This window comes from Phyllobates terribilis, unplaced genomic scaffold, assembly GCF_046119375.1.
Source record: "Phyllobates terribilis strain yellow unplaced genomic scaffold, ASM4611937v1 Scaffold_4__5_contigs__length_816908805, whole genome shotgun sequence".
Classification (NCBI taxonomy): Eukaryota; Metazoa; Chordata; class Amphibia; order Anura; family Dendrobatidae; genus Phyllobates; species Phyllobates terribilis.
This window is the reverse complement of record NW_027362764.1, coordinates 519204035-519276123: the sequence shown is the minus strand read 5'-3', so window position 1 is coordinate 519276123 and position 72089 is coordinate 519204035. Positions and strand designations below refer to the sequence as shown.

The window sequence follows — 72089 nt, the reverse complement described above, 5'->3', positions numbered from 1 at the left end:
AAGGACATGCAGAAATGAAGCAGAAATTATCCTCTTCATTTCTGCATCGTGGGCACATAGTCTTAAGGCGCATGTTAAAAAAAAAAAAATGCAATTAAAAAACAAAAGTAACTTAATTTACCTAATTGCTGCAGAAAATCTGCAACATTGAAAACTCACTGAATACTCATAGCGGGAACTTATTCTGCTTGGAATAAACACTCAGAGAAACAAATTTTTATATCCTATTGTCCAGTCCACAACCCCTCGAAACAGATTTTATAGACATCATCATACCAATCATTTTATGTACCCTGTATAGTAATGCAGAATTTGTTGGTTCTTTTTTTGTGATCACACCACCATAAAAATATTGAATAAATAATGGTCAAAAGTTGTATGTGCCCCAAAAACTAAACTTTGCGTAGTAAAAATGAACCTTCACAGTTTATTTGTCCAAAAAAAATAATAATTATGAGTCTCAGAATATAATGACACCAGACATTTTTACGCTTTTTTTTTAAAGTAGTAAACAATAACAAAATAAAACTTGAAATTTGACAGCACGATAATTGTGTTGCACCAATAAACCAGTAAACCACAGTTGATAGTAATCTGTTTCATGCATTTGCTAAAGCCTTGAAATGCTGTCTTACTATTCCAATCTCGAGAGTAAATATGCCTTGGGATCACATTGCATTGCTGTCCTGGAAGGCTTTCCTTAGAAACAATGCAGACAGTTGGCTCCACATTCCACAGTGAGCAGCTGCCAGGGGAAGGCAGTGGCATCTGACAGGTAGGACTTGTTCTCCGCGCACTCCCCATTGGTGCAGAAGTTTCCATGACAGTTGCTGCTCTATTGTTGCAGTTGTTTGTGGACGCTCCCAACAAATAAGGAAGAGCTGTCTGGTGGCAACCAGTGTCACTGCTGGGCATCGTAGCTGCAACTCTGACAGCATGGCTGACAACGACCCCAAAACACCACAGGACCTCTCTGATTTTGTAAGTGTGTTTGTGTAGTTTCTTGTGTGCTCTGATACAATGTAAGGCTATGTTCCCACATGTTGTGTTTTTTTAACGTCAGAAATCTGCAGCAAAACTGATCTCTGGCAGTAAATCAGCTGCGTAAAAAACGCAGGTTTTGCTGCGTTTTTTCAGTCAGCTTTTTTTTCACTGTCCTTCAGTCTCTATTTATGCATGTACATAAAGTTCTGTGAAAAAAAAAGAACCCCATTCTATTTTGCCATCAAAAGGCTGAAAAAATGTATCTGCGTTTTTTGGTGAGTTTTTTCAGCATTTTTTTCACCACCCATTACTTCCTATGGGTGAAAAAACGCTGAAAGAAGTGAAGTGCTTTAATTTCCAAAAACCCAACCAAGGCACAAAATACACAGCAAAAAAAAAAAAACAAGATGTGTAAAAAGAGAATTTTGGTTTCTCATAGACTTTGCTGGTATTGCAGAACGCAGCTGTAATTTGCATAAAAATCTTCAGCAAAATACGCTGAAAAACCCAACATGTGTGAACATAGCCTAAGGCTACTTTCCCACAAGGAATATTTGGTGAGTTTTTTATGTTGCAGATTTTCTGCATGTATTAGGTTACTTATATTTTCATTGCGTTTTTTGGTGCGTTTCATTACACGTGTTTTTATAGTGTTTTAGACGGTGCGTTTTTGTCGCTTTTTTGTCATGTTTTAACCCCTTAATGACCACCGTTACGCTTTTTTTTTTACGGCGGTCATCAAAGGTACTTATTCCACAGCGCCTTCCTTCTCAGCCCTGACGCGTGGCCTAACAGTAATTTCTGACGACATTTGGGGCATCATCACGTTCAGGAGAAATAGCATAACAAATTATGGGGTCCATTTTCTTCTATTATCCATTGCAAAAATTACAAATTTGGGGCTAAAACTACATTTTCGTGAAAAAAATGAAAATTTTCAGTATGCCAATCTAACGTTATCAAATTCTGTGTAGTACCTGTGGGTTCAAAATGCTCACTATACCCCTGGATAAAATCCTTGAAGGGTGTAGTTTCCAAAATGTGGTTTTCCACTGTTTAGGCACATCAGGGGCTCTCAAAACGCGACATGACACCCGCAAACCATTCCATCAAAGTCTGCGTTCCGAACGTCACTCCTTCCTTTCCAAGCCCTGCCGTGCGCCCAAACAATAGTTTGCCCCTACATATGGGGTATATTCAGGAACAATTGCACAACAACATTTTTGGGTCCATTTTCTCCTGTTACCCTTGTGAAAAAAAAGAAATTGGAGCTAAAAGTACATTTTTGTGGAAAAAAATTTGATTTCTTAATTTCACGGCTCTACGTTATAAACTTCTGTGAAGCACCTGGGGGTTCAAGGTGTACACCACACATCTAGATAAGTTCCCTGAGGGGTCTAGTTTCCAAAATGATGTCACTTGTGGGGGGTTTTTCCATGTTTAGGCACATCAGGGGCTCCCCAAACGCAACATGGCATCCGCTAATTATTCAAGCAAATTTTACATTCAAAAAGTCAGATGGCGCTCCTTGCCTTGTGGTTTTCTACCACATATGGGGTATCGGCGTGCTCAGGAGAAATTGCACAACAAATTTTGTGGTCCATTTTCTCTCTTTACCCTTGTCAAAATAAAAAAATTGGGTCTGAAGTAAACATTTTGTGAAAAAAAGTTAAATGTTAATTTTTTCCTTCCACATTGCTTCAGTTCCTGTGAAGCACGTGAAGGGTTAATAAACTTCTTGAATGTGGTTTTGAGTACCTTGAGGAGTGCAGTTTTTAGAATGGTGTCACTTTTGGGTATTTTCTGTCATATAGGCCCCTCAAAGTCACTGCAAATGTGATATGGTCCCTAAAGAAATGTTTTTGTAAATTTAGTTGGAAAAATGAGAAATCGCTGGTCAACTTTTAACCCTTATAACTTCCGAACAAAAAAAAAATTTGGGTTACAAAATTGTGCTGATGTAAAGTAGACATGTGGGAAATGTTATTTATTAACTATTTTGTGTGACATATCTCTCTGATTTAAGGGGATAAAAATTCAAAGTTTGAAAATTGCAAAATGTTCAAAATTTTTGTCAAATTTCCATTTTTTTCGCAAGTAAACGCAAGTGATATCGAAGAAATTTTACCACAATCATGAAGTACAATATGTCACGAAAAAACATTCTCAGAATCAGTGGGATCCGTTAAAGCGTTCCAGAGGTATTATCTCATAAAGTGACACTGGTCAGAATTTTTAAAATTTGGCTTGGTCATTAAGGACATAATTGGCTCTGTCCTTAAGGGATAAATAAAGCTGCTTTGTTTTTAATACTTCCCGGTATTTAGCTTTGACAAAACTTTATTAATATAGTCATGTGCGGATTACATGCGTTTTTAGTGCCTTTCCGCAGCAAAAACACGCTGAAAATACATGTACATTTTTTACCTGCAGATTTTTTGCATTTAGGCTGTGTAAACATGATTCGTTTTTTGAGGCTGTGTCAAGAAAGGTGGAGTCTTAGTGTACGTTCCCATGATGAGCTTTTGGTGAGTTTTTGACGATGCGTGTTTTCGAAAAAAAAAATGCAAGTAACCTATTTTACTTAATGGGTTCAGAAATGGTGCAGAAAACCTGCAACATAAAAAAAACTCACCAAAAGCTCATCGTGGGAACGTAGCTTAACAGTTCCCGGAAAGTGGATGGCATTTATAGAGATCTCATGCCCGCTGTGCTTTTTTTTTACTCAATGTAAACTGACCTGTGGTGTTGTGTTGTTTTTTTTTTTTTTAAATCCACATGTCAGTTTCTCTTGTGGGTACACTGAGTTTGATGTGCAGATCTTTCTCATAGACTTGCATTAGATGCGGAAAATCCTAAAACGTATGTGTTTTTAGTGCGTTTCCGCTGTGGATACTCACTAAAACCACAAGTAATCCACACATGAAGTTTTCTCAAAGCCAAATACCAGGAAGTATCAAAAATAGCTGCTTTATTTAAAGCATGACAGTGTGTCACACCAAGAAGCGACAAAATCTGCAGCATCAACAACACGATGAAAACGCAACTTACCTAATTTACTTAATAGGTGCAGAAAGTCTGCAACATCATAAACGTGCTGTCGTCACTGCATTTTGGGTCTTCTATCCTTTGGATTACGATATCGGAGAGAATGAGACACAGGACAGGATGTTTGTGTCTTAAACATGCTCTAAACTTTATTACAAAACACAGGGCTAATATACACCCTGAAGGCAGGAAACGGATTTACCATATATGGTTCGATTATACAGTTTAGCTGAACAAGCGAAAAAGCTAGTTTCTGTATGCTTTAAAATATTTAATTAGACGTATCTGGTTAGCAAGGCCACATTATCTTCTTGCAAGAACACATTATTGCTACAAGAAGAAACATCTGGCCAGGGAGTACACGTTATCTTCTTAGCAAGGACACGCTATTGATACAAGAAAGGAACATTTCAGCTTGCTGTTATTTTCACCTAAAATAACTGTCAGACTTATATAGCATAGATGGGGCCTTTAAACTTGAGGGACTCCATCTTCTGCTATAACATTCCGTCCTTTTGTTCCTTCATTTATCAATACGAATCTCTATGTTTTCTTTTAGTACAACACTGAATACACATTAGAAAAAGCTTAAAAACCAAATAAACCGCAAGGCACATTAGTAAAACCTGAAAAATCTCTTGCACTATACCAGCCAACCACCCACCGATACCTTTAAACCAATTTGCGGGATTTAGAAAGGAAAATCTCTGTGTGGAATTATTGGCCAAAGTATCTGAACAGTTCACCCAAAAGTTTATCTCTTCCCATGAGACTGGGACAGCGAGAAAGGGTATGCTAGTGGACGTCACAGGGGCATGTGTACATATCCAACAATTAGCAGTGGTCTGGTTTTGCTCCTTTAGTTCATCGATTAGAGCAAGATGGTGTTTAATGAGTCTCCATCTGTGGTGCTCAACCTAGTCCATGCACCTGTGGTTGTAAGTATGCAGGTAAATATAAACAATGTCATCATTCTTTGTCCGCTGGTTCTCCTAGTATCTTTTTGCAATGGGACGCGTGGATCCAGGTCTCTTTTCCCTCTAGCTTAACGGCTGTACTTGTGGTCAGCAGAACTTGAAAGGGTCCGTCAAACCGTGGATCTAAGCTTTTCCTCACGTGTCTTTTTATAACCACCCAGTCTCCAGGTTGCAGCATATGGCTGCTAGAGTCTTGATCTGGATCTGAAAGAGAACTGAAGACATTATCATGTATTTGCTTAATCTTTTTGTGTAAAGCCCTCACGTAGGAACTTAGCACATGGGTGTTCATTTCTAATGCTTGCGGATAGAAACACCCTAGGCTGGGTACGTTGCCAAACAATATCTCATATGGGGATAGTCCAGTCTTTTTATTAGGCGTGTATCTTACTGAAAACAGAGCAAGCGGTAAACAGTCCGGCCATGGTTTTCCTGTCTTAGCCATGGCTTTCTGAATTTTTAATTTCAATGTCCCATTCAGTCTTTCCACTTTACCACTACTTTGTGGGTGATATGGGGTATGGAATGCTTTTTGAATTCCTAGAGCTGACATGACTTCATTCATTATTTCACCTGTGAAGTGTGTACCTCTGTCACTCTCAATTACCTCTGGTACCCCATACCTGCAGACCACCTCCGCAAGCAGTTTCTTTGAGGTTGCCGCAGCCGTGGCTTTGGCAATCGGGAAAGCCTCTGGCCATCCTGAGAACAAATCAATACAGACCAACACATATTCCCATGATCCTGACTTTGGCAGCTGAATATAATCAATTTGCAGTCTCTGGAATGGATAGAAGGGCCGGGGGGTGTGTTTGGGTGGTGTTTTAACTACTCTACCCTGATTATGTGTAGCACATATCATGCACCCTTGTATCAGGCTTTCAATACAGGTGGAGAATCCTGGTGCCACCCAATGTTTCTGCATCACACTCATCACACCCGTTTTAGATTGGTGTGTCGGCCCATGTAGTATCTGGGCAGCTGCTGGGTACAGTGCCCTTGGAAGGCATCATCGTGTCCCTTTCCCCCATTTGCTTCATTCAGGCATGCACCTTCCTTTAACCACTTATCAACCTCCTCCTTTTGAGCCTGAGCCTGCATTTGGGATAAGATGTCCTCCGACACAAAGGGGTTTTTAGGGGCACTTAACTGACGTACTGTTGACCCTTGTTGCGGCTTACAGGCTGCTGTTTTTGCCGCTGCATCTGCCATCGCGTTACCTCTGCTTACCTGGTCGGTGCGTCTGGTATGTGCTCTTACCTTTATGACAGCTACTTTTTTGGGTAGTGCATCAATTAACTGCTGGACCGCATCAGCATTCTTAATGGGGTGTCCTGCTGCCGTCAGGAAACCTCTTGACTTCCATATGGGACCAAAATCATGCGATATACCGAATGCGTACCTAGAATCCGTGTAAATGTTAACAACACTACCTTCTGCTAGTTTACAGGCCTCGGTTAGGGCCCTAAGTTCGGCCTCTTGAGCCGATTGGTGTGGGAGCATTGGTTCTACCTTGATTACTGCATTGAGGGAGACAACTGCATATCCAGTATGGAAAGTACCTGAATCGTCCTGGTGACGGGATCCATCTACAAAAAATTCAAAATCTGCATTTTCTAATTCATGTTCAAATACAGTAGGTAAACCTGCCGTTTCTTGTGCCATCATTTGTACACAGTCATGAGGAACTTCCTCTCTTGGATCTTCCTTAAAAAGCACAGTACCTGACCCCTCCTTTAGATCCGAGAGAGGTAACAAAGTTGCTGGATTCAGGGTAGTACACCTCTGTAAAGAAACATTGGGAGGCATTAACAGTGCACATTGTAACCTGAGATGACGTGCTGCTGAGAGGTGAGCGGGTTGCACTTGGTTCAATATAGTGTAGACATCATGAGGTGTTAGCACGGTGAGCGTGTGGTCAAGAACAATGTCTGCGGATTTATGGAGTAATAGTCCAACAGCATGCAGAGCACGTACGCAGGATGGTGCACCTCTGGCTACCGCATCTAATCTGCCACTAAAATAGGCAACAGGTCTCTGATTATCACCGTGTGTTTGAGTTAAAACTCCTGCTGCATGTCCAGCTTGTTCATGAAGGTACAGAGTAAATGGGAGCTCATAATTAGGTGTACCTAAAGCTGGAGCGGCCAAAATACGTTTTTTGAGTGAATAAAAACAGTCTATTGCCTCTGGTGTTAGTACAAAAGGTGTTGGGGTAAGACAGTCATAGAGGGGCTGCATCAAAATAGAGATGGCATGAATCCACTGTCTGCAATAGGAGACCAGTCCAAGAAAAGTTCTGAGGGCTGCAACATTAATGGGGACGGTGAATGCCTGTACTGCTTGTTTACGTGCATTTGTTAAATGACGAGCTCCTGGTGTAATGCAATGTCCCAAAAAGGTGACTGAAGATTTACAAAACTGAAGCTTATCTTTCGATGCCTTGCAGCCAGCGTGATAGAGAAACAACATAAGCGATATAGTTGCACTATGACATTGTTTCCTGGAGGGGACACAAATGAGCAGGTCATCGACATATTGCAAAACAACAATATGTGGTTCAGACCATCCCTCCAGTATTTCCTGCAGACTTGCAGTGTACATTGTGGGTGAATTCTGGGCACCCTGTGGCAACACTGTCCATGTATATTGACTACCCTGGAATGTGAAAGCAAACAGGTACTGGCAGTCAGGATTTAATGGTACACTGAAAAATGCATTTGCCAAATCGACCTCTGAAAAGCAAAGAGAGTTAGAAGGTATCTGTGACAGAAGAGTATGCGGGTTGGGCACAACTGGTGTTAGAAGTTCTGTGGCTTTGTTAACCAACCGAAGGTCATGGACCATTCTATATGCGGCTGGTTGTCCTGGCACGCTCTTTTTCTTTACTGGGAACAGGGGAGTGTAGCAAAGGGACTGGGTTTTGACTAGGACTCCCCTGTGTAGTAATTTTTGGACTTGCTGGGCTATGGCATTCTCCTGAGCCGAGCTAAGGTGATACTGCCTCTGTTGTTTCTGGGGGTAGTCTCTACTATGTGTACTCTGGCAGCTCTCTTTGCCTGCGCTATGTCATGCTGTGCCCCCTGGGCTATTCTAGCCAAATCCTCTGCCTTCACTGATCTCCAGTCTGGTCTACTTGCTTTTACCTTCTCTGCAATCTCCTTCTTTAGTCCATTCATGAAAGCACTTGCTAATACCCTCTCACTAGTCTTATTCCCGGGGTTGAACCCCATTTCTGACCAGGTTTTCTTTAATGCATAGAAATGATCCTTAGGATCTTCCTCCTTCCCCTGCACTCTATCTTCTAGTGTAACTTGCTTTTCTGCCTGTCTGTCTTTACATGCCTTTTTCAACGCTTTTACATACAGAACCCCGGCTGCTGCATCATTAGCCTCCGCTACATCAGGGCCCGTTCTACTGTCATATTGTTTATAAGTTTTGTCCGTCAGTCTGTCATACCGAGCTTCATCTGCCAATTTCCCCTTAATTACCCCTTGCAGATCTATTCTACTGGCATGGTACGTATCCTGTATGGTGGTGATCATTCTGGCAAAACCCATAGGGGACTGGGACAGATCTGGCAGCTGGGAGATCAACGCCAACTGCTCTGAGGGACTCCATGGTCTATACATTAACATTGTGCGAGCTTCCTGACCTGGAACCACTGCGTCCCCCCCCGCTGCTGCTGCTGCTGCTCCCGGTGCTCCTGGCACAACTACCGTCCTCATTGGGAATAGACTAGCTGGGTGGGGTCTCGGTCCTCCACATGCCACACAGATGTCTACTGTCAAGGGATTCTGCTGTCCACATCTGGGGCAAACCCAACAATTGGGTTCCTGGGAATTCTGATACTGGGGTGGGGGTGACGTCGGGAGCGGACAGGGAAGAAAATCTGTCATTCCAGTTTTTGTCAGTCTGTAACGTCCGTCTCCTAGTTCTTCAATCTTTCCTTCAAAATAAGCGCATGCATTCATCCATACATCCACTGTCTTCAACAGACCCTTATCTTTCAGCCATCCATGATAGGAGTTAAAGAAGGATTTCCATTTCTCTCCATTCATCTCTCCATTCTCATTCATTCCCGCTTTACACAATATTTTGTCAATTCCAATCAGTGCCTGTTTCCCTTCTCTGCGTACTACTAAGTCTTTGGCTATAATGCCTTCCTTGGCATTTTGGTTCCCCATTCTTTTGGTTCTCCTCACCTAGAAGAGACTCCTCAGTCACTTAGACAATGGGCCACAAAGGTTTCTGAACCATTCCACTACTAGCCTTCCAGGACTTATGCGCCAGCCAGAAAAACAGACCAAAAACACCGATCCCGATACACACCCACAACACAATCATTGGATCCATACTTTCATTCTTAAATTCTCCAAAGGATAGAAGGCAGGACTGTCAATTTATCTGAGGGATTCTACTGGTTCAAAGGGACCTGAGCCAGACAACAATCTGTGAATTACCTGGGGAGCCGACCGCTCGGGGGTGAGGGAGTCTCTTCTATGCAGTGATATAATTAGGTAGAATATAACAGTTATTCTTATCTCAGCGCTGTATATATCACCAACAGAGAGCTTCACTCATCCCACGTCTCGGACCAGTCGAGTACCCTTGGGTAGATTAACTCAAGGTCCCTGTTCGAGGCGCCAGCTGTCGTCACTGCATTTTGGGTCTTCTATCCTTTGGATTATGATATCGGAGAGAATGAGACACAGGACAGGATGTTTGTGTCTTAAACATGCTCTAAACTTTATTACAAAACACAGGGCTATTATACACCCTGAAGGCAGGAAACGGATTTACCATATATGGTTCGATTATACAGTTTAGCTGAAGAAGCGAAAAAGCTAGTTTCTGTATGCTTTAAAATATTTAATTAGACGTATCTGGTTAGCAAGGCCACATTATATTCTTGCAAAAAACACATTATTGCTACAAGAAGAAACATCTGGCCAGGGAGGACACGTTATCTTCTTAGCAAGGACACGCTATTGATACAAGAAAGGAACATTTCAGCTTGCTGTTATTTTCACCTAAAATAACTGTCAGACTTATATAGCATAGATGGGGCCTTTAAACTTAAGGGACTCCATCTTCTGCTATAACAGTACCAAAAATCCAATGTAGGAACGTGGCCTTAAAGGGGTTGTTCCGTAAACAAAGTTCATTTTAATCAATAGATCTTGGAATAATAATAATTTATACTATTGGATGTTTAAATAAAATGTTCCTGTGCTGAGATAATCTTATAAATGTGCCCCTGCTGTGTGCTGTGTAATGACTGTGTCTGACCGTACAGGAACATGGTCTGATCATACCACAGCTCCTGGGCAGGGAAAGAAGCAAACGAGTATACAGACATTACAGCTGGAAATCCCAAATGATTCTTTCTTTGAGGTAAAACATTTTTTAAAAACAGGCAGTGAAATGTTTTACCTCACAAAAAAATCAGCTGTGATCCCGTGCTGTCCTGTCTGTATACTCTTTTCTACCCGATGTTTTATCAGATCGCACTCAGCCCAATGTTCTACTATGGGGCAGTGAAGATCTGCGATTATTTTCTCATGCCGAATCTGATTGAGAAAACAATCACAGCATGCTGAGAGTGCATCCGATGATCGGATCACACGCATCCATACAAGTCTATGGGTGCATGTGAGACATCGGACTGCACTTGGATGTTGTCCAAGTGCAGTCCAATCACCGCATACCCAGACAATGGAGAAGGTGAAAAAAATTAAGTTTTCAATCTTCTGTGCACCTGTGCTGCGACTCTTTCATGTGAGAGACTGGGATCACAGTAAATTGACACTCTGATAAAACTCTGGCACAGTTTGAGCCGAGTGTCATTAGCATAATAGGCTCGATTCCTACCTTATAAGGAGGTTCAATGAGGGGTGGTATTATTTTAAGGACCCTCAGTGCATCTTTTTTGTTGTTAATGCTCCTGAGCATGGACAATGCATAGAAATTACGGGGTCCCATAGCAAAAATTCTATTACAACGCATAGTCACAGAAGGTCATACCTTCCAACTTTGTAAAATACGGATAGGGATATGTATTGGTGCACATACACAGTTATTTTCTTCATGATCCCCCTCCCCACACAGTATGATGGTTTCCACAGCCCTCCACACAGTATGATGGTTTCCACAGCCCTCCACACAGTATGATGGTTTCCACAGCCCTCCACACAGTATGATGGTTTCCACAGCCCTCCACACAGTATGATGTCCACCACATCCCTCACACAGTATGATGATTCCCCAAAACCCCCCATAAAGTATGATTGTGTCAGCACAGCCCACCATACCTTAAGATAGTCCCCCACGACTCCCCATACTGTATTATTGTATCCCCTACAGCCTACCACACAATATGATAGTCCCCCCATGACTTATATTACAGATATCCCAGACAACCCTGCATAAATCCCATGACTTATTAGTAATATATCATTTAATTGGAAAGGGTAAAAAATCCAGAAGCAGAAATGAACCTCTAAGCTCCTATTACAGCAAAATATCTATGTTGCTTATTTTGTATAGTACTGCTAATTTTAAGGTGAAATCTGTCACCATGAACAACTTGCCCTGAAGTACTATAATGGGTGGATAGCTAAAGAGACCATGTAATATTTTTATCTCTGAACTCCCATTCACTTCTCAAATATAAAGGTGCATTTACACTGCTGACATCTTAGCCTACGCTCATTGCGATCTGCCGGACTGAAGATCTCAGTTCAAGGATTTTGTCCCTATCCATTTGTGACACGTGGTGATAACAGGCACGTCAACAGATTGTGCAATGCATCTCATCATCCCATAAGATTTGATCCGATTTTTGAGATTTCATGTGGCTAAAAAAAATACCTTTCAATTATGCCCCTCTCAGGCTGTGTTCACACGATGCGTATTTCATGCGTTTCCGCGGCGTTTTTGCAGTTGCGTAAACGCCGCGGAAACGCATGAAAAACGCATGGTAGAAGGGCAGCAATGTTCCCCAATGGAAATCCGCATGTGCTGTGCCCATGATGCGGATTTTTCCGCAGCGTTAACGCTGCGGTCAAAAATCCGCAGCATGTCAATTAATTTTGCGGAAACGCGGCGATTTCGCCGCCATTGACTTGCATTAGAACGCGCCAATTCCGCAAGATAGCATTTGTACTTGCGTAATTGGTGCGTTCTAATGTGCGGATGGTACCCGGGTGTGGAGGAGAGGAGAGTCTCATCCACACCCAGGTACCATTAAAAAAGCTGTAAAAAGAAGAATAAAATAAAAAATAAATGTATTCTTACCTTCTGTCGGCCCGCGCAGCGCTCCCGCTTGGTTCCCGGCACTTGCAGTGAGTTGTAGGACCTGCGGTGACGTCAGAGTCATGTGACGGGTCACGTGACGCTGACGTCGGCAGGTCTTTCAATTCAAAGTTGCCGGCAGCCGGGAGAACGGAGTGAGCAGGACAGCGCGGGCCATCAGAGGTAAGTATATACACTCTCTCGGTTCACACTGTATAAATCCATGCTGTTTGCATGGATTTATATAGTGTGACCTAGTTATCAAGCACTTTCCAGGTGATGCTAAAATCGCCTGGAAAGCGCTTGTCAATCTGCATGCGGAAACGCATGTGAATCTGCATGTGGATCCGCATGTATTCTGCAGGAAAAACGCATGCACAATCTGCATGCGTTTTTTCTGCCAGGGAGATGCAGAAATGATGCAGAAATTTTCTGCTTCATTTCTGCATCGTGTGCACATACCCTCACATGTCACAGATTGGAGGTAAGTGCTTGTAAATGTGATCAGGTGCAGATCTTAGCGACACCTGCTACTTCTTCAATTCATAAACCCTTACGGCTTGTCCTTCCAAAGTTGAGGAGTGAAGATCCAAAATGCAACACCACAGACATGAGCCTGAGAATCATATCTGGTTAGGCTGACAAACTTGGATTACTTCACACGCTTGATCATTATATATGTTATATTTATTTGTATCCTGACATCTACTTTGTCGAAAGTGTTATACAATGACATTTGTTCTTACCTTGCAGGCTGAAAGCCTTTTAAAAAAACTCCAGGAGCGATTCCAATCAATGTCAGATCAACTGACACAGAGAAATATCCTTTTTTGCTGACATTTGCAATGTACATTTCTTCTTCTCATCAATGCCAGTCTCTAGTATCTGCTGAAGCGCTGACATCACATGTCCATGACCTAAGACATCATCATTGTAGCTATTAGAGACCTGATGGGGACTGGGCAGCATTGTAACTGGATCAGTGGGGGACGGATGAGGTGAGTATTGCTTTTTTTTTTTTTTTTTTTTCTTCAAACCGAAAAAAAAAAATTGTTTGCTACTTAACCCCTTTAATATCCTATTCCTCCTATTGCTGGGTGTCCAACTACTGCAACCACCCTCTGATCTCTGGATTTGATTGGAAGCAGTACTAAGAAATTGCTTTACTATTTCAATTTATTAACTATTGTGGAACAACTATGCAACCTATGAAGGAAGCGGAGCCAAAGTGGCAAGATAAATACCTACTGCTGGTATCATCTCATTCTAGTGATCAGCGAGTGGCATAGGAGGCTGACACCTCTGATCAGACACTAATGTTATTTCCTAGCGATACACTATTAAGAGACCATCTCAGTATAGAATACTGTTAGTAGTTTGTCGTTGCAGTAAAGTCCTTTTACACAAACGATATTCAGCGAAGAGCTTTCATAGGATCGCTCGGCCCCGATTATCTGCGACAGTATACAGTATGTGCTGGCAATTAGCCGACATACTAAGCAAAACCCTAGTTTGCTGGACGGTTGTTTTTTTTTAGGTATGCATAAAACCCCTCATCATCGACAGTACATTGCCCCATGAGATGTGCGGCCGATAACGTTCTGTGTCTGGGGTCAGGACAATATATTTCTGTGTCTTCATTGCTTGTTGGCCTCTGTAAATGAGCTATGAACTATTTTTGAAAATTTTGATTATGCACAAGTTACTGGAATGAAATTGGCCAATGTAAATGGGCCAATAGTGTTCAAAACTATTCAGACAAAATAGAGAACAAACTTAAAAAATGTGTGTGAGACAGTGCAAAAAAACCATGGACCAAATGTTGAGAGGAGCTGAGCAGAGTGTAAACACTACAGGTTAGCTTTTTTTCTGGAAATGATACATCTTATTTAAGCTGTGTCTGTTATTACAGCTTAGAATCATTTACGGTACTTAAAGGGGTTGTCCAGGACAATTTTTTTTATTTACTATGGGCCTAAAAACTAGCAGGCAGGTAGTTGCTAAGAGAACGGGAATTACCTGCCTGTTCTACCATGCAGCGGCTCAGAGCAGTCACTGACCGCGCCTGCTGGTAATTCAGCTGCTCTGCGTCAACAGAACAGCTTTTATTCTTCTGTGTTTTAGGCTGCAGGGAGTCGGCTGTCAATCAGCATGATGTCAACAGTCACGCCCTGTCAACAGAGCAGATGGGATGAGAAGCCGCTGCTCTGTCGACATGTCGGCTGCTGAATCGCCAGCAGTCTGTGACTGCTCTATGCCAGCAGAGGTTGGCACTAGGTACCACAGGCAGGTAGTTAGCAACTACTTGGCTGTTGGTTCTTAGGCCCATAGTAAAAAGAAATAAATAGTCTGGATAACCCCTTTAAACCAGGATGCCCTGGTAACAATCATTTACAAAAATGGTTTGTACTTTAGATGTTTTGGAATTGATTCTGTAACACATTCTTCTTTCTAGTTGTGCTTTTAACATACATTATAAGCGTTTTATTTATGCAATATTATGTTATTTTCCTGAATATCTTACTGGATGAAATGGGTTCTAACATTGATAAACTACAAACTGACGTCAGTGACCTAATGACTCAAGCAGGCATAGAAAACACAGATGAAGTTGCGGTAAATATCTTTTTTTAGTTTGCAGAATGTCAGATATCAAGAACTTCAGTAAAACTTGTCAATCATATTTTTATAAAGTGGTAATCCAAAATCCACAAGTGTAACATACATATTTATGCACGTATTTCACTTTATGCATTGAGGAGTTTGTGTTCCTAGTGAAAATTAGCTTGTTTCTGTTACATAATAAACATCCTGCAGATTTCATATTCTGGAACACGCTCATATTTTTAGGAGGATGTTTTTGTTTAAAAAAAACAAAACAAAAAAAACCCTCTGCATGTAGTGTGATTTTGATCCTGGGATCTGCACCACAAATACTCTGTAATTCTGATACTTTTGCTCCTGGGGTCCGCAAGTGTAGAGGGGGCTCAGGAGATGAGCCCCCTGCACTCTGCAGCAGGTGACAACTGTGAAAAAAATAAAAATATAAAATTTGGTATTGTCACGTCAATAAAAGCCTGATCTATCAAAATATAAATGTAATTATTCTACATAGTAACGCCATAAAGAAAAAAATCTAAATGCAAGAAATGCCTTTTTTTTCGGTCACTGCGCCTTTCTTGAGAAATAAAAAGAGAAAAAAAGTTGCATGATACTTAAAATGAACTTTAATACAAGTCTATTGCTTAAAAAAAAAGTTACGAGTCTCAGAAGGTGGCAATAAAACATTATATAAACACTGCTCAACAAAATAAAGGGAACACTCAAATAACACATCCTAGATCTGAATGAATGAAATATTCTCATTGAATACTTTGCTCTGTACAAAGTTGAATGTGCTGACAACAAAAATCATCAATGGAAATCAAATTTATTAACCAATGGAGGCCTGGATTTGGAGTCACCCCCAAAATTAAAGTGGAAAAACACACTACAGGCTAATCCAACTTTGATGTAATATCCTTAAAACAAGTCAAAATGAGGCTCAGTATTGTGTGTGGCCTCCACGTACCTGTATGACCTCTCTACAACGCCTGGGCATGCTCCTGATGAGGTTGCGGATGGTCTCCTGTGGGATCTCCTCCCAGACCTGGACTAAAGCATCCGCCAACTCCTGTACAGTCTGTGGTGCAACTTGACGTTGGTGGATGGAGCGAGACATGATGTCCCAGATGTGCTTAATCGGATTCAGGTCTGAGGAACGGGCGGGCCAGTCCATAGCTTCAATGCCTTCATCTTGCAGGAACTGCTGACACACTCCAGCCACATGAGGTCTGGCATTGTCCTGCATTAGGAGGAACCCAGGGCCAATCGCACCGGCATATGGTCACACAAGGGGTCTGAGGATCTAATGGCAGTCAGGCTACCTCTGGTGAGCACACGGAGAGCTGTGCGGCCCTCCAAAGAAATGCCACCCCACACCATTACTGACCCACTGCCAAACCAGTCATGCTGAAGGATGTTGCAGGCAGATCGCTCTCCACGGCGTCTCCAGACTCTGTCATGTCTGTCACATGTGCTCAGTGTGAACCTGCTTTCATCTGTGAAGAGCACATGGCGCCAGTGGCGACTCTGCCAATCCTGTTGTTCTGTGGCAAATGCCAAGTGTCCTGCACGGTGTTGGGCTGTGAGCACAACCCCCATCTGTGGACGTCGGGCTGTCATACCACCCTCATAGAGTCGGTTTCTAACCGTTTGTGCAGACACATGCACATTTGTGGCCTGCTGGAGGTCATTTTGCAGGGCTCCTCCTGTTCCTGATTGAACAAAGGAGGAGGTAACAGTCCTGCTGCTGGGTTGTTGCCCTCCTATGGCCCCCTCCACATCTCCTGGTATCTGCTCCATGCTGACAGACACAGCTACCCTTCTTGCCACAGCTCGCACTGATGTGCCATTCTGGATGAGCTACACTACCTGAGCAACTTCTGTGGGTTGTACTGTAGACACCGCCTCATGCTACTGTACCTCTAAGGGTGAGAGCAATGGCAAAATGAAAAAGTGACCAATACAACAGCTAAAAAGGATGAGAACAGAGAAATGATCTGTGCTCACCACCTGTAGAACCACTCCTTTATAGGGGGTATCTTGCTAATTGCCCATCATTTCTACCTGTTGTCTGTTCCATTTTCACAACAGCAGGAGAAATTGATTCACAATCAGTGTTGCTTCATAACTGGACAGGTAGATTTCACAGAAGTGTTATTGACTTGGAGTTACCTTGTGTTGTTTAAGTGTTCCCTTTATTTTTTTTGAGCAGTGTATATATTTTTTTACAAATGTCAGAATTTTTTTAATCCACTAAAATAACACAAAAAAAAATAGCTGTATTTGTACTATACTGCCTGGTAATTTTTACCATACAAAGAGAACCAATTCATACCACTTATTATTCTCCTGTTTTTCACAACACATTTTTGTAAAGTTAATGGTATCATTCGAAACATGAAGCCCTCATATGGCTATGTGAACAGAAAGATAAAAAAAAAAAGATAAGCCTCATAGAAGAAGGAAAAAAAAACTAAAGTAAAAACTAAAAAGTGCCCAATTTAATATTGCGCTAGTTTCATAGTTTTTAAGGTTGAAGGTAGACATAAATCAGTTCAACCTATACCCTAACATGTTGATACAGTGGAAGGCAAAAAGTTCACAGGGCACTAAACTAAATGGTTTCTGTGTCGTTAATGCTAACAAAGTTTATTCTAGGCAATTATAAAATTATTTATAAAACCTAGTAAAATGTATTAATTCTAATAAGTTGAATTGAGAAACTCTGATTTATAATTGTCTATAAAACAACTTATATATTTTTCTTTTTTTCCAGCACTGACCGTTGGAAGGATTTCCTGCAATGTACTTATAGCGTTTGTTTGACTAAATGCTGCTATTTCACCCCGACATACTGTGCAGAGAACATGTAATGTTTTGTACACGCATTATCAGTATATTTTTAACTAACTGCTGAAGCAGAGTTTACATACAGCTACTCCTCTGTTTTATGGATTGTGCTAATTAAAATGTTCCAGTTTTTCTGATTGTGTATAATACCTGTTTTGTTATGGAGTGGTGGGGGATAAAGAAGTAATTTTATTACAGAACAAAGTAATATTATTTAGGTTCATGGTGCCCGAACAGGCGGCAGCATGAATCAGAGATCCTGCATGTTTCATTTTGGAATACAGCATCGCTTTAGAGAAAAGACATAATTGAAAGATTGGTCGGGGATGAGTTGCCTAGTCCAAGAAATGTTCCCGCAGGCTTCTTCCCGCCGGTTCAAGGAGATTGCCAGGTATCTCCCTATATATATGTCTTTAGCTGTCTAATGCAGGAGCTGCCCGTGATTCGTGCAGCATGAATCAGCTGTCCGATGTAAAACTTTTCAATTTAGCCATAGGGTTGGTTTTCAAAAGTAGGTTAGGCTTGGAATAGACATTTTAACTCTTCCTGACAAAACTGAAAAGTTGAAGAAACCATTTCCCGAATTCCTTCTCCTAATGCAGAGGGAAAAGCCACCGCAGGTAAAAACCTGAAGAATTATCCCCACTCCCTGAAAATTATGAGCCTTACGGAAACCTCAGGAATCCAATTTGAGACTGAAATTTTCACAGAAATTGTCTTTGACACATCAGTATCTCCGGTACGAGTGGTGACAGTTCACACATACCGGAGACCCTGACACATGCAGACCCATTCAAAGCGTCCAACAGGGACAATGATGAAGGTAGTGGTAGTCTGCTCCTGCAGTGTCCCTGTGTAAAAATAAGATTAAAATAATAAAATCCATATACTCACCTGTCCGGAGATGTCCCCGCTGTAATCCGCTGATGCTGAGGAACTGGGGAGAATGAGCCGGAACTGCGCTCAGTGAGTGACAGGACACTGCTCCTGAGCTCACGTTGGAGTGGCTCATTCTCCCCGGCTTCTCTGCTGATCGGTCGCATGGATTACAGCGTGGGACATCTCCGGACAGGTGAGTATAAGGATTTTATTCTTGTTTTTACACAGGGACACTGTGGGAGCAGACTACCACTACCCTCATCATTGTCTCTGCTGGTGCTGGTCACAGAGCCTGCAGGGAACCATGATGAGGGCAGTGTTCAGCACCCGGCGCTTGGGAACAGTGCTACCTGGATGTAGCGCTGATTCCCAAGCGCCAGTACGTGTGATCCTGATGCGGCACACGTGCCGCACAAGGCTGCAACACAGAAAACAAATACGCCTATCTCCGATACCGGAAATGTACGGACATGTGAAACCGGCCTTAGGCTGTGCTCACTGAGTTTTTGACGCTGTGGTTTTTTGCTGCATCAAAAATGCAACGTCTTACAGTTCCAAAAAAGTGGATGGGATTTTTTTTTTCTAACTCCATGTAAACTTAGGCTATGTTCCCATGATGAGCTTTTGATGCTGCAGATTTTCTGCACCTATTAAGTAAATGAGGTTACTTGCATTTTTCTTCATTGCGTCTTTTTTGTTCTGTTAGAATGCCATGTTTGTTATTTAAAAAAAAAAGCTGCTTTGGTTTTGATACTTGTTGGTATTTTGCTTTGACAAAACTTTTATACAGTCATGTGCAATCATCTTAAGAAGCCATGACTCGCCTGCGCAGAAGAACGGTGAAGACACCTTTTCCATCCTTCTATGGTCAGTAAGTATTGAAGTCTAATGGATCCGTTCTCCATAAACAGCCATCAATTTTTCTCCCGTTTGAAAAGGATCCGTGTTTTGCTTACTAGATTCGTTTCAATTAGATGGTTACTTGAAAGTTCACACGTCCAGTAAAATATGGCAAATATTTATTTTCAGGCAGACAAAAAAGTTGTTTGCACAACTTGTCATCGGATTACTGTTGGATCATTTCTAAAGGATGAATACGGGACATGTGAACTTAGCCTAAAGAGTTTGCGCGACTGGATAAACAGTTTTTGTTGCTGTAATAGTGAAAAATAGCTTTTTTATTTAACGTGTTTCAACGCCGAATTGGCGTTGGCGTTTTTCAAGTTTACAAAAAAAAACTACAGTACAGTTTCATTTTTAATTTTTTACATCAAAGACACCAATTCAGCGTTGAACCTGTTTTCCACTACTAAAGCAGCAAAAACTGGTTATCCAGCCGCACAGCCTATCTTTAAAGTGTTTTTTCCTGCTGGTGAACCCAAGCATACTGCGAGAAATGCAGTAAAAACCACATCAGTACTAAGCTCACAGCACAAAGCATAACTTTATTCTGCATGTGCACCATCCCAGGATTTGTGAGGTTAGAAATATAATCCACTGGTCAGCTACAATCCATTCCTTATCTCAATGTTCTTTTCTTGCCATGCAGATACAATACTTACATTTAGGCCACGTTCACAAGTTCAGCATTTTACATCAGTATCTGTAAGCCAAAACCAGGAGTGGAACAATCAGAGGAAAAGTATAATAGAAACACGCCACCACTTCTGTATTTATCACCCACTCCTGGTTTTCGCTTAAATACTGACCAAATACTGACCATGTGAATGTGGCCTTAGGTTCAAGTCTGAACCTAGCAGCAATTATTACTAGCAGTACTAATGGTATGATGATGACCATATGACAGATAGTAGTTTTCAAAAACAAAAGTTACAAATTTCACATTTATTAAAACAATACAAAAAGGAGAAAAAATAACGGCTTATAACATAAATAAGATGTTCGAGGCTTGAACCCTTGTGTTTTCCGGCTCTCCGATCAGAAGGCTCCTCACTAGGTATAATGCGTAGAATTGCTCACGGCTTCTGCACTTACAAGTCCATGGTCTCATGACCGTTCTAAATGTCCAAGTTAAGGTTTGGCATAATAACGATATGTATAAAAAGCACCATGTCACCAGGCAGCCACAGCATCAGTATCTGTACTTTGTGGAGTAGTCCTTGGGAGACACCACTAGACCTCTGCCCTTTCTGGCACCTCTGTAGACCGTTTCCACTATATCAATCATCTCCTGTTTGTCTTCCATTGCCCAGTTAATCTTGTTATTGTTACCGGTGCCTAAATCAATCATAATGTGCTTGTTCCTGTTGTAGGGAGATAGACACAAAATAAACATATTAATGGATAAGCATGCAGGCTTTGGAGGTGAAAGTGTGGAAACAGAAAAGGATCTGTGAGCTCTCCAGACAAGTCTGCTTTATGGGTATGTGCACGAAATTCTGCTGCAAATCCTGATGTGTTGGCAGGAAAAATACTGCATAAAAAATAATGCGCATTTTCCCCACTCATTACTGTGGGTAAAGTCTGCAGCAAAAACGCTGAAAGAATTGACATGTTGCAAATTTAAATCTGCAAGGAAAAAATAAGCAACATGTGTATGAGACTCCAAAAATCATTCAGGTTTTGCAACAAAAACACAACGTGTGTACAGAACCATGATGAGTAAATACCCTATAATCCCCATATTACAATCCTGGAGGCTCCTCAATCCTGGAGGCTGTTCTTTTGTTAATCATCCAATAAATGTATGAACTAATTTACAACTGGGCGTTACTAGTTGAGGGTGCGTCCACAAGCTGCGCTAATGAATGCAGTAGTGCCGCCACCAGCAGGTGCCAGCAAGCGCACAAGGTTAGAAGGAATGTCTCAGTTTTACTGTAAATTCATGTGCTCATTAACCCTCCGTCACATACAATATCGGTTCTAACGAGTTCACATACAATGTGACTGTCAGGCGCAGGCTAGAAAAATACCTATAATATCTAATGTTTGCAATTTCAGTGCTCTAAAAGTGATCAGTGACCTTCATAGGGATGTAATAAAAGAGACTACACATAATCAGTTGCAAAAAAAACCATTTACTTAACATAAAACTAATAACTCTGAAATACAAACATTTCAAAACTCCTGCCAAATAAAAGAGATGTGCCTGTCAGGCCTATTGTATGTGACGGAGGGTTAAGGCCTCATTCAGACGTCCATGTTCAACTTTTTTTTTTTTTACAATCTATGCTGCTATTCACATGTACGTGTTTTTTTGTGGACAGTGTGATCATGCAAAAATCACGGAGACAGGTCTGTTTTTTACAGCAGCACGGATTAAAAGTACCAATACAAGTCTATGGGTCTAAGCTATGGTGGGGGTGTCCTTTTCCTGCTGTGTTGCTGCCTGCTTCTGATTGGTCAGAATCATACAGGGAGAAGTAAACGCCCCCAGAGAAATCTATTTGATTTAGTTATTTCCCAAATACTTTGATTCCTAATATCTCCACAATGAAAAGGCAAAATACATATAAAATGTTTTATTCTTCTATGAAGCTTCTATTATAGCCTATGTCATGTGACCCACAGGGAATATCGGTACAGTTATTGCACTGCTGTGGGAGGTGAGCATCCATTTTTATTTATTTTTTTAAATGAGTCGCTGAAGTGATTAAGCAGGGAATATCACAAAGTGGAAAACCCCTTTAACATCTATGAATATTTAAAAGAAAAAAAAAACTATATAAATGCAGCCACCATATTAAGCCAGAAAAATGGCTGTACTAGTTTTTAAGTTACATAATCACATTAAAGTAGTGAAAATCTCTATTAATGTAAATTCAGGTGATGACAAGAATGTGAATTATGGGAGATATAGATGAACAAATTGAAAACGGATGGGGGCGAAAATAATGTTCAAGCACGTCAATCTCATCTCTGAGATGTATAACATGATGGTCTTGTGGTTAACTAATGTATAGGAAGGAACAGGAGAAAAAGAGATAAGTATGCCAATGTAATGTCGTCGGCTGAGTCCTAAAGGCCAATATGTGGGGACCTCGGGCTCTGATCAGCGCATGCACTCGGGGCTTTCAGTACACATATGATGAACGTGTCCACAAACTCTAGCAGAAGAGGAAACATTTCATACAACCTACCTGAAGAAGAACATGACTGTGCAGGGATCATACAACTCGTACATTTTATTAAAATCAGGGACTTCTGTTATATCCACCAGGTAGATCACAGCAAAGTTTTTCACCTGTAGTGAACAATAAGATAATAGAAATGTTTGTTCTTCACCATACAAGTACAGCACACTGGTGAGTGCATAGCAGACACGGGTAGCTTGTCCTGTGGCTTGGCTCAATGTAGGGCTCTACTGCAGGGTGCACAGTCTTATGCTGTATTCTCTTCCAATATGTAAGCTGTGGCCGCTTGATGGGAGCCCTGAGAACCAGTCTTACTTCCCGGCATATTCATGTTTTTTCTCAGGTAGCCGGCCTGGCACGTTGTCATTGTGTCATGCCGTGCTAAGCAAAAGAAGAGCCATCAGGCAGGAGGTGGTTCTCAGGGTCCTGTGAATCAACTTCCATTATGTATCTAATGTTATCCAGAAACTGTCCTGAATTCATCTGAACACCGCCATTGTTAACCGATGTGTTACTATCTGAACAGTCTTCTGCTGAGATTAACAATATTTGTTTTATTGCTGCACTATGATATACCTACACTTTTTATTTTTAATTTATTTCAAATATGTGACAGATCATAAAACGCCCCGCAGACTGGTGGGAGTCTGGTCCTCCGACCCCAACTGATGGCTCAAAACCTTTGTGACATGTGCAAGAAAGTCCATGAGCCTAGACATCATTAAAGGAAACCCACTCTTCATACTGCTTCCAACATAATCAATTTCATTAAAATCACCAGTGAGCGACTAGTCAAGGGGGCATTTCTTTCCCAGGACTAATCTTATTATCACACCCCGGTAGGCATGTGTGACATGATCTGCATAGTAAGCATAGCAAAAGTAAACCAAGTGTATGCACCTATGCTTCATCTGCAAATCTTGTGGCTGGCTAAGTCCATCACCGCTGCCTCCTCGGCCATGTGCACCACTTATAGCGCAATTGGTAAGCAAAGAGCCGGCTGTGATATCGCTCTTGCAAATTAAGTTGTTCATGTCCTCTGAGGTGCAATAACATAATCATTGGGAATGATTAGTCCAGAAGAACAAAAATAGCCCCCTTGACTAGTCACCCGCTGACTTACACAGCTCTGGCCAAAATAACTAAACAGAAAACAAGAGAAAGGGGCTTGATAGAAGCAGTAGAAAGAGTGGGATAGAGACATTGGGAAATCCATCAAGTTACCGCAAGGTGTGCACGCTCACGCAGGAACACCGCACATGTCTGGCATGAGCGCATACAGTTAAGTATGGGTACAGACTTTCTACGACACCATTCTGTATGCACGCTCCTGCTACCATTTCACAACTGTTTGAGCAATCAGTTGGGGTCTCAGGATCCGGATCCCTATCGATCTGCAGGACATTTTCATACTGTCACATTAGAAACAAAAAAAAGTGTAAGTACCTTTCAACTGTGCGTTGGACTGCCAGCTTTTCTTCCCGATCCTCCCATACATCTGGGACTGAGCAGGCATAGAGGAGAGGGGAGTAATCTGCGGGCAGACGGCTGCACCCTGCCTTGTCCTTATTACCCCTCCTCCAAAATCTGCAACCAGGGGACACTAGACAATCGGAAGAGCTGCTCAAATAGTCGGGTTCGGTCAGCTCTCCTGTAACGTGTATGGCCATCTTTGGCCGAGAACATAAGCCGGATGTAAATGACACACTGGGGAATACAGCAGTAGTTACAGAAAACCTACCATCCATGGAATCAGCCCCAACGTTAGGCACCGGCCCAAACCTTCACTCCTTCGATAAGCTGGAATGTCTAATGTGGGACCGTACTGTCCCCTGATTCCTACGGGCTAATATTAATTACACTTCACTTCATCGGAATTGTCCCACAATAATAAACCACATTTCTCTGTTAGATTAAAAAAAACATAAGAATTGTTAATCTCAAATAATTAAAAAAATGCCTGTGTGTAGATACGGTTGTTACTTGTTCTAGCCCCCCGCAGTTCTCTGAGGTGTCCGCCTGATGTGTCCGATGTTGGTGAGAAGCAGCCGCTTTTCTGCTGATTTTTATTTGCTTATTTTGCGTCTTGTGCACAAGGATGTTCTGAGAATCCGAGAACAGCAGGGGGCGCTAGAACAGTTAGCCAACTAATTTCTAGACTATGAAAAATTGTTTTGTCTGATCCAACATAGAAAATAGTGAAATTGTAGGATGATCCCTTTAAGATGAGCACACTATTGATTTATAAGGCAGTAGTTCACCTCCACATCCTCGTGTTCACACTGACCTTCTCAGCTATGCTGTACAAAACTTCATCCATCTTCATACAAGTGGGATCCCAATCATGTCCAAAGCGGATAACCAACACGCGGTCTTCCTCAGAAAGGATGGCCTGGTCGACCTGCCAGCCATTGTGCAAATGTGGAAGCATATAAGACATCCTGACGGGTTTCTTTTACCTTTACAAGATGAGACAGTAACGTATTAGATAAGACGGTTCACAAAGCACAACCACGGGATAGAGGAGCACTATGATCGCTGGGAATCCCAAAGATCACAAGAATGGGGATCCCGTACTCCCCGATGAATGGAGCAGCGGTCACAAGTGCTCCTTCATTGTCTAGGAGACTGGAAATAAATGGCGCACATGATCACTGATTCACTCATTGTCTATGGGACTGACAGAGCCAAGAACAGCGCTGTGTCAGTACCAAACCCAATGAGTGGATCTGCAGCACAACATGGACCGGCGATAAATGTTCTGGACATGTAGATAAGGCATAGACAACGGCGTTGGTGGGCTAGTAATGTAGGTTTTACACATGCTGATAATTGGGAATGAGCACTCCAAGGACTGACTAATGGACTGCTAATCCTCTGAAAGATGAGTAAAACGCTTGTTTGTTCGGTGCAATATTTTTTAAAGGGGTCGCCCGGCCTTAAAGTACAAGTCTGCAGTCACTATGAGGATTCTTGCCTGCTGTCACATGCCGACTAGCCATGTGCAGCCTCAATGCAAGTGTATTGACCGAGGGCGGACATGTCTAGCTGGAATGTGGCCAGAAGTATGCAAATGACATATTTGCAGTTACATGATCACCCACTCCCCGGCACCGGAGAATCCTCACATTGTGCAGTGTGCGAACTGTGAGGATTCACAAGTCTGCAGAGAGTGACTGCAGACTTGTACCCTAAGGCCGGACAACCCTCTTTAATCATAGCCTAAAACTATGTGCCCACGATGCAGAAATGCTGCAGATTTTTTCCGCTTCTCCCTGGCAGGAAAAACACATGCGGATTTTACATGCGTTTTTCCCGCCAGGTAGAAGCGTTTGTCAAGCGTTTCTGCATGCGGATTATCAAGCGCTTTTCCAAGCAATTTTAGCATCACTTGGAAAGTGCTTGACAACTTGGTCACACTATATAAATCCATGCAACCCGCATGGATTTATAGTAGTGTGACCAAGTAATAGTTTAAAAAAAAAAAAAGAATAAGAATGGTAAAAAAATAAAGATTATACATACCTTCCGATGGCCCCCGGTATTTTCTCCGCTGCATCCGGTCTGTTGTATGGGTTGCGGTGGTGTGAAAGGACCTGCCATGACGTCATTTAGACGCGTGACCTGTCACATGACTAAATTACGTCATGGCAGGTCCTTTCACACCACCGCAACCCATACAACAGACTGGACGCATCGCTGAGGAGACCGGGGGACATCGGAAGGTAAGTATAATCTTTATTTTAAATTTTTTTTTTTTTTTTTTTTTACAGGTACCATGTATCTGGAGGAGTCTTTTCTTCTCTAGACCCGGGTACCATCCGCACACTGAACCATATGATATCCGCTTGTGCAAATGTGTTCATATGGATATTAAGCGATTCAATGCAAGTCAATGGCGGCAATTACGCTGCATGTCCACAAAATTAATGGACATGCTGCATATTTTTCCGCAATGATAATCCGCAGCGGAAATTTCCGCAGCATGTGCACATGCGGATTATCATTGGGGACCATGGGGCACGTATTACCAAGCATTTTTTAAGCATTTTCGCTGCAGAAATTCCGCAGCAAAAGAGGTTGAAAAACGCATAGTGGGCACGCAGCCTTAAGCTGCACATCCTCTTGTGTATCTAAGATATATCCTGATGAAAACAATTATATGTTATGCGCACAGAACAATCCTATTAGAGTGATAGCATTAAAGGGTTTCTTTGGGATCAGAACCCCTGGTCCCCCCCAGCTACAGTTAAAAAAAAAACAAAAAACAAAAAACACCACAGCTGTCCTTTACACACCTTCCCCAGGTCCAGAAAGTACACTAGCCAATGGTTGCCCTTAAACGACTGCTGGCTGGTTATACAGAAGCTGATCGGCAGCTAATGGGAACCGGTCACGTTTTTTTTCACATGACAGGTTCCCTTTAAAGAAGTTGTCCAATACTTTAGATTGGACGGCCGACTTCCCACATACACAGAACAATCATTTCTACATTGGCTCTGCCCCACACAGCAGCAATGCTCTCGGCAGCACAGCTGTGCACAGGACGGTGAGCAGGTTAGAAAAGCTTAAAACTCATTCACTAGATGAGGACTGAGGGGTCTGCTCGGTGATGGCACGCTCCAACCCGACCATCGTCCGGTGCAATGCAGCCAGTGTAGATCGCATGGCCGTGGGGTCACCCAGGGGTTATGGGGCTCCTCCTGCAGCCAGGTAACAGCTCGGTGCTAGGAGCACCGCACTCCCGCCCGGGGTCACTTACCGCACAGCGGCCGCCCCGCACACTGCGAGCACAACCGGAACTCAGCCGTCTCGTCCTGCTCATTTCCGCTCTGCATTCCCATCCCGCCATGTTTACCATGGGAAATGGCAGACCGCCGCCTCCTCTCGGTATAGTAAAAAAATCTGACTGGAATGATACCGACATCTTGTAAAGATTGATGATTTTCAAAAAAATCTCAACATTTGTATATGATGTATTTCCTCAGCCGCGCTGATTTACTAATGCCCAATTCAAAGATGGCGGCTCATGTCTCTAGTGACATCACATGTGACTCCGCCCCTTACAGGATGCCACCTCTGTATATGCTGCTGGAAGAGAAGAGCAATGTTTCAGTCTGTCACAGGGTTGTAATGGTAACAGTCCCACGCGCTCCACTGTGGTGCCACTATACCGGCGCTTTAACTCCGGCTGCCTGGTGGAGCTGCGACTTGTAGTTAGTTCCCCAGCTGCTGTAAGGACAGAGAGGTATGGCCACAGAGAAGCGAAGGCTGGCTGTAAATAGAGGGCTGTGGTTATTATGCCAGGGCTGGCAGGGTCAAGGTAAAGGGGCAGGGCTGGCACCGCGCATGCTCAGTGTTGGTGTCAGAGATTCTTAGGGGCAGCCGCTGTTGTGCTGCAGTTCACCATCTGAGCTGGAGGTGAGTTGTAGAGCTGAGGAGTAATATCATGATATAGACATACGATTATTCTGCACCAAAGTGTCGACCTATTAGTGCCACAGCTGGGGAGGCCCTGTCCGGCGCTGGTGGGGTGGCCATGTCCGGCGCTGGTGGGGTGGCCATGTCCGGCGCTGGTGGGGTGGCCCTGTCCGGCGCTGGTGGGGTGGCCCTGTCCGGCGCTGGTGGGGTGGCCATGTCCGGCGCTGGTGGGGTGGCCATGTCCGGCGCTGGTGGGGTGGCCCTGTCCGGCGCTGGTGGGGAGGCCATGTCCGGCGCTGGTGGGGAGGCCATGTCCGGCGCTGGTGGGGAGGCCATGTCCGGCGCTGGTGGGGAGGCCATGTCCGGCGCTGGTGGGGAGGCCATGTCCGGCGCTGGTGGGGAGGCCATGTCCGGCGCTGGTGGGGAGGCCATGTCCGGCGCTGGTGGGGTGGCCCTGTCCGGCGCTGGTGGGGTGGCCCTGTCCGGCGCTGGTGGGGTGGCCCTGTCCGGCGCTGGTGGGGTGGCCCTGTCCGGCGCTGGTGGGGTGGCCCTGTCCGGCGCTGGTGGGGTGGCCCTGTCCGGCGCTGGTGGGGAGGCCATGTCCGGCGCTGGTGGGGAGGCCATGTCCGGCGCTGGTGGGGAGGCCATGTCCGGCGCTGGTGGGGAGGCCATGTCCGGCGCTGGTGGGGAGGCCATGTCCGGCGCTGGTGGGGAGGCCATGTCCGGCACAGCTGCGCGTCCCTGGACTGAAATGTTTGTTCAGATGAGTTTTTCATTTCATTGGCAATAACATCCAGGTGTTGTGGAAGCAGAACTGATGGGCACCTGAATGGATGGCACACCGGCATTGCGCCATGTAAATGCTACAGTCAGACATTGGCAGCAGCATTTAACTAGTTAAACAGCAGCAATCTGAGAAAAGTCCAATTGCCTCCCTTAGAGACAGGTGTCGGCTCCTGACCCCGCTCCATACATCCTCTTCGTATAACATTTTGTGCAGTTTGGCCAATAGCAGTGACTGCAGAATACAGGGAGGTAAGCCGCATGTTGTAGAGCAGGAGGCATGAGCGGCTTAATATGTAGTTTTGGGGTTATATTTATATTAACTTGTATTTTAGTCATGTAAATCTGTTATTTGGGGCTTAGCGGTCCAGTACGTAAAGCTGTCTGTACATGTGCAGTAAGGGCAAGATCACACTGCATTTCCGCAACAGTTTATACTGTAATATAAAAAAATGTTTTTTTTTAAAAAGAACAGCACAGCTCTGACAACTGCATAGTGGCCAATGTCGGGTGCTGCACATCCACTCCCATTCATTGAAAGAGGTGCTGATGTGCAGTACCCTCCTGCATCCACTGCACAGTTGGTGGAGCTGTGCAGCTCTGCAACTGATCACATCTGTTCACCACCAGCACCACGGACAGCTGATCGGTGGCAGTGCTGGGTGTTGCACCCCTCATCAATCTGATATTGATGACCTATCCTGAGTTTAGGCCATCAGTATAAAAGTACTGGCCAACCCTTTTAAAAATAGGTTTCTTAATTCCAACAGCTCGGATCTGCTTTCTACAGAAATGTAAAAATATGTAGGTGAAATATTGGTTGAAAAAATGGCCGAGTTATTGCGTCCTCATATTTACTGCTATCAGAACAGTGTAAAAACAGGTGTTGGCAAAAAGGTGTAAAATATGCAACCAAATGTTCAATAAGTAGTCAGACTACAATGAAATAAGAAGGAAAGATCTTTGAACAAATCATTAAACAACATGTCTGAAAGTACCTTCATGAGACTGAAGTGATTAACCAGAGTCAGCATGGGTTTGTAACTAATAAGTCATGTCAGACTAACTTAATTTCCTTCTATGACAGAATCACTGACTGGGTGGATCAGGGAAACGCAGTAGATATAGTATATCTCGACTTCAGCAAAGCATTTGACAAAGTATCGCCTACCATTCTTATTGAAAAAATGACCAACTATAGAATGGACAAGGCAACTGTTAGGTGGATTCATAACTGGCTTAGTGATCGGACCCAAAGAGTGGTCATAAATGGCTTCACATCCAGTTGGAAGAATGTCTCAAGTGGGGTACCACAAGGCTCTGTCCTGGGTCCTGGTGTTGTTCATCATGTTTATCAATGATTTAGATGAAGGAATTGAGGGTAAACTGATTAAATTTTCTGATGACACAAAGCTAGGAGGGATAGCTAATACTAGAGAAGAGAGAGAGGATTCAAGAAGACCTAACAAACTGAAACTGTAGGCAGCAACTAACAGAATGATTTTTAACAGGGAGAAATGCAGAATCCTACATCTGGGCAAGAAAACTGAAAAAAGCATATACAGAATGGGAGTAACAGAACTAAGCAACAGCACGTGTGAAAAAGACTTAGGTATACTAATAGATCATAGACTGAACATGAGTCAACAGTGTGATGCAGCAGCCACAAAGGCAAACACTGAAGCATAGAGTCTAGATCACATGAAGTAATTATCGCCCACTACTCCTCTTTGGTCAGATCTCATCTGGAATATTGTGTCCAGCTCTGGGCACCACATTTTAAAAAAGACATGAAGAAACTGGAGCAAGTTCAGAGAAGAGCGACCAGAATGGTGACCGAGGTAGTAAAATTCACCGCACACTCTTAGGCTTGGGTGATGCAGAATATTTTTATTATAGTCTGTGAAAATAGGGAATATGACAAAAAAAGCGACTATATTACATTACATGACGTTTCGACCCGTCTAGGGTCTTTAATCATTATGTCGTTGATTATTGCAAGATAGAATTTATTCTGTTACTGAAAAAAAAGGGTCCAAAGTTGAGGGTATCATAGAAAAGATACTGTATAGTCGTCCGCACAAGGTATTTTGTTTGTGCTTTGGATTCACGGCTTTATGTCGCGCTATCGCGCCTTGCTGCTGTTGGCATCTTTCATTTTCATCGGTGTTAGGGCTCGCTCACAGCGTATAACATGGCCGAGTGTTATCTAATGTTTTATCGGATAGCACTCGGCCCAATGTTATACTATGGGGCAGTGCAGATCTGCAATTTTTTTTCCCATGCTGATTCGGTATGAAAACACAATCACAGCATTCTGTAAGTGGCTCTGCAAATTGGATCACGAACACCCTACAGGTCTATGGGTGGATGTGAAACATCAGACTGCACTCGGATGTCATCCAAGTGCAGTCCATTGTATGTGCACAGAGACAATGGAGAAATTAAGGTCACAGTAAGGTGACACTTGGATCAAGCTCTGACAGAGTTTGAGCCGAGTGTCATTAGCATAATCGGCCTGATTCTGTCGCATGAGAGAATATACGTGTGAGCGAGTTCTTAGGCCACTGTGTCTGTTTTAACCATTAAAGTTTCATTTGATTTTTTTTTTTTTATGTGCAATAAGGTTTCTCAAGCTTCTCTTTTCAAAGAAACATGATAATCCGACGTCACTAAGATGCAACAAGAATGGTATCCAAGTGCTGTTTGATTCCATTCAATGACCCGTAGGCTTATATTGGTAGGTTTGATCCATGACTTGGATAAAATCGTACAACTCTCCATGTTTTTGTGCGGACCAGACTACAAAAAAAGACGGACTTGTGTACAGCCCCATAAACTATAATGGGTACGAGTGCTATCTGTAAAACACATAGATAGAACTGATGGCGTGAAAAACTGAGGTCTGAACGAGGCCTTAAAGTGCCTAGAAAAAGGTATGAGATTTAAAGGTGCCAAATTTTTAAAGTTGTAGGCGATTTTTGGCTCAGAATGTTGATGTCTGTATGGCCACATGGGGACAGTGCGGCTCCCATTATTCTATATAGGCTTAATGCACAGGACTCCGCTTAGGGGCTCGTTCAGACAAGCATATAAGTCAGACATGTGCTATCCGATTTTAAATGGATTATCACGCGGACAGCACACTGACTCTTAACAGTAGAGTTGTTCAGATAAATGATTATTTTCACAGTCCGAATGTCCATGTGAAAAAAAAATCTCAGCATGCACAACTATGGTCTGCTGTACGGACCAGACTAGTGCATGTCAATAGCAAGCGGCCCCTGCGGCCCTCCGATATTCAGGCGAGCACACAGAGCTGCACCCGGAGCCAGTCATCTGCAATTTGCTTACATGACTGGCCTTAGTTTTTTTATGGTCGTCTGAACTCGGCCTTACACTGTGGCATGAGACTCTGTAGATGTTACACAATTACCCAGAACTTAACTATTGGACTTGTAGATTGAAGTGACCCTTGTACCGATGTCTTGTGACTGCTGTCTCAGCAGCAAGGACAGATCTAAACTCTCCGGGTACGGTACATTCATTTATCTTCTATTTTAGGGAGGATAAATGTCAGATACCATGTTGTAGTTATGCAGTATTGGGGGCACAGGAATGCCAGATATACTTATGTAAGAAACTTCCTGATGAAGACAGGGGTTTTATCTGTAGCACTGAAAAGATAAGAAAATGACCATAGGGCCTCATTCAGACGTCTTGAGATTTTTCTTGTATGCAAAAAATCTATTTCAGCAGTGTTTTGGATTAGATTTTCATTAGTGATTCAGTTTTTATCATCAGAGATTCGTTAGTGATTTTCTCAAATGCTCAATCAAAAAAAATAAACTCTACCCATTACAGTGTTATAAGCGGACTGGATACTGATTGCACTCTGATGCCATCCATGTGCTGTCCCTGATTTTTACATACCCATAGCCTTGTAGGGCTGATTTTGATCTGAGCCTTAAATCATAAATGGGCATGGAGAGATCCATTAGAGCCAGAGCAATAGATTTAAGTAGTAGGATAGGAAGTGTTTCTGCGCTCTCCGGAATACGACACAAATATTGGTAAAGAGGATTGTAGGTTTATTGTCAACGTGTTTCAGAGTCCACTGACTCCTTCCTCAGGACAACCATACATGATGTAGTAAATAACCTCGGCACTCAAGATATATGAATAAATGTGAAAATTTATTACAATCATAGTCCAATCCAAAAGAGCAGTAGATGTTTCGGCCAATCAGTGGCCTTCATCAATACAATCAAGTGTGGATTGGAGTAAGTCCAGAGGAAATAGGCAAAAAGTCTCTAGAAGTAGAGGTCAGTCTTGTGCGTCCTGGAAGTGGTCCTGTGAATCCAACGCGGAGTCCACAACTAGCGGTGGACTCCGCGTTTGATTCACAGGACCACTTCCAGGACGCACAGGACTGACCTCTACTTCTAGAGACTTTTTGCCTATTTCCTCTGGACTTACTCCAATCCACACTTGATTGTATTGATGAAGGCCACTGATTGGCCGAAACGTCTACTGCTCTTTTGGATTGGACTATGATTGTAATAAATTTTCACATTTATTCATATATCTTGAGTGCCGAGGTTATTTACTACATTACGGGTTAGGCCCCTACTCGAGCACCTCTCTCCAGCGGTGGTGCGGTGATATATTCCTCTAACCATACATGATGTGTGACCTCCGACCAGCAAACACAGGAGCTGCCGGCAGGTCACTTTTCGCCGGAGACAGACCGAATCGACACTGGGAAAGAATTAAGGCCGACAGGTGAGTATGTGACACGAGGGGTCAGGGAACTTACATTTAAAGCACCAATGGTGCAATAAAACAACACTGGAGAAGTGCTTTAATAGGGAGAAGGTGGAAAGCGAGAACCAAGCAGGAAGAACCATCTAAGGCGATGTTCACACGCTGCATTTTTCAGATTTTTTTGTGTGCGTAAGGCTGCGTGCCCACGTTGCGTATTACAAGCGTATATGCTGCGGAATTTCCGCAGCGTAAACGCTTGTAAAACGCATGTATATCCGCACCCCATGGTCCCCAATGGCATTCCGCAATGTCAATGCACATGCTGTGGATTTTTCCGCAGCGTATATGCTGCGGTCAAAAATCCGCAGCATGTTCATTAATTTTGCGTTGCCGCATGCGGATGGTACCCAAGTCTGGAGGAGAGGAGACTCTCATCCAGACCTGGGTACCAAAGAACCTGTAAAAAAAAGAATAAAATAAAGTTTATACTTATCTTCTGATGTCTTCCCGGTGTTTTCCCGGTGTCGCGAGGTGTGTGAAGGACCTGCCACGTCATTGAGTCATGTGACCCATCACATGATTCAATGACGTCACCGAAGGTCCTGCACACAACAGCGTGAGCCACTCAAGACTCCGGACGGGGCACAGAATGCATCGGTAGGTGAGTATAAACTTTATTTTTTATTTTTTACCATTCTGATTCTTTTTTTTTAACTATTACTTGGTCACACTATATAAATCCATGCCGGTTGCATGGATTTATATAGTGTGAACAAGTTGTCAAGCACTTTTCCAAGTGATGCTTGAATCACTTGGAGAAGTGCTTGATAACCCGCATGTAGAAATGCATGCAAAGACGCCTCACATACGCTTCTACCTGGCGGGAAAACCGCATGTAAAATCCGCATGCGATTTTCCCGCCAGGGAGAAGCGTAAAAAATATGCTTCATTTCCGCAACGTGGGCACATAGCCTAGAACTGCTGCATTTTACAGTACTACCAAAATGAATGAGATTTGTAAGATCTCATTCACATTGTGCATTTTATTTTCTTTGCATTGGATGTTTTTGGTTGTCATTAAGACTTGAAAAGAGAAAACACAGTAGTTTGACAATAAATGGCTTCACCCAACCAATAACCATGAGTGGAGAAAAAGTTTTTTGGTATCATTCATATTCTCTGAAACCATGCCAAGAAAGGAAAAATTCTGCCGGGGTATGTAAACTTTTGAGCACAACTGTATGAGTGTCGTGGTTCTATATGGTACACATTATCTGTGGAGGTTCTACAGGGTATATATTATATTGTCTGTTTTTCTATACCCAGGGTTGATCAGATATTTTGCAACTCTAGCATTTGCATTGTTTTTTTCTTATTTGACTCTTATATATCTTGTGTTATTGATTAGCCGGTGACCTTGCTGCTGGGTGGTTTGGGATGTCAGAACTCCATTATGAGACCTCTGACATGTGTCTATAACCTTTTGTTTTTTTTAAATGTTTTTAATAGTTGTTGTTTTGCTGGTAAATGTTATATGTTAATAAAGGTTTTGCATATTTTTCTGAGATCCCCTTGTGTTGCATTCTCTCTTCTCATTTTGACTAGTTTGTCCAACATGCAACGGGTTGATCTGTAGCTCTGTATTGGGTGGTGCCCGCCTTATTGTCTCTCTAATGTGCATAGAGGCACACGACACTTCTTAGATGCTCCTGATCCATTAAGAGATATGTCCCTTGTAATAAAGGCCCCGTCACACTTAGCGACGCTGCAACGATCCCGACAACGATATGACCTGAATCTTTCCACGATGTCCTGCTCCTGGTTACCAGCCTGCTGAAGCAGGAGCAGGCTGGTAACCATGGTAAACATCGGGTTACTAGGGGCACACGCGCACCTAGTAACCCGTTGTTTATCATGGTTACCACTCTGCTACAGTGAGCGGGAGGTTACCGCTCACTTTAGCAGGCTCGTAACCATGATAAACAACGGGTTACTAGGTGCGCGTGTGCCCCTAGTAACCCGATGTTTATCATGGTTACCAGCTTGATCGCTGCTCCCGCTGGTCACACACAGCGATGTGTGCTGACCAGCGGGAGAGCAACGACCAAAAAATGGTCCAGGACACTTTGCAGCGATCAGCGACCTCACAGCAGGGGCCTGATCGCTGCAAAGTGTCACACATAGCGACATCGCTGGTGAGGTCGCTGTTGCGTCACCAAAACCGTGACTCAGCAGCGATCTCGCTATGTGAGACGGGGGGCTTTAGGAGCATCTATCTCCACCACGTCACCTTATCAAGACAGAGAGAAAACAATGGTCGGTCTTGATGAATCAGGGTGATAATGTTTTTGGTTCTGATTATGAGCAGTTGTAATAACCATATTTGATCTCTGATTCAGTGTTTTATTCTTGTGCACAGCTCACCAGATTGCACTGTCCCCCAACACCGATTGATTCCACGCTAACTGGGTAGGGGGAGATATAACTGGGATGACACTTGGAATTGTTGGAATGGGGAGGATTGGATACAAGATTGCTCAGCGAGCTAAAGCATTTGAGATGAAGATTTTGTATCACAATAGGCACCGCAGGTAAATCATAACTGCAAATTATTGTTACGGGTGGGATTACACCACACAGGTCGCCCATGGCAGACAGAAACAAATCTGGGGTCCTGATCTCTCTGATCCCTGTTTGATATGGGTGCTATGAACTTATACAAGACACTACCTGAAGATTCTTGTCTCTCAGTGAAGGTGATAAAACAAATCCGGCCTTCTATAATGTCATTTATTGCCATGAGTAGAAGAGAAACACGTTACAATATGTTTGTACAACTTTTTCATTTTGGGTTAATCTCTGCACCAAATTCACATTTATTTTTTTGCAGCATTTTTCCTGCCAAGAGAGGCGTTTTTACTGATGACAGAAATGCTGGAAAAATTCAGCGTGTGAACATACCCTTACGAGATTCAAGTTACAATAATAACCATTGTGCTTAACTAGGAAGAATGGTTAATAAGTAGCTCCAATCCATCAATTAATAATTAATGCTTTTAAAATAAGACACTGTAGACACATATCCCATCAACCAAATGTTTGACCAGAAACCTGACTATTTAGTTTTCCACTATTTTTGTTCCTCCTTTCAGAATGACTGAAAGCAAAGAGCTGCCTGGAGCATTAGTGGAGGAGATCGGAGGACCTAATGGAGTGATGGAAGAACATGTTGACTTTCTGAAGGAGCGCTTTACTTTAATTACCATGAAAGAGTTAAAGGAAAATAAGGAAGAGTTAGCTGAAAAGATCGTATGCATCTTTAACTGGGGAAACAAACCGGATGTTGAGCGCGAGCTCCTGAGATGCCTACCTCGGCTCAAAGTAGTGGCAAGTGCTGGAGCTGGAGTTGACCACTTGGATGTGAAGATGATTTCAAGCTTTGGCGTAAAAGTGGCTAATACACCGCATGCTGTCACCAATTCCACAGCAGACCTGGCGATGACATTGCTACTGGTGGCAGCCAGGAACTTTATGGAGGGTAATGTAAATTTAAACCTTTATGCACCGCAATAACTGCATACACATGGTAGTAGATTCCCTTCCTACAGCTTCATTTCAGCAAATGTGTAAGGTTACATTGCCCAGTAATTTCTATATGCAGCTAAAGGAACAGTTGTCTATGCGATATTAATAACACTTTTACATTTTTTTTTTATCTAAAGATTAAATAATTTTTTTTATTGTTAGGAAATATATATATGCAAGCAACCTGTATCATGGCTTCTGAAAATTTGGTCTGGCCACGTAAAGCCTCCCCTCCTCCCGTGGCTGTCTGCAATAAGAGGGAGCAGTTGGTTATGTGCTCACCACTGTGCAGCGCTAATTTGTTGATGCCTGCACAATAGAAAAGTTCTACAACTTATTTAGGATGCAGCAGCGACGACTGTAACAGACCCCTAATATCTTCATGGTTTAGACCTCTTAGGTGATTCAACAGTTCGGTGCCCCCCCGACAGGTAATTCACTGAAATGGACCTTTGAGGTTGTTCACAGCTTTGGTGCTGAGCTGCCTCTCCACTTCTGCTGTGACCTGTACACAGGATAGGGCTTCTTCATCGGATAGGGTCCTGCCTTCCTCTGCTCTGTGTGCATGTTGGGCAGTGACATGCCTGGCCCATTTATGAAAGAAAATATCAAAATGACCCCCAAACCCATGCATTACTAGTAGGATGAGGTAGTGGGAAACGATTCTTGTGTTTTTGTAGACCGTGTACTGGGGTGGTCTCTCCCAGAATACAGCGGGCCGAGGACAAAGAACACGACCAGGCAATTTGTTAGGAAACTAATTTTTACTAACAACAAAATCAGTGTTATCCCGGAAACGTAATAAAGAAACACAGTTAAATATCACACACACCTAGCCCAGATCAGCTACGACCCCTGCGCTGCACAACCGATAGGCCCAGTATGTTCTATCGAATACACTATAATTTGCCTGACCTTTGGTTATGCCTAATGCCGTAACCGGGAGTTTCCCAGAGCAAGGGTGTAATTCGATGAGTGCAGCCCCTACAGTGGTGCAGCGCAGACATTCACAAACTTAACAATTCTCTAAAATTACAATTCAGTTATGCTCTCTATACACAAGCTTACCCTCTGAGGGGAGTATCTAGCTAATATTCACACAGCCCTATTGGCACACAATGTCTCTAAATGAGAAATTATTTTTGGCGCCAAACTCTCTCTACAGACTGCATGCATATGCCCACCGGGATCCCTGTGGTGGGGCCTGAGCTCAGGACTTACCGGCCGTTAACTGATCACTGAAAAGGGTGTCTGATCGTCCAAAAGGCCGTTTAGCTGGGAGACCATGAAGTGGATCCTGGGCTTGTCACCTGAAGCGCAGTTTTAGCCTGACAGGCTAGCAGAAGACCATTCACGTCACAGCCGATGCTTTTGGGAGGAATTCAACTTTGCACCCAACCGTAGTCGTCCCCTCAACGTGTTTCTTCTTCTCTGACAGGAATTACAGGAACAGTCTGTCTCTGACAGGAACCCTCTCACGTTTGTCTCTATTCACTGCCTCTTACAACTGCGCTCAAAGATGGCCGCCTTCAACCCGCAGAAATCCTTCAGTTCTCAACTGTTGCTTAAGGCGGCTTAAACCGGTTATTTTCCTGTGTGCCAACTGACACACAGGTGACAGTAGTATGATTGTGAAAACCACTGCCATCTAATGGCCAAAACCCAAATAACATCTCTTATGTTTATACATGTAATACATATCTGCTAAACACCTTTTATGTTTATAACATCTTTGATGTTTACACAAGTAATCATATCTAGTAAAATAGCTTTAGATGGGAGTGGAGTGGGAATCTTCAACCACCCCCTCACATTATATTGATTTCTATCTGGACTTATATGGGGCATAGGAGTCCAGTGGGCGGTCCTACCCAGTGATCGACACCATTCTTTATGGGACTCACACACAGAAAAAGCTGTCAATCACTGTAAGACCACCCGCTAGGCTCCTAAGCCCAAAATGAGGATGAAATGAGAGTTTTCAGTACATATGTAACAAGTTATACAAAATCTTTTCCAACAAAATGCTAGATGAATCTGTACAGATCCTCCTGCTTTACAGCATGGTGCCAGCAGACGGGAGTGCACTGTCAGCACCACACCTTCCAATTAACTAAAATCTATCATTTAAACATTCACAATAATATAAAAGAGACATTTTATTTGTCTCCCCACTCAGAGGCATCAGAGATTTACACAAAAATCATGGTGTTCTCAGAGGAAAGCAAAGACTGGAAAGAATTGTAGAAGATGAGAAAAGCATGGCTGCTTTCTCACAAAAAAACAGCACTTGTCCCCTGGTTATGAGTCTCTCTACATTCATGTCAATGGAGCTGAGCTGCAGTACTAAACACAACCTATGTGATGTGAGACATCAGTCATGTTTTATATCTTTAGATTAGATGCCAAGTCCCCAATTAAACAACGCCAGTCTTGATGAGGGGGCATGTTGGAGTCAGATTTTCTTGCTTCATTTAGAGCGTCTGACAAGTGGTGTATGTCTAGTCACAAATCTTACTCCAGTCAGACTAGAGTAAGATTTCTGGAGTAAGGAATATCACAACTCGTCAAGAATTAGAAGAGCTGCGTCATGCTCCCGTCTTGTGAATTCTGTCGTAATTGCTTTGCTAAATCAGGACCTATGTTTTTGCAGAGACGGAAAGTAGGGAATGGTGCTATGATTACTCGTTATACATATGCTGATTCATTTCCTAGTTGCATGGAGTGTCTTTTTGCACAGTCTAATGCAGTAGTGGACTGATTACTGTAAAATTCAGAAGCCAGTTGGCCTATCCCCAAGGACATTAAAGAGAATCTGTAGGCTTAACCCTCCTAAGCCGTCTATATGAGCATGTAGGTCATAGGAAGCTGAATAAAATGATACCTTGATATCTGCGATCCAATGTCTTATTCCAGCGAAATCCATGATTTTCTTATATGTAAATGAGCTGTTAAAATCTATGAGCCAGACACTGATCTGCATGAGAATTTGTCTTCAGAGCTTATTTTAAATGAAAGGGGGGGTTACCAGTGTGAGACATGTAATGACTGACAGTGTGCTCTCCTGATCTACATGTCTCATACTGGTAACACCTCATTTTATTTCTAATAAGCACTGCAGGCAGATTCTCATTTAGATCAGTGTCCGGACCATAAATCTTAACAGCTCATTTACATATTAAGAAAAATGTGGATTTCTCTGGAATAAGACATCAGATTGTAGATCTCAAGGTGGTATCATTATATTCAGCTTCCTATGACCTACATGCCCACATAGACGGCTTAGGAGGGGCGATACTACTGACAGATTCCCTTTGATAAAAAGAAAAGTTAAATAATAGCAGTGGATTTACCTAATAACCCAGTAAGACTAGCCAATAATCGACAAATGAGTGTTCTTGGGATGCTCGTTATCAGCCAGTCTAAACAGGCCGGCAATCACCCAATGGACTAGACTACAGAAACACTCGCTTGTCATATGCAATGATTTTTAAGTGGCTTAGAAATCATTATTATTGGTAGCCCACTGCCACATGGAAGCAGGAGATGTGCTGTCAATAACATGACTTCTATGCACTCAGAATAATGGCATTAACTATCGTTCTGTGCAATGTAAGGTAGCGCTATTCATCACGCTGGGGGACACTCGCTTCACGGGGTTAATTAAAGCACACCAGCCACGTTTTCTGATAACACGACATCCAGCAGTTTATTACACTTCATAACTGCACATAACATAGTCCATCTCTGTGGCTCACCGGCATGGTTATACACATAACATCCAGGAGACCTTTCCAATGGCAGACATGCCCACTTGGCTCCACTTACAGCCTTCAGCAAAGTAACTATATCAATGTCCATATAACACACTGCTTTACCTTTGTGTGTAGCTGCTTCCTTCAGGCTAGTAGAGTCCCATACACAGGGACAAGGCTTCTTACCTCACCAGGCCTCACTCCGTCCAAGGCTACTGGTATCTCACACACACCCAGAGATCCAGCCTTTGCCCTCCAGGACTACACGAGGCTTCACCAGGCTTCACCAGGCCTGGCTCTCTCTTCAGGCCTCACCAGGTCACACTAGGCCACACACTCTCTCTGTTTCAAACTACCAGGGTTTATATATCTTCCAATGCATACAGGACCTGTGCTGATGTCAGTCATGTGATCCGACCTTCTGTGTGCACAGGACCTGTGCTGATGTCACAGTCATGTGATCAGTCACCTGAGGGAGAGGTACATGGTCAGGCAAAACACACCCCCTGGACCATTATAGTAATGCTGCAAGTCGCTACATTACAGCACATAGAATGCTCGTCAGTCTAAACAGGACAGTAAATGACCACCAAAAGGCAGTGAATGAATGGACTAGATCGGCCCGTCTATCGGGGCCAATAGACTACAAATTTGGTAGCTGTTTCTCCTAACCCCTTCATACGCATGCTTGCTCGGCCATGCTTGAATTTGTTATCAGTCGTAAGAGGCAAGAAAGCCACCATCAGGCTTCTTTCTCAGCAGATTATGCTGGAACTTAAAGGATCGGGCAGTTGTAATCTTACTTACTGATTTTATCTCCTCTGCTTGGCATCAGGCTAGAACCAGAAAGCTCCCATAAACATTAGTTGGTCAGCCGATCTCATTGAAAGTAGAGGGTTTGTCTGAGATACATCTATTGCGTATGGCCAGCTTGTTTCCGAAAATTGTCCAACACTGGTGTAATAAAAGACCCTATGGTGCAATAAACACCATGACTGGGGCTACTGTATTCTGAGGAGGTTATGAGCACCGCCTAGTTTGTGCTACTATGCCTTTATAATTTACTGTTTGTGTGGTGCCCCTAAGGGTTCAGTCGCCACAGAGGTACTGCATCTCACCCAGAGGTGTGGTATCTCACTCTCCGGTAAGGATGGAGTGCTGCCCGGGACCCAACCACTTGCATTCATTACACTCCACTTCAGAGGGCAGGGCGAGATTGCTCCTAAGGGAGAGCACAGTCCCTGGTCCCTAGCTGGAGGGTGGAACCATGTAGTGGGTGTGGGTGGAGGAAGAGGAACAGGGGAGCACTTCAGGAGTGGTATAAAAGGGAAGCCATCTTGGGAGTGGTGAGAACAGTGGAGAGAGCAGACAGTGAGAGGAGAAGTAGTGGGAGCAGGAGCTCTGCGGGAGCTCTGCTCAGGAGGAGCGGGCCTGAGTGAGAGAGGCCCAGGAGGTGAGACTGACTGAAGAGAGGAGAGGAGCAGGAAGGAAGGCTCCAGAAGGAGAGAGGGGATCCTAGGGGTACGGGAAGTGCTGGAGGCCACCCGTATGCCCGAATCTACCAGGACGTGGAGGGATCAAGTCGCAAAGGGGACCGGCCCCTAACTAGTGGGAATTGCAATATTCAGCTAGAAACCGCAGGCTTCTACATTTTCAGGGTGTAGTTGCCACAGCCGCAATTAATCGCCAAAGAGGTAGCCACACAGGATCCAGGGAACTCCAGGTTGCCCGCCAAGATCTGTGGTTACTGGCTTGGAACACTGTTTGCGAGGCGCAGGGCAGGAGGGTGAGAGCTAGCGCAGGAAGACGACTGAGAAAGGCACACAGAAAGGAGTCCCGTTAAGTGCTCTTGAATTACCTGAGGGATTGCTAAACCCCTCCCTTGGTGAACGCAGGACGACGTGGGTGGTTATAATCTGTCAGTTGTAACCAGGAGTAACGTGATAATCGTGAGTAAACCCTGAAGACTGCACCCCACTGTCTCTGTGAATTATTGCTGCGCCATCATCCCCTGCACTATACTGCACAACAACCGCTACCTGATCATTAACCATCACAGCACCGCCCTGGAGCTTAGCTCTACCTGTGGAGAGCTGAACCAACTCTGCTGCATCACCAACAGCTACAGAGGACCTGCTCCGCAGCGGCGGCTCATTATAGCTGCATACCACAGGTGGCGTCACGAACATTAAACATAAAAACCTATAATCCCTTTCTATAAACCCCCTTTTATTGACCGCCCTGGGTCACGGACCGGGTCACCACCACTGTGACATCTCCCCTAGCAACGACCGGCCCGGCTACCGAGTACCCCACGGCCCAGGGGGCATGTCATTTGCATCTCAGTTACTGTCCTTAGGTCTTGAGTTTCTGTATTGTCCTTGGTCTTTAACTCTCTTGTCCTAATTTAATAATTTTGGATATAGAGGCCCTCATTCATCAAAGCAATTTTGCCAGAATTCTGATATAAATTGCTTTGAAAAGTCTCAAAATCTTTGATTTTTGGTGTTTTTACGTCCGTTTCTCCCAGCGCCACCAAAATGGGCTGGAGTAAGAATTTATGGCAGTGTCCATAGAGGCACACGCCACTTGTCAGATGCTCCTGATCCATTAAGAGACGTGTCCCTTGTAATGAATTAGGAGACTCTATCTCCACCACGTCCACTCATCAAGACCCGAGAAAACAATGGTTGGTCTTGATGAATCAGGGTGATAATGTTTTTGGTTCTGATTATGAGCAGTTGTAATAACCATATTTGATCTCTGATTCAGTGTTTTATTCTTGTGCACAGCTCACCAGATTGCACTGTCCCCCAACACCGATCGATTCCACGCTAACTGGGTAGGGGGAGATGTAACTGGGATGACACTTGGAATTGTTGGAATGGGGAGGATTGGATACAAGATTGCTCAGCGAGCTAAAGCATTTGAGATGAAGATTTTGTATCACAATAGGCACCGCAGGTAAATCATAACTGCAAATTTTTGTTACACACGGGTGGGATTACACCACACAGGTCGCCCATGGCAGACAGAAACAAATCTGGGGTCTTGATCTCTCTGATCTCTGTTTGATATGGGTGCTATGAACTTATACAAGACACTACCTGAAGATTCTTGGCTCTCAGTGAAGGTGATTAAACAAATCCGACCTTCTGTAATGTCATTTATTAGAGTAGAAGAGAGACACATTACATTCTGTTTGTACAAATTTTTCATTTTGGGTTAATCTCTGCACTAAATTCACATATTTTTCCATAATTACAACTTATCACCTATCAGCTCTATAGGTAGTAAGTCGGTATAAATCTCAGCTCTCTTGGGGGTCCAGCTTTTGAACACCCACCATTCATTAGTACTTGGGTCCATTAACGGTTCACGGTGAAGTGGACCTCAGCTCTCCTGACATGTCTGCTTTATTAAATACTTGGATTCCCCAAAAGTTACTAATTCTAGAGCAACTTCCCTTAGCACTATGTATTATGCTTTCCTCTGTTCTTTCTCCCGAAAATGCAGGAATTAATTGACAACTAGACAGTAAGCTTATGTGAATTGTGTGTGTACCTGCACAGAAAAGACAGATCCATTTAAGATAACATAAAATCATGTTTCATTGCTTAGTAATGCGTTAATGACTTGTGGAAACATGAGAAATACTAAATGGAAGGATATTTGTGTTTGCCGATTATTGAGCCATGTGTTCATCAGCCTCACAGCCATTCTCTATTCCTCCATATCATTGTACTACAGGCAGGAGGAGGAAGGATCCGTGGGAGCCTCCTTCTGTGCACGACTGGATGACTTACTGCAGCAGTCCGATTATGTAATGCTTGTCGTCAACCTATGTCCAGAAACCGAAAAGCTCATTGGAAAACATGAATTTCATGTGATGAAACCCTCAGCTACACTGATAAATATAAGCAGAGGTGTGTATCCAATTAAAGGCACAATGGTTATATGTATTCAGTTATTTGTTTCTTCTTCTCCTTCTTCTTCTCCTTCTTCTTCTCCTTCTTCTTCTTCTTCTCCTTCTTCTCCTTCTTCTTCTCCTTCTTCTTCTCCTTCTTCTTCTCCTCCTTCTTCTCCTCCTTCTTCTCCTCCTTCTTCTCCTCCTTCTTCTCCTCCTTCTTCTTCTCATCTATTTTTGTTTTTACTATTTTTGTATTATTGCTAATAGATGGCGCAGAATATTGTAATGTAATATCTTTTCCCCTAGGACTTGTTGTTGATCAAGAAGCTTTGGTGGAAGCTTTACAGACAGGTCAGATAAAAGCGGCTGCGTTAGATGTCACTTATCCGGAACCACTGCCGAGGTAAACGCTTGCTCATAATATGCTTGTTAGATCAGGGGTGGCCATATCATTGGTGGTCGCACAGGGGCCCAAGAGGTAAGGAGGACCATTTCCAGCTCCAAAGCCGGTGGAATTGTGCATTATGATGAGCTATAGGACTGCAAAGGCCCCATATATTGTTCTTGTACAGGGACCCTCTTCAGCTCAGGCAATGAATTCAGCTGTAGTACCAGACACAGTCACAATAGTAGGGATATTGTAGTGTCCAATAAATAATGAAGGGGCTGTGACACTCCAGTAAGAGATGCAGCGTCTTTGTTCTGCTGATCTTTGGGAGTCTCTGTATTATGTGTAGAATTCTTTAGGATAATTCGGCTTTTCATTAATAGCATTGGGGAACACAAGACCTTAGGTATGCACCCTGCTACCAGGAGGCTTTACACTTGTATGCTTTTCCCTCTTCTCAGACACTTGGCAGTTCAGATTTAGCCTAGTGTTCATTTGAGAGAGACACAATATGCATCAGTTCTGCTTGTTAATCCTTACAGCGCGCCTGGTGCACACTGTCAGGATTATCTGGTGCCGGCGGCAAGACCAGCCATCATGTGACTGCAAGTATGTGATATGCATAATTCCGGCAACATTCTGACTAAACGTGCACAGCCTCGCTCAATTCGCTTGTATTGAGCGAGGCCACGCACAACTAGTCGGAATGTGGCCAGGAGTATGCTTATTGCATACTTGCAGTTACATGACCTCCCGCTCCCAACGTCAGCATCCGAGAATTCTGACAGTGCATACTGTAAGGATTCAGAATTCTGCAATCGCATAGAGTGACTGCATACTTATACTTTCATGCCAAACCTGAACAATCTGCCCAGATTTTTAACCATATTTGGAGGTCTTATTTTCACCAGTCAAATAACAGGACTTACAGCTCAAGTTTTTATCCATCCCGAGGATTCTTCTTTCTCTACTTTTGGTAGTTACTTAGGCCTCCATGTAGGGAAAGGTTTCTGCTCTTTCCATTCTTTTCCAGCATGCACTGGCTTTTCTAAAGCACCTTTTTTCCTTGGCGTGGCTTATTGTGCCCTTAAAGGCATCCGTTTGAATCTTGGGACCTCAAGCTTGTTATGTCGTCTACACTTTGAGCCTCTACACAGCATATCGCCTAAGCTCATTTCCTGGAAGATGGTATTTCTGGTGGCAGTCACCTCCATTCACAGGCATTCGACGCTTCTCCCCTGCAATGCTTTCCCTGTTCTCCGTCAGGACATGGTGGTTTTACGGTCCATCCTTTCTTCCCAAGGTGGTTTCAGCCTCCCACAACAACATAGGCATAGTCCTCCCCTATTTTGCCCATTCTCCATTCTCCAGTCACTAGAGCTTTGTCTCCACCGCTTGGATCTAGTCTGAGCCATTAGGGTGCATCTTTTGGTAAAGGAAGCTTTCCAGATTTCTGATTCTTTGTGATCCTGGATGGACTATACTATAGCCTGCTGGTTTCAAGGCACCGATTTCCAAGTAAATCTGGTCAGTGATTGTGAGAACCAGTGTAATGGTCACTGTGGGGCAGAGTTACCATTCATTGCACTGGGGCAGCCAGGTATCAGGCCTACAAATCCCAGGCCTACAAGGCTGCCACATCTCTGACAAGTTCTACAAGATTCACTCTATGGCTTCTCCTGATGACGTCTTGGGAAATGAGGTGTTGCAGGCTTCTGTATGCTAGGCAGTCCACATGGTCAGCTATTGTATTTCCCGCCCCCTAGGACTGTTCTAGAACATCCAATGGTTCTCAGTCCCCAATGATATCATTAAGAAAATTAGATTTTTATTTACTTAACGTAAAACACTTTTCTCTTTGAGAGACACAGCTCTCGCTCTTTCTTTTGTGTTTCCCCGGGGTCAGTCCTGTTTTTTTGACTGTTTTTTCTTCTCCTACTTCTGGTCATGTTGGTTCCCAGTTGGTACTAAAAAGCACCAGCACTTTTTTTCTCCTGGTGCAAAGACTCTTAGTGACAGGGCATGTATCCACCACTTTATTGAGTTCCCAACGTGTTCAATGTAAAGGGGATTTTACAGTAAGTACAAAAATCCATCTTTTTCTACAGCAAATTCATGTATAATAATTAATATAAATTAAAAGAGCAAGCTACATATGTTCAGGCATTGATAAAGAAAGAAATGTTCTTTGATTGAAGACCTCAGAATTATAAACGCAGTTCTAGACTATAACACAGGCTGTATTTAAAGATGGGTTTACACTACCCGACTGTGTGAAACCACCGCTGATCAGTACACATTGCTGATCGGTGGTTGTTCAGTAGCCTGTTTAAACAGGCAGACAACACTTAATAGATGGTTCTGTGCTCTGAGGCTGCCATTGTTCTCAGCAGGACAGGCACAGATTACACAGAATGATGTTTTGCCGATGACCCTGTAAACTACAGAAAAGATAATTTCACCCAATGAATAAGCATTTTGTTCATTTTTCAGGTGATCGTTAGCCTGATTATACTGCACAATTATCTTGAAAAGAGAGGTCCTAGAGAGGCTCATTCCTGATAATCGTGCAGTGTAAATACACCTGAAGAATTGAAGATGTATTCAATGCAGTTAAAGTCTGGTCTAAAATGAAAAGTCTGCAATCACTCTGTGTGACTAGCAGACTTATGAATCCCCCCAGCACATGCACTGTGTGCAGCAAGGGTTTGCCACTTTCTGCCCCGGTAACAGTGGTCAAGTATGCTATATGCATACTCCCGAGCAGAACCGTCTAGTGAGCGCGACCAAGCTCAATAAAAGTGTATTTTCAGAGAGGCTGCGCCCACTAGACAGGTTCTGCCCAGGAGTATGCATATCATATACTTGACCGCAGATCCCAGGTCAGACAACGGCGAATCCTCGCAGTGCACTTGGGAGGATTCGCAAGTCTGCTGTCACACAGAATTGCTGCAGACTTTTCATTTTAGACCTGACAACCCCTTTAATACTTTGGCTTTCTTCAAACTTTTTTTTAATAAAAAGATCCAATCAAGACTTTCTATTTAAAAAAAAGCCATGTAATACTAGTCATGTTCTTAGACTCTACTCAGTGGTGCTTACAGTTGCAGGAAAAAATAAGCTAATCCTTTGGAAGTACCTGGATTTCTAATAAAATGAGGTCTGATTGGTATGTATGACAATTTTAGACAAACTGAATCCAGCAAAACTAATAACACACAGACAATTATACTATTCTTGTATTTTATTGAGGACAATGAATAAATATCCAAAGTGAAAGGAGAAAAAGTAAGTGTGCATTTACACTGGCCAATGGCAGCTGTTAAACAACCGCCGATCAGCTGCTCAGAAGCCGATCAGCGGTCATTTAATAGCCTGTTTGGACAGGCTGACCGCACTTCCTACACAGAACGATCAGTAATACTATTATTAGACTGTCATTGTTTTTAGCAGCACATGTCCTGGACAAAGTGCTGCCAAGTGCTGTGATTTTTTAAGCAAAAAAATTATCTTCTTGAGCACTTAAAAATCTTTTACCTGACAAACAAGCATTTTGCGAATTTGTTGGGTAATTGTCAGCCTGTTTATACTGGACGATTATCAGGAAACGAGCATTCTTATGAACGCTGGTTCCTGATAATCGGCTAGTGTAAATGCAACCTAAGTGAATCTAAGTTAATGATTTCTCCAAGAGCTTTAGTTAAGGCCACATGGTGCAGTTGTGATATTGAAGGGTTATTCCCCACAAGATAGGTGATAATTTGCTGATTGCTTGCGGTCGGACTGCCTGGACTCCCTCCGAACCAGAGAACAGGGCTCTGAATTGCTTCCTTGGATTAAACCATTGACTATGGGACTCCTGGAGATAGACAAGTACTGTGCTTCATTCCAATAGAGCATTTCAGAGCCCTGTTCCCGGGATTGGTGGGATCCAGCAGTCAGATTCCAGGTCATCTGCAAGTTGTCACCTGTGCTGTAGATAGGTAATAGCTTCCTAAGATTGCTATAACTTTGTAAGCACTTCTAGTTCTCATTTGCTCTATACTTTTAGTGAAAATGTGGTTAAAGGGGGCCTATGACCATTTTTTAATAGGTATTAAAAAAATTATACCGTATTTAAATATAGGTGAAAAAGATAAAAAATTACCTGACTAACCTCTGCCAATGGATCAGAACTTTCAGGAATGAGAATCCAGGCATTCCCTATCACCTATCCATTAGATACCATGACCATCCCACGACTATGACCATCCCGCGACTATAAAACTATAACCTGCCGGGGATGGTTTTCAGTGCTGTTTTCATTCAGAGCTGTGAGATCTCATGGCTCTGGCTCTATATGCTGCCAAGGATTATTGGCACCAGACCCCCCCTCATCCACCCCTTTCCTTTTTTTTCCCTCTGGGAGATATCATCGGTACCTGTGAATTGGGTAGCTATAGGCTATTTTGATGTTTCCTTTATAAAATCTGGTTACCATTCTAGTCAGGTATTTGGGAATTGTTCCCTTTGATGATGACAATTTTTTGATATATGTATTTTAGATGTCATTACTTTTCATCTTTAAATTGTTAACCTGATGGGGTTATTTAGGGGATTTTTGGTGTCTTTTTCTTTTATTCACACATGTGGCACTTGGTGCCTTTAAGCTCTATGGTATTTTTGTAATTCTATTATATGTGTATTTAATAAAAAGTTTTTTTCTATGCTTATTCAGGGCTCTGTTGTCGCTTATGTTTTCTTCTAACATTTCCATGCCAAGGATTATTGGAAGGTGCCATGATTATCCTTACCCAGAAGTTTACACTTTCTGTTAGCTGGATCATTTACTTCACTTTTGAAAAATATATTAATTACTTATATTTGTACGTGTTAGTATTTTTTAATACTTATTTAAAAAACCTTCATTGGTTCTCTTTAAAAACTTTCTTCAGACTGGAGAATTGTGTCTCTTTAATTAAATTCACCTTTTTCCCCAGAGATCACCCATTGCTTAAAATGAGCAATGTTGTTTTAGCGCCCCACATGGGGACTGCAACCCGTGGCACTCTGCGCCTTATGATGGAAGATATGGTTCGAAGTATGATGGATTCTATTAATGGTCTCCCGGTGTCCAATGAAGTTACCGTCTGCTAACTCGACCTTTTGTAGTTTTGATGATTTATGTTGTCATCTATTTTTACTGCATTTTCCAGTGAATACGTGTATGCAGTGTGTGAATAGACACTAAACCTTTCTGTCCGTTAACCTAACAAAGCAACTCATATGTAGTAGAAGGCTTGACATAAAAATCAATGTTAAATTCTAAACTTTTTTTTTCATTAAAGGAAATACATTTCTGAAAATAATTTTTATACATTTTTTTTTAAGTCCCGACTCTCTCATTTTACATCAGTGATGTATCTCTTGAACATAAGTATAGAGAGGACTCCATTACTCAGTTACTCAATTTGTAATGTGCATTTGTGCTTTCTTTGCCACCATAAATCTATTCTACGCAATTAAAACGATGGCATTAACAAAAAATGTCCTCTTATATAATGCTTCAGTAACATATACTGGATTGCACTTCAGAATACTTAATGAAAACAAATACCCAGGTCAATAGTTTCATATAGAACCGAAACCAGAAGAAGGAAACAACAAAAACCTGGTCACAAAATGTAAGACCGATATAGCACAATATTACAGGATTAGTGTAAGCATTCCACTCCCCATCTTATGCAGTTGAAAGAACTCTTACGAGTTTCCAAAGTATAAACATCATGACCTATTCCCTGAAGAAGCTGGATGAAACGCGCGTCGGAGTGGAAGGATACTGGACCTGGCCCACACTTGTAATGCTAGCACTTTCTTATAACTAGTTACTATCTCTATTTCTAAGACTGTCATGGGTTTATACTTGATGTTTATACTTCAGACACAAGTACTAGTTCCTTAAACTTCATAAGCTGTGGAGTGGAATGCTTACACTAGTCCACATCTTGTAATATTATGCTATATCTGTAATGCATTTTGTGAGCAGGTCAATGTTATGTCCCTCTGTTGTGAGGCACCTGTGCTTTTAACTTTACATATATTAAATATATATTTGTATACTCAATAAATATTACTTTTTAAGTATTCGTAGTGTTCACTTCTTATGCTCTAGGTTCTATATGCAACTACTGACTTGGGCATTTGTTCTCACATGGAGTGGTGCTTTTTTTGCTGCCCTGGAGTGGTGCTACTAATCTAAGTTCCCTGTTCCTAGTTTTATATTTACCAGCCACGGTCACAAGATGGCAGCACAGAACCAGAGCGGCGCCAGATAAGTATAAGTCTAGGGGCAGGGCACTTACGTACAGTAGCACCACTCCAGCAATGAAAATATAAAAAACAAAATGCTGGAGTGGTGCTTTAAAGATATTGTAGAAGATTAGAAAAACAGTGTACAGGTTGATTCTGGCATTGTAATTCAGCCCAGTTTACTTCAATGGAGCTAAACTTCAATATCACAGCCAACCCGTGGACCAATGTGGATGTAAGCAGCTATCTTTTTTTTCTAATCTTGTGTACCACACCCAACCTGTGGACCCGGTATGGAGGTAAGCATCCATCTTTTTCTAATCCTGTATTACCAACCCCTTCAAGTATAACAATTTTCTGGGTGAATAACATATTTATCGCACTGCTTTATCAAGGCCTAACAATACGAAATAAAACCTACTTAAAATATGTGACATGGATGCAAAAATAATAAGTATTTTATATCCTTACGTTGTGAATAAACCCTCATTTTACATTAATAACTATCAATTTTTAACAGACAATTCTGGATGCTTAAAGGCTTTGTGAGCTGCAAATGAAGGCTGAATAAAAGAGATTTTTTATTGTGCATGTGGCTGGCATCTTTTTTGTTTTTCATTATGTCTTACAGTACAAGTAGTCAATGCTTTACTTGATTTGCTTATTGTGCTCTTGCTCTATCTGAATAGAAATTCATGTTTAACACAGTTTAATAATATGATCAGAAGGTGAAAGTTAGATACTTTAACATTTCACTTGAAAAAATTAAGTAATTTAGAAATTGATGGCAGCAACACACCTCAAGAAATTTGGGTTAACAAAAGGCTGGAAAAGTAAATGGTACTTATGAAAAACAGCCGGACAGTAAATTTTCAACACATGACTGTGTATTAAAAGAACATGTTAAAGAGGCAGAGTCTCAGAATCTTGCAAAGAAGAAGCCCAATATCAACACAATCAAGAAACGCTGCCGTCTTCTCTGGGCCAAACCTCATTTAAAATTGATTGAAGCAAAGTGAAAAACTGTTCTGTGGTCAGAAGAATCAAAATTTGAAATTCTTTATGGAAAACACAAATTCCTATAAACTCAAGAGGAGAGGGACCATCCAGCTTGTTATCCGCGCACAATTAAAAGACCTGCACCTCTGATGGTAAGGGTTTGCATTAGTGTCTATGACATGGCCAGATAACACATCTTGAAAGGGAGTAACAATGCCGAATATTACATAGAGATTTTAGAACAACATATGCCTCATCCAGACAACATCTATTCCAGGGAAGGCTTTGCATATCTCAGCAAGAAGATGCTAAACTAAATACTAGAGCCTTCACAACAGCACGGCTTCGTAAAAGAAGAGTTTGGGTAATGATTTGACCGCCTGCAGTCCAGACCTTTCACCAGAAGAAAACATTTGGCTCATTATGAAATGAAAAATCCAACATAGAAGACCAGGATTGTTACACAGCTAAAATCCTACATCAGTCAAGAATGGGACAACTGTCCTCTCCCCAAACCACCAGCAATTGATATCCTCACTTCCCACATGTTTATACACTTTTATAAAATATGGCTATAAGATTTCCAAATCATTGCAGTCTTGTTTTCTTTACATTTTACACAGCATCCCAACTTGTTTTAGAATTTGGGGTGTAGTAAAAAAAATGAAAAGCTATAGTATTTATTTAGTGGTTCTCTGGTGTTTAAGCGTTGAGCCTCCAATGGTGCTGCCGCTCTTTGTGTACATGCAGGAGGCATGAGACGGCTACTCCGGTCACGTACCCTGCCACTGCCATCACGGCTCAGCAATAGGGGCCATGATGCCAGAAGCACAGCTCGTCCCGGCCGCATGTAAGCAAAGACCTATCACAGACATACTACATAGTTTTGATGGGAAGAATAGTACCGCATGCATCGCTTTTCTACCTATGGCACTACTGACAAAACTCAAAATATACTGTAAAGTTATTAGCGCAGCACAAAATGTTCACTTTACTTATTAACCAAGAAAGAAACTTTGAGACACAAAATAAATGCTGAGTAAAGTATGTAGTCACGCTATGGTAGTGACAGCCACAAATGAAAAGTCAAATAAAATTCCCCTTGTCAACAAGGTTTTTTTTTTGTTTCTACTGGAGATCTTTTTAGATTCTGCTAGCTTGTTTTTTAACTTGTTTCCTTTGCATTCCTTTTAGAGATCACCCACTTCTAAACCTCAGAAATGCTATTTTAACACCCCACATGGGCAGTGCAACCTTCCAAACCAGATGGTTAATGATGGAGCATATGGTACAAAGTATGATCGATGCTATAAGCAACCTTCCTGTTTCTTATGGAGTTACTGTGAACTAACATAGGAAGTCCTTTGAAGATCTCTTATTTGCATCATTATATTACAAGAATATGGTGAACACAACATATGCACATTTAATGTCTTGCTGATTTCACTCACATATTCCTCATAGTTAGAACTGATCGTCTACACTCCAATCCACTACCTCAAAATGAACGTTATACTGTTAAAAACATGAATATGTAGCCCAGACAATACATTTCTTGTGATTTTTAATATAAAAATAAGAAAACAGTTATTTTTGTTGTTTTTCTTTAGAGATTGTGACATTTATAATGAACTTCTATGTAATTAAATGGGTTGTCTAGTATTTTATATTGGTTCCCAATCCTTATCAATATCAGATTGGTCATGGTGCGACACCCACCAATTGGCTTTTCCCAGTGTCGGTGGCGGGTGGATGTGATCAGTTATAAAGATGCATAGCACAGCTTCTTCAACCTCCATCTCCGCCACTATTGAAATGTTCTTCAACCTGTACCTCCACCACTATTGAAATGAATAGGGGCGGATCTGCACTTCCCCACTGCGGCCACTATACAGTTGATGGAGCTGTACTGTTCCGCTGCAAAACTGATGACACCTGGCCTGTGCTGGGGACAGGTGATCGGTGGGGGTGCCAGGTGTAGAGGGGAACAATGCAGGTCACTTATTAGGAACAATCATTAAAATACAAGCTGGACTGATGCACATAATGACATTAGCATCAGAGGATGGGGAAATAATGGGAAATAGTCCACAAATTGTCTTGCAAAGATTCTGTGCCCAATTATATTCCTCTAAGTTAATTCACTATTTGCGTGGAATTTCTGTCCCAGTTATCATCTGGGTCTGGAGTTAGTTAATTGCAACCATTTACACTAGAGGGAGTAGGTAGTAGTAGAGAAGACATTACAGTCATTCCAAAAAGAAAAGGCTTGAACAGCCTTTTAGGAAAATTTTATAAAGTACACTGCTCAAAAAATAAAGGACACACTAAAATACCACATCCTAGATATCACTGAATGAAATATTCCAGTTGCAAATCTTTATTCATTACATAGTGGAATGCATTGAGAACAATAAAACATAAAAATGATCAATGTAAATCAAACTTAATATCCCATGGAGGTCTGGATTTGAAATGATACTCAAAATCAAAGTGGAAAATCAAATTACAGGCTGATCCAACTTCAGTGGAAATCCCTCAAAACAGTAGTATGTGTGGCCTCCACGTGTATGACCTCCCTACAACACCTGGGCATGCTTCTGATGAGGCGGCGGATGTTCTCTTGAGGGATCTCCTCCCAAACTTGGATTAAAGCATCAGTCTACTGGACAGTCTGTGGTGCAACGTGCCGTTGGTGGATGGAACAAGACAGGATCTCAGGGGAAACGTACAATGCAGAGACACCCCCTAACTGCATGGGTTCTTCCACCTCCCCCAGTACTGGTTCACCCCCCAGACCGCTCCCCCTGCAAAGGGGCATTACCCCAAAGAGAGGGCTTCAGAGAAGGTGGTCTCACTCACCTATCCCAAAGGCGTCTATCAACATGTATGGCCAAAGACATGGCAACCTCCAAGGACTCTGGGGTTTCATACACTGCCAAAGCATCTTTCAACCTTTCAGTAAGGCCCTGACAAAATTGGCTTCTGAGAGCCGGGTCATTCCATTTTGTATCAGTTTCCCATCTGCCGAATTCAGAGCTATACGTCTCTACTGACCGATTCCCCTGCTGAAGGCGACGCATCCTGGCTCAGACAAGTAAATTCTGTCAGGGTCATCATAAATGAGGGCTAGAGCCCCGAAAAAAACCCTCCACAGACTGGAGACAAACCGAACCCTGCGGCAAAGAGAAAGCCCAGGATTGAGGATCTCCTTTCAGTAGTGAGATCACAATCCCCACTCACTGCTCCTCATCTCCAGAGGAGTAAGGACGAAGTTTAAAATATAGTTTGCAAGCTTCCTTGAACACAAAAAACTTGTCCCTACCTCCTGTAAACCTGTCCGGGAGGGCAACCTTGGGTTTAAGCTGGACTGGCCTACCTGCAGAGAGCCCAATATTAGGGACCTGCAGCCGCTGTTGCTGCTGCTGAACCTCATAGCGGAGGTCAGTCACCTCCAGAGACAGCCTGCTCAGCAGCTCTGCAAACAGATCCATGAACCAAGGAAGAAAGAAAAAAAAAAACACGCCCGAAAAAACCCCCCACAAACAAATAAAACCACGTGTCAGTTTTTTTTTCTCTTTATTTATGCAAAGCCAGTGATAATGTCACGCAAGGTGTGGGAAAGACTAAGTGCAACACGAAGGGAAGAGGTGGAGGAAGCCCAAACACTAGGGAAAGGGGGATTGGAGACCCCTAGGCAGATCAATTATCACCCTGCCTACCCTACCATCCCTATATAGGTTCCACACCTATCGCCGAGTAGGACCCTAAGCGCTTGATGACCCTAGAGCTTGGCCCTAGATAGGGAGGGGGAGGGGTGAGCACTGGTTAGGCCCCACTACAAACTAAAGACAACAAGGTAGACAAACAAATGGGATAAACTTAGCTTGAGCAGACACCAGAGGAGTAATGCCAACGGTCTTCCAAGGGCAACAGAGAAGAAGCTAGCCGACTTCTAGTGCTCCAAGCCTGCACAAAGGTACATAGAAGTATCACTGGCGATTCCCTGGAGCAAACTGTGTGTTTTTAACTCCCAGGCAAGGGTGTGTTAATCAGCTGCAGGAGTGAGGTCGCCGCTGGGTCCTAAAGGCAGAAGGATTAAGACGGCATCTGTAATGCCAAGCGCAGTGACCTTCTACAGTCAGATCCAGAGCGACTGTCTATTACACCTGACACACCCGTGACAGTTGGGCTGCAAGCACAATACCCATGTGTGGATGTTGGGCCCTCATACTACCCTCATGGAGTCTGTTTCGGACAGTTTGAGCAGACACATGGATGTTAGTGGCCTGCTGGAGTTCATTTTGTAGGACTCTGGCACTGCTCCTCCTGTTCCTCCTTGCACAAAGGAGGAGGTAGCGGCCCTGCTGCTGGGTTGTTGCCCTCCTACGGCCCCCTCCATGTCTCCTGGTGTCCTGGCCTGTCTCCTTCTATCTGCTCCATGCTCTGGACACTGTGCTGACAGACACAGCTACCCTTCTTGCCACAGCTGGCAATGATGTGCCATCCTGGATGAGCTGCACTATGAGTAAATTCTGTGGGTTGTAGACACCGCCTCATGCTACTGTACCTCTAGGGGTGAGAGCAATGACAAAATGCAAAAGTGAACAAAACAGCAGCCAAAAAGGATGAGAACAGAGAAATGGTCTGTGGTCACCACGTGCAGAACCACTCCTTTATAGGGGGCATCTTGCTAATTGCCTATCATTTCTACCAGTTGTCTGTTCCATTTGCACAACAGCAGGAGAAATTGATTCACAATCAGTGTTGCTTCATAACTGGACAGGTAGATTTCACAGAAGTGTTATTGACTTGGAGTTACATTGTGTTGTATAAGTGTTCCCTTAATGTTTTTGAGCAGTGTGTATGGTAAGATGCCACGTTTGTTGAAAGTTTTCCGGGAGATGGCAGAGTAAAGCCCCCGTCTCACATAGCGAGATCGCTAGCGAGATCGCTGCTGTGTCACGGTTTTGGTGATGCAACAGCGACCTCACCAGCGATGTCGCTATGTGTGACACTTTGCAGCGATCAGGCCCCTGCTGTGATGTCGCTGATCGCTGCAAAGTGTCCTGGACCATTTTTTGGTCGTTGCCCTCCCGCTGGTCAGCACACATCGCTGTGTGTGACCAGCGGGAGCAGCGATCAGGCTGGTAACCATGATAAACATCGGGTTACTAGGGGCACACGCGCACTTAGTAGCCCGTTGTTTATCATGGTTACGAGCCTGCTAAAGTGAGCGGTAACCTTCCGCTCACTCTAGCAGAGTGGTAACCATGATAAAGTCTATTATTGAAACCAGGGAAAGACCGCATCTCTCATAGATCATTCTCACTGATACCAGTAGATATCAAACTGATAGAAACAGTTCTGGCTAACAGGTTGACGTAGGTTATCACAAATCCACAGCAGTCAATCTCAGACACCTGATAGTCAATCTGCTAATGAGTTTGGCTGATTCCGGAATGCTGCCGGTTCTTTCACTCGATACTATCAATAACAATGTTGAATGGAATTAATTGTGGACTTTTTTGGGAGAATTGGGGTTTGGGCCTGTGTTTATGTCCTTTGTTAAGATGCTATATAAATCCCCAACTTATGGCGATTTATCGAATTCATTTCCTTTGGAGGTGGTAAACCTGACAGAGTTGCCCGCTGTTGCACCGTCTCTTTGCTTTCTCAATAAAGCCTTGTCGTATCAGCTCTTCAATGGTGATACAAGGGTTTAAGTGTGGTTTCCTGGAGAAACGTGTGTCACTTTACACTGAAGACACTGAGTACTGCTGCTCAGCTTACTTGTAACCAGAATACCCAAGTCCTTCTCCTGTTGTGTAGTCCCCAGTATACTCCCATTTAATGTATATGCAGCAAAAGGATTACTCTGTCCTAGGTGCATTACTCTACATTTATCTACATTAAAGAAGTTGTCCACTACTTTTTTGAATTGCCCCAATGTATTTAGCATGTGGCCATAAGTTTTTTTGTAAATACCTTTAGTTGTATGTATTGCCTGTGAGTTGCGCTATCACTGGCCGCTCACAGGCATCACGTGACCCCCGGCGGCAGCCGGCTTTTTCTTCCGCTGATGTCATGTCAAGTGAGGCGTGACATCAGTGACGTGGTCCCCGCAGTGGATGTTGGGCTGAAGGCGGGGTTTTTTCCTTCCCATTGTCCAAGAGCCATAACTTTTTTATTTTTCTGCCAGCATAGCTATATTAGGGCTTGTTTTTTCTAGAATGAGTTGTAACATGGTGGCAGCATGATTCTCCATGTCCATACATGTGCAGGCTTTTTTTAAGGTGTTATCAGGGACTTTTATTTTCCTGTATGGGCTAAAAACTTACCACAGGTAGTTGCTAACCACCGGCCTGTTCTGACCTGCAACATTCTCTCCACGCTTATATGGCGATTCTCCTGTTTCCTTTCCTTTAACTTTATTTCAACAGAGCAGCTCTTTCTCTTTCTCTCTGCTCTGTCAATGAGGTGTCACTGCCAATGTCATGCTGATCAACAGCCTGCATTCATACAGTTAAGCAGCTGAGACCTGGCTGTCAAAAAACAGGATGTCGGCAGTGACCTCCGCCCTCCCCCTCCTACCCCCGTGGAAAGAGCAGAGTAGAAAAGAAGAAGCTGATCTGTCAATGTGACGTCACAGGAAGCAGAAGAATCACCGGCAGGAGCGGTCTGTGACTGACCTGAGCCAGAAGAGATCCTCACAGAGCAGAACAGGCAGGCAGTTAACAACTACCTGCTGGTAAATTGTTAGCCCGAAGGATTTAAAATAAAAAGGCCCCGATAATCTCTTTAAATTGTGACATTTTTTTTAAGAATTTTGTGTTGTCGATCCCTGAGACCTGTAACTTTTTTATTTTTCTGTTGATGGGCTTATTTTTTGCATAGTAAGCTGACTGGTTTTTATACCTTTTTGAGTAGATATGACATTTTTATCTCTTTTTATTGCAATTTTTTAGGGAGGTGCGGCGACAAAAAAAACGCACGCATAATTCTGGTCTTTTGATTTTTTTTTATCATTACGGTATTTACATTTACCATTCAGGTTAAGTTATTTTATTTTTTTGATAGATCAGACTTTTACAGACGGCAATACCAAATGTGCTTTTCTTATTTCTTTATATTAATGGAAAAAAGGGGATGATCTGAATTTTGATATTATTTTTATATTGGAATATTTTTTAAAACTTATTTTTTATTCTTTACTATTGTTTTATATACTGCAATACTAATGTACTGAAATTCACTATGTAGACAAAATTGTGTTGTCTGCTGGGCTTCACAGGAGGACAAAGATGACAGCCATCGGGCTTTTAGCATGCCCCCAGCCGATGTGACATGACCTTTGGCCACACGTGATTGCGTACAAGAGTGCTGAAGGTGGCCGATGCACGCTTGCCCCAGTGATCCCGCTTGTTAAATGCTGCTGTCAGTGATTTACAGTGTAATTTTAAATCCTAAAACAGTTAAGACTGGAGATAGTTCTGGTTGCTGCTGTTATAGTAAAAATGCAGACTGTGTATCACAGCAAGTATATCCCAGACATGGTGCAGGCTCAGCTCCTGAGCCCATTCCATGCAGCGGCACTCGGCATTTGATGCACTATTATGTTACAAGTCAGTAAGAGATTAATATATTAGCAGGGTGCAGACAGTGTTTATGCTTTAATGCAGATACGGAGGTAATATTTATTAGTGTTAGTTAAAATCCATCCCTGCTTCCTAGTTTATGCTAAATATATTGTAGGATAGCAGCGAAATGCGCTGATTAACTGTTGTGACACTGACCCATTACAATGCAGGTTGTAACGTTATATATATTCTTCATTATATTATAAAGACTGATGATTTTTTTTATATACAGTCATGGGCGAAAGTGTTGGCACCCTTGAAACTATACCAGAAAATGAAGAAATTAAGTATTTCTCCCAGAAAATTATTGCAATTACACATGTTTTGTTATACTCATCATTATTTCCTTTGTGTGTATTGGAACAACACAAAAAAACATAGAAAATTGGACATAATTTCACACAAAAAAAAACCAAAAATGGGCCGTATAAAATTGTTGGCACCTTTCCAAAATTGTGGGTAAACAACTTTGTTTCAAGCATGTGATGCTCGTTCAAACTCACCTGTGGCAAGTAACAGATGTGGGCAATATGAAAATCACACCTGAAACCACATAAAAAGGGAAGAAATTAACTCAATCTTTACATTGTGTGTCTGTGTGTGCCACACTAAGTATGGAGAACAGAAAGAGGAGAAGAGAACTGTCTGAGGACTTGAGAACCAAAATAGTTGAAAAATTTCAACAATCTCAAGGTTACAAGTCCATCTTTAGAGTTTTTTTTATGTTCCTTTCTCCACGGTGCGCAACATAGTCAAGAAGTTTACAAGCCATGGCACTGTAGCTAATCTCCCTGGATGTGGATGGCAGAGAAAAATTGATAAAACTTGCAACTCAGGATAGTGGATAAGCGCCCCAATCAAGTTCCAAAGAAATTCAAGCTGTCCTGCAGGCTCAGGGTGCTTCAGTCTCGGCGCAAACTATCCTTCAACATCTGAATGAAATGAAAAGCTATGGCAGGAGATTCAGGTGGACTGCACTGCTGACACAGACTTAAGAAAGCTAAACTGAAGTTTGCCAAAATGTACGGGAGTAAGTCAAAAATCCTTCTGGGAAAGCTTCTTGTGGAGAGATGAGGCCAAGATAGAGTTTTTTGTTAACTGGTTCCCGACCGCCCACTGTAGATAAACGTCGGTGCTTGCTGGGCTCTGTGCAGCGCCGACGTTTAAAAACGGTGGGTGGTCTCGCAGCGCTCATGACCCCCAGGGTCCTGCAAGCGCTGCGATTCCGGTGCAGAGCATTAGCTCTGACAGGGAACATCATCGGGACCTGATTGGATCATGTCCCAATGATGTTAACCCTTTGCTGTCTTCTATATGCCGCGATCTATAGTGATCGTGGCATATAGAAGACAGCAGGAGGAGAGGGGGTCGTCCACTTACCTCTCCGACGGCCCCCTTATACCTTCCAGGACCTGACATTGCTATGGCAGCTGGAGGTCACATGACCGCCTCCAGATCTGCCATATATGGTGTCCTGCCTGGCTCAGTCTGCAGCTGAAGCCTGGCAGGAGACTCTGACTGTGAAACAGTCAGCGAAGATCTCATGTAATGTAATACATGTCTATTACATTACATGAGATCAGTGATCAGAAAAATAAAAATTAATGTCCCATACAGGGACTAAGTAAAAATGTAAAAAAAAGTAAAAAAAAATGTTTTTAAACTGTTAAAAAAAACACACAAAATAAATAAAAATAAATAAATAAAATATTAAACCAATAAATCCGTATATTTATGCAAAACCAAAAAAAGTACACATATTTGGTATCGCCGCATCCGAAACAACCCGATCTATAAAACTGTCCCACTAATTAACTCCTTCTGTGCACACCGTAATAAAAATAAATAAAAAACGGAGCAAAAAAATATGCTTTTTCATCATATCGCCAAACAAAAAGTGGAAAAAAATGCGATCAAAAAGTAAAATGGAAATAAAAATGGTACCGCTGAAAACGTCATCTTGTTCCGCAAAAAAAAAGCCGCCATACAGCTCCATCAGCCGAAAAATAAAAAAGTTATAGCGCTCAGAATGAAGTAATGCAAAAAAAATATTTTTTCTATAAAATTGTTTTATTGTGTAAAAGCGCCAAAACATAAAAAAAATATACAGCAAGTGTAGTATCGCTGTAAACATACCGACCCGAAGAATAACGCTGCCTGATCACATTTACCACATGCAGAACGGCATAAAAAAAAACCTCAAAAAACAATTCCTGAATTGTTGGTTTTTGTTAATTTTACCTCCCAAAAAAACGGAATAGAAAGCGATCAAAAAATGTCACGTACCCAAAAATGGTACCAATAAAAATGTCAACTCGTCCCGCAAAAAAACAAGCCGTCACATGACTCTGTCGGCCGAAATCTGGAAAAATTATAGCTCTCAAAATATGGCGATGCAAAAACTAGATTTTGCAAAAAAAAGCGTCTCTTAGTGTGTGACAGCTGTCAGTCATAAAAACCCGATATAAATCTGGTATCTCTGTAATCGCACCGACCCGAAGAATAAAGTAATCTAATCAGTTATATCACACGAGGAACGGCGTAAAAAATAAATAAAACCAATTCTTCACCTGCTACTGATTTGTTTATTATGTCTCCCAAAGATCGTAGTAAGGCTCTGCTCACATTTATCCTGCGCTCTGCGCTAAGCGCTTACACCAGAGTTTCCGTGTAAATCTCTGAAATACGTGATTCAGACGGAACCCATGACGGAAGATTCCCTGTAATGAGGCAGATATAGGCACTGTGGATGCCGTCTGGCCTGTGATCCCACGGTGTCATTTGTTTTAGGCGTGCATAAAAGTGCGGTTGGCCACAGTTTTGTGCACTTCTGAAAAAAAGGACACCGCTAAACAGAGGCCAGACGGAGTCCAGAGTAACTCTGCTGCCTCATTACAGTAAATGGATCCGGCAGGGGTTTCATCTGAATTACATCACTTGGAAATTTAGATGGAAACCCCGATGTAAGTGCTCAGCCTAGAGCGCCGGATAAATGTTACGTAAAATGTTCCCAATAAAAGCTTCAACTCAGTCCTCAAAAAAAGCTAGTCCCCACTCAGGTCTGTCATCTGTTAAAAATATAAGGGACTTCCAAGTTACTGGTAGCAGAAGGGCTCTGGAAAAGCGAAATGGCCCTTGCCCCCCAAAATAAATTCAGAAAATTTAGTGCTCCCAAATCCAAATGCCTATTCTACAATAATTTGTTCTCCAATTGTCAAATAGCGCTCCGTCCCCCCCAGATCTCACCGTATGGCTGAGCGGTATGATACAGCCACATATGGGGTATTGACACTTTTAGAAGAAATTGTGTGACACATTTCGGCACCATTTTTACCCATTGCCCTGTGTGAAAATGTAAAATCTGAGGGTAAAACATTTTTTTGTGGTAAAAATATAATTATGCTTTTTTCACTGCCCAATGGTATAAATTTAAAAATTAAAAAATACTCACTACTTCCCTAGATGAATTCCTTGAGAGGTGTAGTTTACAAAATGGGGTCACTTGTGGGGGTTTCTGCTGTTTCGGCATGTCAGCGACTCTTCAAATGTGACATGGTGTCTGCAACCTATCCCAGCTAACATAGCGCTCCTTTCTCTTCCGAACCCTGCCGTACACCAAAGCAGTGGTTTTCCCCCACATATGGGGTATCGGCATACTCAGGAGAAATTGCGCAACAAATTTCATGGTGCAATTTATCCTGTTACCCTTATGATAATGCAAAATTAGGGAATGAAAAACATTTTTTGTGGGAAAAATGTGAAAATTTTATTTTTACAGCTCATTATTATAATCTTCTGTGAAGCACCTTGGGGTTCAAGGTGCTCACCACACATCTAGATAAGTTCCCTAAGGGGTCTAGTTTCCAAAATTGTGTCACTTGTGGGGGTTTTCCACTGTTTAGGCACATCAGGGGCTCCCCAAATGCAACATGGCGTCCGCTAATTATTCAAACAAATTTTACATTCAAAAAGTCAAATGGCGCTCCTTCCCTTTCAAACCCTGCTGTGCGCCCAAACAGTGGTTTGCCTCCACATATGGGGTATCAGCGTGTTCAGGAGAAATTGCACAACAAATTTCATGGTGCAATTTATCCTATTACCCTTATGATAATGCAAAATTAAGGGATGAAAAACGTTTTTGTGGGAAAAATGTGAAAATTTTATTTTTACAGCTCAATATTATAAACTTCTGTGAAGCACCTTTGGGTTCAAGGTGCTCACCACACATCTAGATAAGTTCCCTAAGGGGTCTAGTTTCCAAAATGGTGTCACTTGTGGGGGGTTTCCACTGTTTAGGAACATCAGGGCCTCTCCAAACGCAACATGGCGTCTGCTAATTATTCAGACAAATTTTACATTCAAAAAGTCTAATGGCGCTCCTTCCCTTCCGAACCCTGCAGTGCGCCCAAACAATGGTTTTCCCTCACATATGGGGTATCAGCGCGCTCAAGAGAAATTGCACAAAACATTTTGGGGTCCATTTTTTCCTGTTACCCCTGTGAAAATAAAAAAAATTGGGTCTAAAGTAACATTTTTGTGAAAAAAGTTAAATGTTAATTTTTTTCTTCCACATTCCAAAAACTCCTATGAAGCACCTGAAGGGTTAATAAAGTTCTTGAATGTGGTTTTGAGCACCTTGAGGGGTGCAGTTTTTAGAATGGTGTCACTTTTGGGTATTTTCTGTCATAAAGACCCCTCAAAGTGACTTCAAATATGATGTGGTCCCTAAAAAAATGTTTTTGTAAATTTTGTTGGAAAAATGAGAAATCGCTGGTCAACTTTTAACCCTTATAGCTCCCTAACAAAAATAAATTTTGGTTCCATAATTGTGCTGATGTAAAGTAGACATGTGGGAAATGTTATTTATTAACTATTTTGTGTGACATATCTCTCTGATTTAAGGGCATGAAAATTCAAAGTTTGAAAATTGCAAAATTTTCAAAATTTTCGCCAAATTTCCAATTTTTTCACAAATAAACGCAAGTGTAAGTGACTTACAGAAAACGTTTGACCTCTGTCATTGCCAACAAAGGTTATATAACAAAGTATTGAGATGAACTTTTGTAATTGACCAAATACTTATTTTCCACCAAAATTTAAAAAAAAATTCTTTCCAAATCAGACAATGTGATTTTCAGGATTTGTTTTCTCATTTTGTCTCTCATAGTTGAGGTCTACCTATGATGTCAATTACAGGCCTCTCTCATCTTTTTAAGTGAGAGAACTTTCACAATTGGTGGCTGACTAAATCCTTTTTTTTCCCCACTGTACCTACAGTCAAATATGGTAGAGGTTCAAAGATGTTTTGGGGGTGTTTTGCTGCCTCTGGCACTGGGTGCCTTGACTGTGTGCTAGGCATCATTAAATCTGAAGATTACCAAAGCATTTTGGGTCGCAGTGTAGTGGCCAGTGTCAAGTATCTCTGTTTGAGGCCTAGGTCATGGATCTTCCAGCAGGGCAATGACCTCAAACATACTTCAAGAAGCACACAGAAATGGATGGAAACAAAGCGCTGGAGAGTTCTGAAGTGGCCAGCAATGCATCTGGATCTAATTCCCATTAATCACATTTGAAGAGATCTTAAAATTGCTGATGGGAGAAAGCACCCTTCAAATATGAGAGACCAGTAGCAGTTTGCAAAAAAAGAGTGGTCAAAAATTCCAGTTGAGAGGAGTAAGTAACTTTTTGATGGTTATACAAAGCAATTGATTGCTGTAATTTATTCCAAAGGGTGTGCAACCAAATATTCTACACAGAGAAGTCCTGAGCACCACTTGACATAAAGTGACTATACAAACATAAAATTGGAAAAAATACTCCAGTGTGACGATGAGGATAGAGGACAATGCTGGCTGCTGAATTGTGGTTACCCAGTAGTCACAGATAATTAAATTGGTCTACCATGAAGAGAATGCTTTTTACATTGTTTATGCAAATTGTCTCTTCAGAGAGGAAGAGGACTTGAACTCTAGCGCCACCTATTGGAAGCAGCAATCCTACAAGTCACTATCGATCCTTTAACGAGCTTTGTAATATGACTTAGGATAAAAGCCAAACCAGTATCTCAATTTGCAGAAATAGTGTTGAAAAAATCTGAAATTTGGCGAAAATTTTGCAGTTTTCAAACTTTGAATTTTTTTTTATGCCATTTTCATGCCATCAAACAGATATGTCGCACAAAATACTTAATAAATAACATTTCCTACATGTCTACTTTACATCAGCACAATTTTGGAACAAAATTTTCTTTTGTTAAGAAGTTATAAGGGTTAAAAGTTGAACAACAATTTCAAATTTTTCCAACAAAATTTACAAAATCATTTTTTTAGGGACCACATCACATTTGAAGTAACTTTGAGGGGCCTTTATGACAGAAAATACTCAAAAGTGACACCATTCTAAAAACTACACCCTTCAAGGTACTCAAAACCACATTCAAGAAGTTTATTAACCCTTCAGGTGCTTCACAGGAATTTTTGGAATGTGGAATAAAACACTGAACATTTAACTTTTTTCACAAAAATGTTACTTTAGACCCAAATTTTTTATTTTCGCAAGAGTAACAGGAAAAAAGGGACCCCAAAATTTGTTGGAATAACTAGCGGACCCCATATGTGGGGGAAACCACTGTTTGGGCGCACGGGAGGGTTCAGAAGAGGAGTGCCATTTGACTTTTCTAAAGTAAAATTTGCTTGAATAATTAGCTAACGCCATGTCGCGTTTGGGAGCCCCTGATGTGCCTAAACAGTGGAAACCTCCCACAATTTACACCATTTTGTAAACCCCTTAAGAAACTTATCTAGATGTGTGGTGAGCACTTTAAACCTCCAAGTGTTTCACAAAAGTTTATAACGTAGAGCCGTGAAAATAATAAAAACCTTTATTCCACAAAAATGATCTTTTAGCCCCAATTTTTTTGTTTTCACAAGGGACACAAAAGAAATTGAACACCAAAAGTTATTGTGCAATTTCTCCTGAGAACGCAGATACCCCATATGTGGTCGAAAACTACTTTTGAGGCACAGTACAATGCTCAGAAGGGAAGAAGCGACATATTGGAGTTCATATTTTGATGGGCTGATTTGAGAGTGCCATGCCACATTGGCAGAGCCCCTAAGGTGCCAGAACAGCAGAACCCCCATAAGAGACACCATTTTACAAACTACATCTCTCAATGAATTCATCTAGGGGTGCAGTGAGCATGTTGACACCACATGTAGCTCACAGAATTTTACACCATTGGGCAGTGAAGAAAGAATAATTACATTTTTACCACCTAAGTTTTGTTTTAGCCCCAGATTTTACATTTTCACACTGGGAAATGGGTAAAAATGGTACCAAAATTTGTCACACAATTTTTGCTGAATGTAGAAATACCCCATATGTGGTTGTACAGTAGTGCTTAGCCAACGGTGAGGGACGCAACGGAGCGCCAGACTCCTGGAGCGCAGATTTTCCTAGAATAGTATGCATACTCCATATACACAGCTACTACATAATTCAGATGAACCCCCGAGGGATCCATTCACTATAATGAGGCAGCAGAGTTAGGCCTCTTTCACACGTCAGTGTGTCCGGTACGTGTGGTGACAGTTTTCACACGTACCGGAGACACATACACATGCAGACCAACTCAAATGAATGGGTCTGTGCACATGTCAGTGTGTTTCCACGGACCGTGTGTCCATGGGCAAAACATGTTGACATGTCCGTTTTTTCCACGCTGCACGGGGCCGTAAAACGTCACACACGGATGACATCTGTGTGTCAGCATGAGCAGTCAGATGGATTACAGCGGGGGACATCTTCAGACAGGGGAGTATAAGGATTTTTTTAATTTTATTCTTATTTTTACACCAGGACACAACGGGATCAGAATACTACTCTCAGCATTGTCCCTTGCTTACGCTGATGGCAACGCCGGCAGTGGACAATGATGAGGGCAACATTCAGCACCCGGCATTTGGGAACAGCGCTAACTGTACCGCTGATTCCCAGGCGACGCCGGTACGTGTGCTCCTGATGTGGCACATGGTTGCAACATGTGTGCCACACAGGTGCACATGGACATGGATATCTCTGGTACTGTTTTTTCCGGTACCGAAAATATCTGGACATGTGAAACCGGCCTTACTCTGGACTCCGTCTGGCCTCTGTTTAGCGGTGTCCTTTTTTTCAAAGGCTCACAAAACTGTGGCCGAAGGCACTTTTATGCACGCCTAATTAAAAGAAACCGTGGGATCACAGGCCAGATGGCGTCCATCTGCCTCATTACAGGGAATCTTTCGCTGAGGGTTCCTTCTGAATCACGTATTTCAGAGATTTTGCATTCTGTGCAATTTAAGGGTGTGGCATCCCCTTTGTTGAGCTGATTAGTATATATGTAGCTTACCACGGGCCTAGGTGGTCTGGAGTTGGGACCCGGTCCTATTTGTCTACCCTTTTATATGCATTACTTCAACTTTGATATACAGTAAGGTTTTTAATATAGGCAGTATAGGTACCGTCCCAATTTAGGGTCACCTTGCCGCTGGTGGGACGGCTTGTATACTTTTTTTGATCAAAAATAGTTCACTAAGTACCCTATATTTATTATGCAACTTTGCTTTACATTTATATATAATGATGGTAGGGTATGAGATATATTTTTGTCTTTTGTAGGTTTTGCTTCTTTTTGCTAGTGTGAACATGCTCCTATTTCTTGCATGTCTACCATCTTAGACCTCAGTTCACATTGCTTGGTTTTTTACGCCTAATTAAAAGAAACCGTGGGATCACAGGCCAGATGGCGTCCATCTGCCTCATTACAGGGAATCTTTCGCTGAGGGTTCCTTCTGAATCACGTATTTCAGAGATTTACATGGAAAGCGTAAGGGTGTAAGTGCTCAGCGCAGAGAGCAGGATAAATGTGAGCAGAGCCATACTGCGACCTTTGGGAGGCAGAATGAACAAATCAGCAGCAGGTGAAGAATTGGTTTTATTTATTTTTACGCTGTTCCTCATGCGGTATAAGTGATTAGATTACTTTAATCTTTGGGTCGGTGCGATTACAGCTATATCAGATTTATATCGGGATTTTATGTGTGGCAGCTGTCACACTAAAAAACACTTTTTTTTTTTGCAAAGACTAGTTTTTGCATCGCCATATTTTGAGAGCTATAATTTTTCCATATTTTAGCTGACAGAGTCATGTAAAGGCTTTGTTTTTGAGGGATAAGTTGACGTTTATATTGGTACCATTTTCAGGCACGTGACATTTTTCGATCACTTTCTATTCCGATTTTTGGGAGGCAGAATAAACAAAAACCAACAATTCAGGAGTTTATTTTTTTTTTTTTTTTTTATGCCGTTCCACGTGTGGTAAAATTGACAAGGCAGCTTTATTTTTCGGGTCAGTACATTTACAGCGATATTACATTTATATCGTTTTTTTATGTTTTGGCGCTTTTACACAATAAAAACTATTTTATTTATCGCTTTATTTGGAGAGCCAATAGCATACCACCAATGGCAGCAGGCCACGCGACTGCTATGGGACTCGTGAGCCGGGTGGGCCAGTGTCAGCGCCCGCATTGGGCCCCCACTGCATTGGGCCCCCTATCGCATCGGGCCCACTCCCGCATCGGGCCCCCTCCCGCATGGCCCCCTCGCACAGCCAGCGCTGCCCCCCCAACCCGCATTCAACTTTATCGACTGATACAGTTGCCGATACAGTTGAAAGCAATGATGGAGGAGGGAGAATCATGTGACACTCTCTCTCCCATCATTCCTCCTCTGTGTCTGATGCAGCAGTGCAGCGCTGGGTCAGGCACCGGAGCTGTGGAGATGTGCTGCAGAGACAGAATCAGCAGGGGAACGAGGAGCGGTAAGTGTGTATTTATTCATTTAAATTTGGTGCCCATATTACTAGAGGACTGTGGCTGCACTATACCCTATGGGGGCCCACACTATGCCCTATGGGGACCCGCACTAAGCCATATGGGGCCACACTATGCCCTATGGGGGCCCACACTATGCCATATGGGGCCGCACAAAGCCCTATGGGGCCGCACTATGCCCTATGGGGGCCGCACGGTACTGTATGGAGACCCATGGGGGTGCATTATACTGTATGGAGGACCATGGTGGTGCATTATACTGTGTGGAGGACCATGGGAGGTGCATAATATTGCGTGGAGGACCATGGAGGGGGGGTTTATTGCATGGAGGACCATGGGGAGTGCATTTTATTGCATAGAGGACCATGGGGGTGCATTATACTGTATGGAGGACCATGGGGGGTGCATTATACTGCGTGGAGGACCATGGGGGGTGTATCATATTGTGTGGAAGACTATGGGGGGTGCATTTTATTGTGTGGAATACCATGGCGGGTGCATTATACTGTATGGAGGAACATGGGGGCTGCATTATATTGTTTGGAGGACCATGGGGGTGCATTATACTGTATGGAGGACCATGGCAGTGCATTATACTGTATGTAGAACCATGGGGGCCATATTATATTGTGTGGAGGACCATGGGAGTGCATTATATTGTATGGAAGACCATTGGGGTGCATTATACTATATGGAGCACCATGGGGGTGCATTATATGGTATGAAGGACCATGGGGGTGCATTATACTGTATGGAGGACCATGGGGGTGCATTATACTGTATGGAGGACTATGTGGGGCCATTATACTGTATGGAGCACTATGTGGGGCCATTATACTGTATGAAGGACCATGGGGGTGCATTATATTGTATGGGGGACTATGGGGGTGCATTATACTGTATGGAGGACCATGGGGGTGCATTATACTGTATGGAGTACCATCAGGGTGCATTATACTGTATGGAGGACCATGGGGGTGCATTATACTGTATGGGAGTGCATTATACTGTGTGGAGGACCATGGGGGGTGCATAATACTACGTGGAGGACCATGGGGGGTGCATAATATTGCGTGGAGGACCATGGGAGGTGCATTATACTATATGAAGGACCATGGGAGGCGCATTATACTATATGGAAGGCTATGTGGGGCCGTTATAATATTTGGAGGGTTATGTGGGGCGATTATACTGTGTGCAACCAATTATACAGTGTGAAGGTTTGTGTGGGGTCCATCTTACTGTTTGGAGGGCTAATGCAGGCCACTATACTGTATGTAGGTCCATTATAGTGCATGGAAAGCTGTGTGGGGGTCACAGTTGGGGTACAATACTGCGTTGTGGTCACCATACTTTGCATTGGGAGTTGAGGTGGGGTACAGTAGGGTCATTATACTGTGCATGTTGAGGAATTTCAAGGAGGGTATCATACTGTGTTTGGGGGGGGGCACTTTTGTTGGCATCATACTTTTTATGGGGGCAATGAAAGAAGAATCTAGGACTTCAGTAGGAGGAAAATTACTATGTAAAGGATGGAAAGTTGTGAGATATGCTCTTCTGTGACCCCAACAATTATTTATTTATTTTTTTTTTTGGAGAGTGGTGCAATTACAATTTCTGCTATGGGGCCCCATGATTTCTATGTACGCCCCTGCTGAGAGCTATAATTTTTTTATTTTTCTGCTGACGGAGCTGTATGGTGGCTTTTTTTTTGCGGGACAAGATGACGTTTTCAGCGGCACCATTTTTATTCACATTGGGTTTTTTTATCGCGTTTTATTCCACTTTTTGTTCGGCGGTATGATGATAAAGCACCGCTTTTTGTTTCGTTTTTTTTTTGTTTTTTTTACGGTGCTCACTAAACTGGTTAATTAATGGGACAGTTTTATAGGTCAGGTTGTTCCAGACACGGCGATACCAAATATTTGTACTTTTATTGTGTT

General features: G+C 42.6%; 2 protein-coding genes across 12 annotated transcripts; one reads left to right on the top strand and one right to left on the bottom strand.

The window, feature by feature from the left end:
* Nucleotides 1-20464: 20464 nt before the first annotated feature.
* TXNL4A (thioredoxin like 4A) lies at nucleotides 20465-28015 on the bottom strand. 2 transcript variants are annotated; one of them, XM_073678893.1, is made up of 5 exons: nucleotides 27495-28015; nucleotides 25020-25191; nucleotides 24474-24578; nucleotides 22739-22842; nucleotides 20465-20902 (listed from the first exon to the last, which is right to left on the bottom strand). In XM_073678893.1, exons 2-5 carry the CDS (start codon nucleotides 25170-25172, stop codon nucleotides 20731-20733), a joined length of 534 nt encoding a protein of 177 aa, XP_073534994.1. In that variant the 5' UTR covers nucleotides 25173-25191; nucleotides 27495-28015; the 3' UTR covers nucleotides 20465-20730. The 2 variants fall into 2 exon arrangements, with proteins under 2 accessions (XP_073534994.1, XP_073534995.1); XM_073678894.1 differs by lacking the exon at nucleotides 24474-24578 and having other exon boundaries at nucleotides 27495-27998.
* On the top strand, nucleotides 27600-54146 carry LOC141265614 (probable 2-ketogluconate reductase). Of its 10 annotated transcripts, XM_073678885.1 has the most exons (8): nucleotides 28003-28153; nucleotides 30448-30548; nucleotides 36123-36294; nucleotides 36856-37241; nucleotides 43836-44007; nucleotides 44794-44969; nucleotides 45260-45356; nucleotides 50321-53216. In XM_073678885.1, exons 3-8 carry the CDS (start codon nucleotides 36194-36196, stop codon nucleotides 50475-50477), a joined length of 1089 nt encoding a protein of 362 aa, XP_073534986.1. In that variant the 5' UTR covers nucleotides 28003-28153; nucleotides 30448-30548; nucleotides 36123-36193; the 3' UTR covers nucleotides 50478-53216. The 10 variants fall into 10 exon arrangements, with proteins under 10 accessions (XP_073534989.1, XP_073534992.1, XP_073534985.1 ...); XM_073678888.1 differs by lacking the exons at nucleotides 28003-28153; nucleotides 30448-30548 and adding an exon at nucleotides 27600-27622; XM_073678884.1 differs by lacking the exons at nucleotides 28003-28153; nucleotides 30448-30548 and adding an exon at nucleotides 27779-27980.
* Nucleotides 54147-72089: the final 17943 nt, after the last annotated feature.

Coding starts and splice junctions, on each gene's coding strand:
- TXNL4A (XM_073678893.1), bottom strand. CDS start 25,172: ATGTCTTATATGCTTCCACATTTGCACAATGGCTGGCAGGTCGACCAG. Junction 24,579..25,019: donor TGTACAGCATAGCTGAGAAG/GTCAGTGTGAAC, acceptor AATTAATATTAG/CCCGTAGGAATCAGGGGACA. Junction 22,843..24,473: donor TGGGGCTGATTCCATGGATG/GTAGGTTTTCTG, acceptor TGTTCACTACAG/GTGAAAAACTTTGCTGTGAT.
- LOC141265614 (XM_073678883.1), top strand. CDS start 36,194: ATGACACTTGGAATTGTTGGAATGGGGAGGATTGGATACAAGATTGCT. Junction 37,242..43,835: donor AGCCAGGAACTTTATGGAGG/GTAATGTAAATT, acceptor TCTTGTGCACAG/CTCACCAGATTGCACTGTCC. Junction 45,357..53,822: donor TATCCGGAACCACTGCCGAG/GTAAACGCTTGC, acceptor CATTCCTTTTAG/AGATCACCCACTTCTAAACC.